Source organism: Dendropsophus ebraccatus, chromosome 1, assembly GCF_027789765.1.
Source record: "Dendropsophus ebraccatus isolate aDenEbr1 chromosome 1, aDenEbr1.pat, whole genome shotgun sequence".
NCBI lineage: Eukaryota > Metazoa > Chordata > Amphibia > Anura > Hylidae > Dendropsophus > Dendropsophus ebraccatus.
The window spans coordinates 161,981,253-162,053,341 of record NC_091454.1 but is presented as its reverse complement, the minus strand read 5'-3'; the positions used below and the strand labels follow the sequence as shown (position 1 = coordinate 162,053,341).

The 72,089-nt window shown below is 43.0% G+C and overlaps 1 protein-coding gene across 1 annotated transcript; it reads right to left on the bottom strand.

Annotated features, from left to right (window-relative positions):
- Positions 1-18,963: 18,963 nt before the first annotated feature.
- On the bottom strand, positions 18,964-45,451 carry SLC24A5 (solute carrier family 24 member 5). The gene is made up of 9 exons (XM_069956595.1): positions 45,364-45,451; positions 37,206-37,385; positions 36,099-36,182; positions 34,476-34,579; positions 33,213-33,313; positions 31,696-31,979; positions 29,950-30,156; positions 25,648-25,749; positions 18,964-19,286 (listed from the first exon to the last, which is right to left on the bottom strand). The coding sequence occupies exons 1-9, from the start codon at positions 45,449-45,451 to the stop codon at positions 18,964-18,966; spliced, it is 1,473 nt and encodes a 490-aa protein (XP_069812696.1).
- Positions 45,452-72,089: the final 26,638 nt, after the last annotated feature.

The window sequence follows — 72,089 nt, the reverse complement described above, 5'->3', positions numbered from 1 at the left end:
ATATGGAGGACTTGACGTCGTCCCTCCAGGAGACCAATGCCAAATTTACCGCGACTTGGTTTTCATGGATGGAATACAAGGCCTCCCCGGAATATGTGTCCCTATTGAGTGACGGTGGTCTGGATGTGGGTTAGGGGGACCTTATAACATGTTTGGGGCGCGCCCCTGCGAGGGACCATCATGGGGTGGCCTTGCCGCGGGGGATGACGGCCCGAAGCCTCTTCCCTTCCCACACCCTAGTCCATTCCCCTTCCCTCCTTCTGCCCCCTTAACCTTCCTCTATCCTCTACCCCAGTCTGTTTCCTGCCCTTCACCTTCCAGTTCGTCTCTCTTCACTGATCCTTTTCACTTCTCTCCCCCCTGTCGGGGGGGTTCTTCTGTTTCTTCTCTGTCTCTGTGGAGACGGAGGGGGCCCCCCCCTCTCGGGGGCTCCAATTAGTTAAAATTTTCTGGGGACCTGGGGTGGGGGTCGGAGGTGCCCCTCCTGTCACTGGAACTATCATTAGCACGGATGTGGCTAGCGCAAGTCATGGGTTTCTTTGGTGAGCCGTTTCGTTCCGGCACATACAGGGTGATGTCCCCTGTTCTGGGCCGGGACTATATATATATATATTTTGTTCACACTGGTGTAAAAATCCCATCTTATTGTCATTACTTTGTCTCCAAGGTTTGTATGTTGTTCCGGGGGGCGGAGGTGTTGTCTCCGTACTTCCATTCTTGTTGTTCCCAAAATAAAGAATTTAAAAAAAAAAAAAAAAGAAACCTGACGGTAGGCATTCCCTGGGAGAAAAAAGATATATTTCAGATCACGACAGACGCCAGCCCCACAGGGTGGGGGGCTCATGCAGAATCCCTACTCCTACAGGGGAAATGGAACAGCTCGGAGTGTCAGGACCCTCAGAATCTCAGGGAATTAAGGGCAGTCCTTTACACTCTATCTCGTTGTCTTCACATGATCACGAACAAACATGTCCGCATTCTAACAGACAACTCTACAGTAGTGGCATACCTGAACCATCAAGGGGGAACCAGGTCAGCTCAGCTAATGAGAGTATCCCATTTCATCTTCAGGCTGATAGTCATGTAGCTTCCATATCGGCCCTTCATCTCAAAGGGACGGACAACATCACGGCCGATTTCCTGAGCAGAGTATCACTCAACCAGGGGGAGTGGGTTCTCAGTCCAGCAGTATTTCAGCAGATCACGACCATGTGGGGGGTCCCTCTAATAGATCTGTTCGCTACCAGGGACAACAGGAGGGTGGAGAAATTTTATTCCCTCGACCCCAGGGATCTTCCGTCGGGAGTGGATGCCTTTATTCAGGATTGGAGCAAGGGCCTGCTCTATGCTTTTCCTCCCATTCGGATGATTCCGAGGATGCTGAGGAAAATACGTCAGGACAAGGCACTAGTTATAGTAGTGGCACCCTTCTGGCCAAGGAGGGTATGGTTTTCTTGGCTCAGGAAACTCTCGGTAGCCAGGCCGTGGGTCCTTCCGGAGGTTCCGGATCTTCTATCTCAGGAACCGGTTCTTCATCCATCATCGCAAAATCTTCATCTGACGGCCTGGCTATTGAGAGGCGACTGATGCTGGATAGGGGTCTATCAGATTCAGTTATTAATACCTTGTTGGCTAGCAGAAAGAAAGTAACTTCACAAATATATCTGAGGACTTGGAAAGCTTTTTGTAGATTTATGGGTGTCCCGGTAAACGTGTTAATACCCCCAGATATTCCCAAGATTCTGGAGTTTCTGCAGAAGGGTCTTGACTTAGGGTTAAAGCCTAGCACATTAAAAGTACAAATATCTGCCCTTAGCGCCTTATTTGATCACAAGATTGCAGACCACCCATGGATTAGGCGGTTTATTAAAGCTACAGGCAGACTTAGGCCCACGATTACGCCTAGGACTCCACCATGGGACTTGAACATCGTTTTGACAGCCCTGTCAGTATCACCTTTTGAGCCATTAGAAGAACTATCAGATAAGATCTTAACTTTAAAATTGGCCTTTTTGTTAGCAATTACTACGGCTAGACGAGTAGGGGAACTATCAGCCTTATCCATTAATAAACCCTACATGAACATTCTTTCAGATAGAGTTGTCCTGTCACCAGACCCAGCTTTTTTACCTAAAGTAGTAACTGATTTTCATCGCTCTCAGGAAGTGTTTTTACCATCTTTTTGTCCTGAGCCTAAAAACGATGGAGAAAGAAGATTTCATGCATTAGATGTTAGAAGGTGCCTTATCATGTATCTAGAAAAGACAAAGGAGTGGAGGAAGTCTCAGCAGTTACTAATCCTTTTTTCAGGCAAAAATAGGGGCCAGTCAGCTTCCGCAAAAACTGTAGCCAGATGGATTAAAGATGCTATTTCCCTAGCCTATACCTCGGCTAAAATGGTTCCTCCTACAGGATTTGGTGCCCATACAACTAGAGCAGTCTCCACTTCCTGGGCAGAGAGGGCGGCAGCATCTATCCCGCAGATATGCAGAGCAGCTACTTGGAGCTCACCTCACACATTTTTTAGGCATTATAGATTACAGTTGCCAGGTACTGAGGATCTCTCTTTCGGGAGAAAAGTCCTGCAGGCAGTAGTCCCCCCCTAATTTAGCCTAGTCTAGTCTCCAGGGGTGCTGTCATAGGGCGAGAAGGGAAAACTTAAATTACTTACGGTAATTGTTTTTCTTTGAGCCCATGACAGCACCCCTCTAAAAATACCCACCCTTTATATAGATAATAAAAAAGAAAAAGAATTTTTCACCGGGTGTATTTAAAGAGGTTTTTTTTTTTTTTTTTGTATTATCATTAAACATGTGAGATAAAATTATTCATTCAGTTCTCAATGAATATAGAAAATTTTTTTTTTTTCTAGTTGCTTCTGCCGTCTTAGGTGGGAAGTAAAACTCTCCGCTGAGGGGAGCTATTTTTTCTCTGCTGGAGAGCAGAGCTCTGTTTATATCTTCTAGAATCCAGGATACTTGTGGAACGAACTGGTGTAAGGGGTGGATGCGGCTCCTTTTAAAGCTTGATTGATTGATTGATTGCCTGGCGGCTGTTTCCTGTCTCATGAGAAGGGGGATGGACGCTCTCCAGGGGTGCTGTCATGGGCTCAAAGAAAAACAATTACCGTAAGTAATTTAAGTTTTTTAATGATAATGACCTTTTTTTTTTTTTTTTGGCGGAGACCCCAACAGGTAAAAGACACTGAGACAATGTCCTGGGGGGGGGGGGGGGTGATGATTTCAACTTTGACAGCTGCATCTGATTACTTGATTAGTGGGCACGGTAATTGGACGCGGTCCTGGGCTACATGCAGTACCCGGGACTGCTGTGGCTCAGAGCGCGGCTCCGTTAACTCTCTTACCGACCGCAGGGCGTAAATAAACGCCTGTGGTCCTTTAAGGGGTTAAAGGGAACCTGGCAACCCCCGTGTCGGGGTGAAGGCTGCCCGATCCCCCGCTAGAGGCTCTTAAACTTACCCCTTCTCTCAAGCCCGGTGCGCGTGCTACAGAGATGAGTCCGACGCCCATAGAGAAAGACGGCTCCTTTCATTTTCTATGGGCGTCGGACTCATCTCAAGAGTGCGCTCGCCGGGATGTCTCAGTCTTGGGACTGGCTCAAGGCGCGGGATTGGAGAGAAGGGTTAAGTATAAGGGTTTCTAGCGGGGGGTTGGGCAGCCTTCACCTTGGCATGGGGGGGTGACAGGTTCCCTTTAAGGGGACATTCACATGTTCCATAAGTCTGTGCACAGCATGTTACTACAGTAGCACAGAGATTTACTGTCATTACAGAAAACTTGTCACATGTTTTCATCTGTCCAGTAGTTTAGACCTGTACCGATTGGGAGAATAAGCAGGGAGAAGACATGCTGCAGCACATCAACTCTGCGTTATAATGGAGCTCTATAGACCTAACACCCACTGGGGGCAGGATACCCTAAGCTTATCGATGCCACCCTGCAGCTTTGTCAGGGGTCTTGCAATCAGTTTTTGTGCTTAAAGGGGAACTCCAGCGGGGGGGGCACTTTTTCGCTGGGGAGGAGGTGGCTGAGGGAAAAGACATCCACTTACCTCCCAGGTTTCAGCGGCAGGTCCCGCGACGCTCCGGTGCCTGGTTGCTGGCCGCTTCCGGGTGTCTGATGCGGGCCTGAGACGTGACGTCTCAGGTGCGCTCAGCCACTCAGTGACAGAGGCGGGATCTGAGCGGACTTGAAACGGATCCCGCCTCCACTGAGTGGCTGAGCGTATCTGAGATGTCACGTCTCAGGCCCGCATCAGACACCCAGAAGCGGCCGGGCACTGGAGCGACGTGATGCGGAACTTGCTGCTGGAACCGGGGAGGTGTGTGGGAGTCTTCTTCCCCCCCCCCCCCTCCTTCCAGAGTACCCCTTTAAGCCAACAGTGGATTGAAATGGGATGGAAAATATAATGGTGAGATCCACTTTCATTTTTGGTACAAACCAGTGGTAGTTTAAAAAAAATCTGCTGAGGACCTCTACATTCTTCTTGGTCTACTGCATCAGGTTTCTTTGAGGATATCCTTGGATGGTTGAAGCTGCGTTACTATAGAACATCAAGCTCTTAAAGGGGCTATCCAGCGATACAAAAACGTCCACTTTCCCCCTACTGTTGTCTCCAGTTTGGGTGGGGTTTTGAAACTCAGTTCTATTGAAGTAAATGGAGCTTAATTACAAACCACACCTGAACTGGAAACAACAATAGGGGAAAAAGTGGCCATGTTTTTGTTGCACTGGATAACCCCTTTAATAGCATTGTGAATAACGTACAACCGCTATAGGGGAGAGTGCGTTTCTGTGGAATGTTTGTTCTAAATCATCAGTTAATCATGCACATCCGAAAACTGTTTTATCTCCCTATGACCCATCTGCCTGTGTCTGCAGCAAACTGGTACTGACCTGACACATCCCCTGTAAAGGGAACCAATCACATATGAGCTTTGCACATTCCCCTGTAAATGAAGTTTGTCCCATGCTGTATGCAAATAACCCTCAACAACCCTAGTCATGTCGTGTTCCTCAGCATTGGACTAGTCACCAATGGTGCACTCAAATTGGCTATAATCCTGCGCCTCTGGGAGTGTGTGCACCCAGGGATGGGCACTCTGGGCATAAATCTCAATGCAGGAAACCGTGCAGAGGGCTTTGTTACACCATACATATAGTTTCCTGGGCATTTTTAGAGTAATTGGTTCTCCTTAGGCCATGTTCACACAAGAATGGGCGCTGTTTTCAGCCTGCCCTGAAATAAATGCAATGCTGCCCACTCTGTTCTCACGCCGCACCGAACAGCTCCCGTTGTTCTTTGCAGCCGTGAAAAGAATTGACATTAATTAATAACAGCCGTTGTGCGTAAACAGAGGCCTTTATTAATTGACAATGAACACACGGACTGCCTTTTTCAGCAGTCCGTGCATCCGTGCTGTGCATGGAAATCAATCTTGATTTCCATGCACAGACGGTATGGGCCGCATGGAAAATAATGTTTCTGCAAACACCAGCCTGTGTTCGGCCAGTATAACAATGGCCATTGTTATACAGTCTGTGAACTCGGTGTGACTGTCATTTATAAAAACTTCTGACATGTCATAGCAACATGTCAGAGGTGCGTATCAGTGGGGGTTTGGGTGCTGAGTAGATTGAATTCGAACCTTCCGCATTTGATTCCCGATGCCTTCCCGGTCCTTGGGGAAGGAGGAGACTGCCCAAGTTACATAGTTAATACGGTTAAAAAAAAAAACATGTCCATCAAGTTCAACCAAGGAGGGGATGGATACAGGGAAGGGGGAGGGGTGATAAGTTCTATACATATGCATTTATATTATTTTGCTCTAGGAACTTGTCTAGCCCTGTTTTGAAGCCCTCTACTGTTTTTGCTGTGACCAGATCCTGTGGTAGACTGTTCCACAGATTCACAGTTCTCATGGTAAAGAAGGCTTGTCGCCTCCGGAGATTGAACCTTTTTTTCTCCAGGCGGAGGCAATGCCCCCTTGTCCTTTGAGGGGGTTTTACCTGGAACATCTTTTCCCCATATTTCTTGTAGGGGCCATTTATATATTTAAATAAATGAATTATATCTCCCCTTAAACGTCTCTTCTCCAGACTAAACAAATGTATTTCTTTTAATCTTTCCTCATAATTAAGATGCTCTATTCCCCTTATTAGTTTAGTTGCCCGTCTTTGTACCCTCTCCAGCTCTAGGACATCCTTTTTATGAATCGGGTTCCAAAACTGGACGGCATACTCCAGATGAGGCCGCACCAAAGCTTTATAAAGCGGTAATATTATATCCCTGTCCCGTGAGTCCATGCCTGTTTTAATGCATGACAATATCCTGCTGGCCTTAGAAGCAGCTGACTGACATTGTGTGCTGTTCTGTAGTCTATTATCTACAAGTACACCCAGATCCTTCTCCCTCAGCGACTCACCCAGAGTAAGGGCCCTATTCCACCGGACGATTATCGTTTGCATAATCGTTAACGATTAACGATCTCAAACGACCGCTATTGCGAAAGACCTGAAAACGTTCACTCATTTCCATGGAACGATAATCGTTACTTATCATAATTGCGATCGTTTTTCTTCGCTATTTCTTCGCTATTGCGTTCGTATCTATTGCGAACGACCGAACGATGTCTTATTCAATGGAAACGATTTGCAAACGAGCAACGATAAAAATAGGTCCAGGTCTTATAAAGTGATCAACAATTTCTCGTCCGGTCGTTAATCGTTAACTGCATTTCAACCGAACGATTATCGTTTAGATTCGAACGATTTAACAATAATCTGAACGATAATCGTTCGGTGGAAAAGGGCCCTAACTCCCCCCAGGACATATGATGCATGCGGGTTATTAGTACCCAGGTGCATAACTACATTTATCCACATTGAACCTCTTTTGCCAAGTGGACGCCCAAACACTCAGTGTGTCTAAGTCATCCTGTAACATCTGCACATCCTCCATAGACTGTACTGTACTACAAAGCTTGGTGTCATCTACAAAGATAGAAACATTGCTGTCAATATCATTAATAAACAAGTTAAACAGAAGAGGGCCCAGTACTGACCCTTGGGGTACACCACTTATTACCGGGGACCATTCGGAGTAGGAATCATTGACACCCACTCTCTGGGTACGATTTTTTAGCCAGTTTTCAACATTGTCCGTACAACCCTTGCTGCACGATTATCTAGCCTTGTAATAGGCTCAGTAAGCGAGCAGCGATGTAGAAGATCAGCACTCACTTACACTACTCATCGGGCTGTGTAATATGGCCCTTAGGGCTGCATCCCGTTTAGTCAGATGCCACACTCTTGGGCTTGCATGATCTCGAGCGTGCCTCTCATCTCTATGGAGAGCTTTAACCCCTTAACGACCGCGGGCGTAAGTGTACGCCCCCAAAACCCATGCCTTAACGCAAACGGGCGTTTACGCCCGCGGTTTCCCCGATCGCTGCGTGTACACACGCAGCGATCGGGGAAGATGGCCTGCTATAATGTATAGCAGGCCATCCCTGCTTGTCGGCACGGGGGGTGATTAACCCCTCCCGTGCTGACGATCGCCGCTATTGGCTGATCAATTCAGATCAGCATATGGCGGCGATCTGCAGCTTTCCGGGTCACCGGTGACCCGATGGCCCGGAAAGCAATGGCGGTCGGTGCTGTCCGAGGACGACACCGACCGCCATTACTGTTAAAAGTAACGGTGGCCACGGTGCCACGTCCCGATCGTCGGGACCGGTCCTGGCCGGCCGATCACGGCGATATAAGTACCCCATGAAAGGGTTAAATACCTGCTGTGGACACCTCAGCTAGGTAGCTGAGGTGTCCAGAGCAGGTATTGACCCATACTCACCGGATCCAGCGTCCCGATCGCATCTTCCGGGTTCCGAACGCGACTTCCGGGTTCCGAACGCGTCATCGTCTTCGTCGGCGTCTTCGTCTTTTTCCGGCGGTCCCCATCGGTAATCATCGGCTCCAGCGTCGTCAAACTTCGGCTTTTTCCGGAATTGGCGTTCTACTGCCCCCTAGCGGCTTATAAGTGTATATAATACACATATCAGTAGCTATAGGGTTGAAGAAAGATTTTTTATTTTTATTTTTTTCCCAATTTTTTTTTTTCTATTTTCCGCACCCTATCGCCGCTGAGTGTTGATCAGCATCGCACGTAAGTGCGCCGCTGATCAGCAACTCCTCCTTTTTGGCGTAGAGTGTTTTTTTCCTATATCCTACAGCCACGGTCTGCTTATAAGTGCCGCACATAAGTGCGGCATTTATCAGCAACTCCTTTCTTGGCGTAGTTTTTTTTTTTATACTTAATGTTAAAAAAACATGTAAAAAACACCATTACACTACACGGAATAAAGTTTGACACTACACAACTACATACCCCATATACCAATCCCCATATAAAGATGGCCCCCAGGGTGTTTTCGGTGTCGGACGCATACGCTATTATTGCCTCCGACACCGAAACAGCCAGTGAGGATGAATGGGGGGTCCTTCGTTCCTCCATTCATCCTCATCCTCATCATCCAATGACGTATCTGGGGGTAGCGTAGCGTACGCTGCCCCCCAGACACGTCTTTTCCGCCAGTACCGTCCCAATAAGAGATCACGGTATGGCGTGAAATTCTACAAACTCTGTGAGAGTACCTCAGGGTACACTTACAGATTTAGGGTACGTGCACACTGCGGAATGGCGAAGGATAACCCTTTGTGCATTCCGCAGCTGGCACCCGCCGGCGGACTGATGCAGGCGCGCGTCTCCACCCGTGTCATAGACTCCATGTTATGCTTGGGCGGATTCCATCGTCCGTCCAAAGAATGAACACATTTGACGGAGAGCGGAATCCGCCCGTGCATAGAATGGAGTCTATGACACGGACGGAGACGCGCATCAGTCCGCCGGTGGGTGCCAGCTGCGGAATGCACAAAGGGTTATCCTTCGCCATTCCGCAGTGTGCACGTACCCTTAGAGTGTATGAAGGAAGGGACACCCAAATCCAGCCCCCAGATGCCCCCCCCCCCCCCCCCATCCTCTGAGTTAGTGGGGAGATCGTTCGGGAACTGATCTTCCCACTGCTGGATAAAGGTCACCACCTGTACAGGGATAACCTTTATACCAGCACCCCCTCTTCCAGTCCCTCGCTGCCCTGTAGCTTGCGGCACGATCCGAACATATCAGAAGTAGTAATAGCGCCCTAATATTTAGCAGCCATGGAGCGGACCCAGCGCTTCTGGATATGTGGGACCCCGTATCGCACCAGAACAACATTTTCCAGGTGACGTCCCCCACACTGGAGAACAGGAGACCCCAGAAGAAGTGCAGAGTGTGGGGTAACAGGGGGATCAGGAAGGACACCATTTTCCAATGTGACGCCTGTCCTGATCACCCCGGCCTCTGCATACTGGATCGCTCCAAGGCGCACCACACGTCATTGGGGTTCTACATTATCTAAATTCTGTCCCTTATTCCTATTTCAGGGGTCACGTTGATCCAGTGATTATTCTGCCATTATGGAGTCGGGAAGGAATTTTTCTCCTGTGATGAGGCTACTGTCGTCTGCCTTACGAGGGTTTTTTGCCTTCCTCTGGATCAACACAGGTTGAGTTTGATGGACACCTGTCATTTTCAACCTTATAAACTAATAATTGGCCTAATACCCCCAAATAAATTAGAATTGTCCCTTTTTCCCCAGCTAAATAGGTATGGCCGCCATTCCCATTAGAGGATGCCATGATGCAATTACAGAGCCTCTATGCGGCCAGGACAGTAGAAACCCCCGACAAGTGACCCCATTCTGGAAACTACACCCCATAAGGAATCTAACAAGGGGGACAGCGGGGATATGGCCCCCTGGTGACGGCCACATTTGGGACGTGAAAATGAAAAAAATTGTATTTTTTATTTTCACGGCACATGTTCTACATATGTGCCTGTTACCAGTGGGGTCCATATGCTCACTGCACCCCTTGTTAGATTCCTTATGGGGTGTAGTTTCCAGAATGGGGTCACTTGTGGGGGGTTTCTACTGTCCTGGCAGCACAGGACATTTGTAATTGCGACATGGCCTCCATCCTCCATTCCAGCCTCTAAATGGCGCTCTGTCCCTTTGGTGGCTTGCCCTGTGCCCATATGGCACATTATGTCCACATGTGGGGTATTTTCGTACTCAGGGGAAATTACCCTACACGCTTTGTCTTTATTTTCTTTTTTAACCCCTTGTGGAAATGGAAAAAAAATCAAGGCTAGACCAACATTTGGTGTAATTTGTTTTAAATTTTTACTCTAAATCATTAATCTTGTCTTGATTTTTTCATTTTCACAAGGGGCTAAAAGTAAAAAAAAACACAAAATTTGTAGAGCAATTTCCCCTGAGTACGGAAATACCCCACATGTGTACATAAAGCGCCATGCGGGTGCAGGGTAAGCCTCCAAAGGGAAGAAGCGCCATTTGGTTTTTTGAGGCTGGATTTGGCTGAAATGAATTTCGAGGGGCCATGTTGCATTTAAAAGGCCCCTGTGTTGCCAAGACAGTTGAAACCCCCCACAAGTGACCCCATTATGGAAACTACACCCCTCAGGGAATGTAACAAGGGGTGTAGTGAGCATATGGACCCCACTGGTGACGGGCACAAATATGGAACAATGTGGCGTGAAAATGAAATATTACATTTTTTACACTATAATGTTGGTCTAGCCTTGAATTTATTATTTTCACAAGGGGTTAAAAGAGAAAAAAACACACAAAATGTTTAGAGCAATTTCCCCCGAGTCCGTAAATACCCCACATGTGGACATAAAGCGCCATGTGGGCGCAGGGCAAGCCTCCGAAGGGAAGGAGCGCCATTTGGATTTTGGAGGTTGGATTTGGCTAGAATGGATGATGAACGCCATGTCGCATTTATAGAGCCCTTGTGCTGCCAAGACAGTGGAAACCCCCCACAAGTGACCCCATTCTGGAAACTGCACCTCTCAGGGAATCTAACAAGGGGTGCAATGAGGATATGGACCCCTGGATGACGGGCACATTTTTGCCGTGAAAGTGAAAAAATGAAATTTTTCACTTTCACGTCACATTGTTCCACATTTGTGCCCGTCACCAGTGGGGTCCATATGCTCACTGCACCCCTTGTTAGATTCCTTGAGGGGTGTAGTTTCCAGAATGGGGTCACTTGTGGGGGGTTTCCAGTGTTTTGGCAGCACGAGGGCTCTGTAAATGCAACGTGGCCCTTGAAATCCATTCCAGTGAAATCCAGCTTCCAAAAGCCAATTGGCGCTCCTTCCCTTTGGAGGCTCATCCTGCGCCCGCTTGGCACTTTATGTCCACATGTGGGGTATTTCCGTACTCGGGAGAAACTCCGCTACATGTTTTGTGTTTTTTTTTTCCTTTTATCCCTTCTATCCCTGTGAAAATGAAAAATTGAAGTCTAGAACAACGTTTTAGTGTAAAAAATACTTTTGTCTTTTTTCATGCCATATTGTTGGGAAAATCTGTGAAGCACCTGTGGGGTCCAGATGCTCACCGCACCCCTTGTTACATTCCTTGAGGGGTGTAGTTTTCTAAATGGTGTCCCTTTAGGGGTGTTTTTTAGGTTTTGGCACCCCAGAGCCTCTGCCAACCTGAAGTGGTACAGTCAGACCAAATATAACGGAGCCATTGAAATGCACTAGGCGCTCCCTTATATCTGAGGCTTGTGGTTGCGTCAAATAGCGCAATAGGGTCACATATGGGGTATTTCTATAAACTGCAGAAACGGGGCAATAAATATTGGGGTGCATTTCTCTGGTAATAAGTTTATAATTATGAAAAATATTGGATTACAATAAAATCTCTGCACAGAAAATTAAAATTTTCAAATTTCTTACACACTTAGCTTTTATTTCTGTGACTCCCCTAAAGGGTTAAAAAACTTTCTGGATCTGCTTTTGCAGAGTTTGGGGGGTGCAGTTTCTGAAATGGGGTGCTTTGTGGGGCTTTCTAACATACAGACCCCTCAAATACACTTTAAACCTGAACAGGTCCCTAAAAATAACTGATTTTGAAATTTTACAGAAAATTTGGAAATTGGCTGCTAATGTTTTACGCTTTCTATTGTCTAAAAAAAATGAAATATAGTTTAATAAATGCTGCCAACATAAAGTAGACATGTTGCTAATGCTATTTAATATATAATTTATGTGGCATAACCATTTTCTGTATAAGCAGAAAAGGTTTAAAGTTGGAAAAATGCATTTTTTTTTACAATTTTTCACGTTATTTTGGTTTTTTTCATAAAGATTCGTTATAAGTATCGACTCCAATTTACAAGAAATGTGAAGTACAATATGTCACGAGAAAACAGTCTCAGGATCAGGCGGATAGGTAAAAGCATCCCGAAGTTATTAATGAATAAAGTGACACAGGTCATATTCATAAAATTTGCTCCGGTCCTTAAGGCCATTTTAGGCCCGGTCCTTAAGGGGTTAATAAAAGTCATTCTATTTCTGCACTTAGCCAGTCTGCTGGACATTGGTGCCAGGAAGGTATCTTGTTCTACAGGTATTGAGATTTTCTCCCTATTCCTTGTGCACACTTGTGATAGCTTTGCTTACTATTTATTTCTCCTCCCATGTACTAGATTTTCTCCTTTCTGAAACTTGGCTGCACAAAAAGGCTAAAGCTTACAGATCCTGTATATCTTGCTGCCAAACATTGCTGGATGATGCTGAATCAGATAAATGTAATCTTTGAACTTATAGTGAAACTGGTCCCCAGACAGAGGCAAAGCAGTTCTTTTCATGGTTTAGAACACAACTCTGAAACCCTGAGGTAAGTAATATCCTCCTCGCACAAACCTAAATCATCACATAAAAGAAAAAGACATACAAGTCATATGTATGATTCTTCCTCTGAAAGCCTCATAGATCCACCAGAAGGAGAAATAACGTCTGGAGATTCTCTCTTTGGTTCTGATGATGATGATTATAAGGCTACGTTCACATTAGCGTTTGACTATCCGGCACCATTCTCTCAACCTTTTCTGTTTTGCAGTAAGCAAAACGGAAACTGGTGGATCAGTTGAAATCCCTATAGATTTCAATGATATATTATTATCCTCCGTTTGACCTAAGTGTGCTCCGTTTGACCTAATTGTGCTCCGTTTGCATGCAATTTGTTCAAGTTCCGTTTTTATAAATGGAGGAAAAAATTGTGTCTGCAGTATTTTTTTTTCCGTTTCAAAAAAACGGAACACAAACAGAAAGACAGCTGTAGGGTTCAATTTCAACAAAAGAATGGTGTCTTCAACCCTGCCTTCTAACCAACTATTGGTTACTGCTTATTTACTAGAGATGAGGGAGTACTAAAATGCTTGAATGCTCATTATTCGAGTTGAGTATTTTCTAATGCTTGTGTGCTCGATTTGAGTAACAATGCCGTTAAAGTCAATGGGAGACTCCAACATTTTTTCAGGGGCCTCTTTTTTGGCAGAGGGGAGGTTTCTGGTGCACCTGAAAACTTCAGAAAGTGGTGGAAACACCGTGGAAATAGACCTGGAACAGCAAGCAGAGAATGCATGGATGAATTAAAGACTCCAGATCATTCACCGTGTGTGGTGATTATTTCTTTTGCACTCATGTAGGAGGTCTGCGCCCTGCAAAACAATTCTCTGTATATGCAGGCTACTTAAAAAACTATAAAAAATTTAAAAAAAAAAAGACTCCAGGTTCCTGAATTACGCCACTTATACAGACTGACAATATTGCGCACCTACCCCAAAATAAAGTCCCATTTAAAGTGGGGGAACAATTTGGGAAACTGTTTTTCCTGTACATTTACGTAGAGAAACAAAAAAAAAGAAAAAAGTCTCTCACCTTTGTTCCCAGCATCTCTGACAACCATAGATGCAGTAGAAAAGAGGGAACTTAAACTTGAAGGCCAAAAATTGAGGAAAGAGGAAATCCCATACACCCTTAATTACACATAAAGGAGAGCCTTATGCACACACTTTAGAAATTGTGTGTGAGAGCCTGGTGGTGACCCCTGTGATAATTGTGGGCAATAGCCTGTTGTGACCCTGTTAAAAATTGTGTGCAAGAGCCTGTTGTGACCCTCTTTAAATTTGTGCATGAGAGCCTGTTGTGACTCTGTTACAAATTGTGGGTAAGAGCTTTCTGTGACCCCCCAAAACTTTTGTGGGTGAAAGCCTGTTGTGACCCTCTCAAATTGTGAAAGCGAGAGTTTGTTCTGACCCTCTGTTGGTGAGGGGGGTTGGTGCAAGGCGGAAGCTAGTGGTGTGACCTGCATGTGCTCATTGAGGAGCACGGTCTTCATCACAGCTATTTGGGTGCATCGCTGACGTGCTGGTGCATGTGGTTGTTGTCAGCCTGATGGTGGTGGCTCCCCTGCTGATCTTTGCATGACACAGTTTGCGAAAGACAAACCGCTTGTCTTCTGCAGTTTCATAAAAATAATGCCACGCGGCAGAAGCCTTCCCCCTTCGCTAGCAGGTGCTCCAGGGAACACTTGCAGGACCACTCGGTATGGCCCACCTTCTTCCTCTGGCCACAGAGGCAAGCTGACTGCGTTATGCATGCCCCTAAAGGACTGTTGGGTGTTTGGTGAACCTAATTGCCTGCCTGACTAACCACACTAAAATCCCTATTCCACCAACAGATCTGACGACAGATTATCTGCCAAAGATTTGAAGCCAAACCCAGGAACAGACTATAAACAGAGATCAGGTCATAAAGGAAAGACTGGATTTCTTCTCTTTTCAAATCCACTCCTGGGTTTGGCTTCAAATCTTTGGCAGATAATCTGTCGTCAGATCTGTTGGTGGAATAGGGCCTTAAGCCTACACTACCTTATACCCTGCTGCAGCAGCTCTCCCTAACAACTAACAGCAAGAGACTGAGTCGAGCATTTAGACACCTTAATCTATATACACCCAGGTCACCTGATGCAGCCGGCCAATCACTGCTATGCCAGCAGCCAACCTAGCTGCTTTGAAGCAGGATCCACCAGCCCCTTCCCCACACGTTTATTGGTTGATTAAAGCCGCCAAACATGCAGGGAGGAGACTATCAATGTTATTAGAGCACCACATGGTATTTATTAAAGTGGCACTGTCACCCCCTTTTTGCATTATGACTTCTCTACACAGGTGTAAAGGGTAAATTTAGCAGTTTTTATACCCTATTTTACAAAATACATCATGGTGTTTGTTTCAGGAAAAAAATCTTTTATCATCTGCGTATTGTGCTTCCTGGGCCACTTAGCCCGTCCATATCGCCACCAAAGGCCCAGTCTCTCCGTGTTGAGGAGGAGGGACTAGATGGCTATGATGTCACAGAGGGCAGGGTCTACAGTGCTGTTGTGGGCAGGGCTTAGTGGTGCTTCAGATGAGAAGCCCCGCCCAGATGGCACAATCTGCAGATTATACAAGATCACTTTTAACTGGAACAAGCACCATGACGTATGATATAAAATAAAGTATGAAAACTGCTGAATTTACCCTTTACATCTGTGTAGAGAAGTCATATTGCAAAAAGGGGGTGACAGTGTCACTTTAAAGTATTGAGTACTGTCGAGTACCACGATACTCAAGCTCGAAAGAGCATGTTCGCTCATCTCTATAATTAAACTAGTTGTCTCCTTTCAAATAGTGTAAGACCCTGACCTGAGCTTTTCATGTTTCAGTTATAGTGTCACTGCCATTTGAATTAACTTTTGACATTTTGCACAGACACGTCAAAAGTTTAAATCAGTTGGAGCCTTAATGCTGTGACCCTTTCTAATCATCAGTTATAGACAGATGAAAGACCCGAAAGCACTTACCGCTCAAGCTGACTGCCTAATTAACTGATTGCAGGAGATTGGCTCCAGTATGAGGCCTTATTCACACGTTCAGTAATATTTTCTAGTCCTGAAACAACCCGCTAAAAATTACGGACTGGACATCCGTAGTACATCCGTATTGCATCTGTATTTCATCCATATTTCCATAAATCCGTTTTTACTACTGACTGCTTTATACAAGTTAATAAAGTTGAGTAGGTTAAAAAAAAAATAGCACCAGTTTGCCCAACCCCTAAAATAAGTCACATGATCACTTGTCAACCTGTGGTTGCTTAGAAACAGAACCTTGTGACCTATGAGTCTTCCGTATTTTTTTACGGGAATGCGGAAATACAGATGCCAAACATGTTGCAATCCATAAACAATCCGTGAACAATTGATTTCAATGAGAGGATCCGTAAAAAAATCTGGGTCCGCACTAGGTCCTTTTTTTTTTTTCGGCATTGATTTTCATCCGTTTCATCTACTGATAGTGTGAATAGCCCAATAGACATCAATGCGCACTAACTTGGAAACGGAATTACGGATCCGTAAATTACGGGACGTGTGAATAAGGCCTTTGTCTATGGAGCCAGTCTTCTGTTATTAGTTGGGTGCCAGCAGAAGAGGAAAGTGCACAGCCACTTGCTTCACCTGGCCATAGCTAACATTCAGACTCACCAATCTTAAAGGTGGTTTCAGAAAGTTATATAGATTTGTAATTTACTTCTACTTAAAAATCTTGTCTTCCAGTACTTATTAGCTGTTTAATGTCCTGGTGTTTTCTTTTCAGTCTGACAAGAACTGTCCAGAGCAGGAGATGTTTTCTATGGGGATTTGCTGCTGCCCCGGATTATTTCTGTTTCGGACAGAGGTGGCAGCAGAGAGCACTGTGTCAGATTGTAAAACAAAAACACCACTTCCTGCAGGACATAACAGCAGCTGATAAGTATGGGAAGACTTGGGATTTTTAAACAGAAGTAAATTACAAATCTATATAACTTTCTGAAGACAGTTGATTTTAGCTTTTGAGCCTTAGCCCTTTAAATACTTGCATAGTTCATAAAATACCACTTCTGGAGCATCTTTTCCTTCTGTTGGTCCTCTTGGCAAAGTAGTAATACACCGTTTGCCTACCTATTTCCAATCTGTTTTTTTATCCGTTTTTTTTGCATTTTTGTGCATCTGTCTTGATACGTTTTTCCATTGACTTCTATTATAAAAAAAAAAAAAACAGATCAAACAATGGATCAAAAGGTATCGTTTTTTTTTTTTTTAAGTGTATACAAAAACATGGTTGTGAGGTTGTTCCTTCTGAACTCTTCTCCAAACAGATTTGAGAAAGGAGTTAAGTATTCTGTGACTGGTAATGTGCAAATTGTTTTAGCTGTACAAATATGCTGATTGTCAAACTGTGAATGACACAACCTACTGATAATAGGAGTGGTAACAGCTAGTTGTCAATGTATTCACACATTTCCTGGAGAAATAACAAAGGACTGACAGGATGAAGAGTTACAGAAAGTTTCAGATGCTTCAGAATTGTAATGACTATTGGCTACACCGAGCATGTTAGGATTGCCGATTGCTTCTCCTTAATACATGTGCACAGAATCTTTCCGAGAAAAAAAAAGACTTAGGGTGCGTTAACACGTACAGGATCTGCAGCAGATTTGACGGCGCAGATTTGAATCTGCAGCAGATTTGATGGCCCAGAATTGATTTGCTTTTAACCTGCAGCTTCAAATCTGCTGCAGATCTGTTGCAGATCCTGTACGTGTGAACGCACCCATAAGAAATAAAAATATGGCTACCATAGACGTGCAAGAGTCTTCTACTCTACCCCTATTTTATATGAAGTTTTTTTTTCTGTTGAATTTAATGATTATCTGAGTTTAAAAAATATTTGCATTCCCCACAAAGTACCTGTTATTTAAAAAAAAAAGAAAAAAAAGAAGAGAAACAAACGCAACCAAGACAGCCCCTTCTATACTGGCCGATTATCGAGCAGGAACGTTGCGAGAAGAAACGCTCCTTTGGCTGATAACTGGCCCATGTAAAAGTGACAGTGATCAGCTGAGGAGCAGGAAAACGCCTGATCCTTGACTGATCGCATCTTTTAGAATACAGCAAAAGTTATTGCTGCACATCTCCCTGTGTAACCAAGAGATGTGCGGCCAATAGCAAAGGGAAACTGACAGCATGGATATGCATATATCTGCTGTCAATTTCCAAATCACACAAGCAGTGCATACCAAGACCAGACTAGCCATCTGGCATTTTTACTTGTGGAAAGGCACTGCAAACGAGTGTCAATCTTACTGATTGGTACTTGTTTGCGGCTGCCCACTGCAAATACAAGAGTCACATGATGCAGAGATGGTAGAGGATGCACTTCTCCTGGCTTGCTTTATTGATTGGTCAGGGTCTGAACATTATAGGGTCTATACAGTGACAAAGCACAGTTCCCCTAAGGTGCCCATACCTACAAGAGCACAGTTTGACTAACAACCTTATTTTATCAGGACTGGCTATCCTACATGGATAGAGTGTGCTGACTTTTAACCGTGCCGGAACTGTTGTTCTTCTGAAAGATGGCTGTTACCTGTTTCCCATTCCACACTGAAAACAAATGCATGCATCTGCATGGAAGAGTCTAGATGAACTAAAGGCCAGGCATTCTGAATTTTTGTAGTCCGACACAAAGGGATAAGCTGGTGCCAGTACATTGTTGTCACTATCATATACATAAAGATGCAGGAAAGGGACATGCTTCCTGATGCACAAGTATGTGATGGTATGGTAAGGGGTTAAAAAACACATTGACAATGGGGGAGATTGATCAAACATGGTATAAAGTAGAGCTGGCTCAGTTGCCCCTAGCAACCAATCAGATTCCACCTTACATTTTCCAAAGAATCTGTGAGGAATGAATCTGATTGGTTGCTAGGGGCAACTGAGCCAGTTTCACTTTACACCATGTTTGATAAATCTCCCCCAATGTGTTTACTTAACTATGTCATGTGATGTTACTGAACACGTTAACAGTCTTTTATTTAATGCTTTTTTCTGAAACCAAATCAATAATTAAAAGTAAACAAGATAATCAAAAGTCCCATTTATTAGTCTCCACAGAAACGTATAGGCATATTTCCTATAATTCCTAGTTCATACAAAATAGACAATGTAGCAAAAAGAAGGTACATGATAAGACAGATGACGCCCAACTTTTTATCGAGCTTCCAGCCATTTACATGTACTGCCACAAAAATAAAGACAATTGAGAACAATAGAGAAATAGTAGTATAGGTCAGCCCAGTGCTGTTCACTTCCACTGGTGTTGATCGGTCTACAAAAACAGTTTTAATAAACCATGGAACGCCCAAGCAAAGCATGTCAAATACATTTGATCCCACAATATTTGACATGGCCATATCACCCTTTCCTGGAAAACAATAGAGGCACTCAACATTAGTTCAAGTCACATCAAGTTTTAGATAGCAAAAAACAAAGCGTTCCCCCCCCCCCCCCCCACACCTTGTTTTGTAAATGCAACATATTACACAAACAAGTCCACTTTCCTAGTAGCTGGTAGTTTCTGTTTCTGCTATTTGGGGCGATAGTAATTTTCAACAAATACAGCAAACTCATAGTGCTAAATCAACCATATTCTTAGGGAAACAGTGTATTTAGTTTTTATTCTGAATAATTGTGCAAAAAGTAATGCTCAACAGGCAGGTGTAAGCTGATCTAATGAAAACCTATTAAAATATTTATATATATATATATATATATATATATATATATATATATATATATATATACACACACACACACATACATACATACATATGTTAAACATCATGGGGGAGATTTATCAAACATGGTGTAAAGTTAAACTGGCTCAGTTGCCCCTAGCAACCAATCAGATTTCACCTTTCATTTTCCAAAGGATCTGTCAGGAATGAAGGGTGGAATCTGATTGGTTGCTAGGGGCAACTGAGCCAGTTTCACGTTACACCATGTTTGATAGATCTCCCCCCAAATGTTTTATGGCAATTCTGTACTGCTTAGAGCAGACCATTTGATTTTTATAGTGAATTAGGAGTAAGTGATCATGTACAGAAGACAGGTATGGGAAAGGACAAAAATGCTTCTGAGAAGTAGAAAAACATGCATTTTCTTTGGTAGAAAACTTTAAAAATGCTTGTTTCTCCTCTTCTCAAAGCACCTTTGCCTCTCCCCCATACTTTGATCAATCACTCTTAATTACTCACTGCACTACAAAGATCACAATTAAGTGAAAAAAATGAGATGGTTATTAGCGTCACTGAGTGATCAGGTTACACTGAAAGCCAACAGAGGTCTGGGGATCAGCTATTGTTGGTTTAAGTGGTATTGCAGTGTCCCAGAACATGCAGACTACTACTCCTATTATGGCCATTTCTATTGCTGTGTCAATGCCTGTTCTGGTAAGTGTTTGCACTGCAACTGCTGCTGGTTTTCCCCTAGTATTCTCTGGTATTGTGCATTTTCATGTGTATTGTCATGTATTCCTGTGTATTATTACAGTGTACAGTGGTATGCAAGGCTGTTGATCACGTGACCTGTAACCATGGTTCCTCCAATGGCCGACTAGTTCTGGCCAGGAGCAACCATGTGACCTCCCACTTCCTCCTAACAAGTTAGTCTTCCCCCTGCTTCCAAGCAAGGAGGATGTGTGTCGTCCCTCTCCTGCCTCAGAGGAGTTGGGCTTCTTCTCTGCAGCCTTTTCACCATAAGAAGAGTGACTGATTCTGCTGCTGTATTCAAGTCTTCGGCTGTATCTGCCTGCTCAAGTGACCGGATTCTTCTCTCTCATCTGGGTGTCATTCCGATATCTCTCCTCATTGCTGCAAGGATTCACAGCAAGTATTATTCTCAAGCTAATCCACCCAGCAACGCTATTTCTCTCATACTCCTACTCCCATCATCCGGCACGTATTCTCACAGCCTATGCAGCACCACTCCTGCTTTATTTGTCAAAGCCTGCTATATACCCGGTTGCATCCGGATAGAACTGTTGCTACTAGTTACTTCATCTATAATAAAACCGCTGTTACTGAACCCTGGCATTGGTGTCCACTAACTGGTGCCCTGACTAAGTGCAGCGAAGAATCGCATGCCCATCATCACCCGCAGATTCCTCAGACCGGCCCTACAGCTGTGCTGCCCTCAGGCCTATACCGTGACAAGTATAACCCCTGCAGCTGCCTCGGTCATTGCCCGCTCATAACACCAGCACTGCGGAAGTGGCCCCCAGGGGCCAGGGCATCGCATTTGGCGTCACGAACAGGATCTACCCGCCACGCGGTGTACCAGATCAACAGTTTAATATCGTCTCCAGAGACTGTGCTAAAATTGCCATGGGAGTTCTGATAACTGAGTCGCTGCACGGCTGGGACTGTACACAAAATGGCCGCTTCTTGCTGTTATTTCTACCTGCGCCATCCCCCAGTGACGAGGGGGTTAACTGCCATGCGGCCGAGAAGCGGGAATTGCTTGGCGCCATTGATAATGACTGTGTCTCTCCTGATTGGCCGGCCGCTTCCACTGACGTCACAGTTGCTGGGCAGATTGGAGAGTCGAGCTTTCTGCCCTCTCGCTCCTCCCCTTCCAGCTACAAGATCCGGGCACTGGAAAGCAAGATGGCGGCGAGTACGGAAGACATGTGTACAGCTGCCGCTGCGGTGCTACCGGAATTTCCGTCCTGCTTGCCCGAGCTGGACCCGGCCTGTCTGCTAGTGCCACTACCGTCGGACGACGACAGCTGGAGTTCCGTGATATCGGAGTCTGACCGGTCTGCCTGTTCCGAGCCCGGTCATCCGGCGCCTGGTGCATCCTCCGCCTGCAGCTTGTCACCGGAGCAGGATCGTTCCAGCGGATCCAGTCTAGCATTCTCCACCGGAGGATCGACTTCGCCTGAAGGTGACGAGATAGTGAGTACCGGACCTCCGGACACCCCGTTACCAGGCCCTAGCAAAGGGATCGCCCCGAAGGCCTCCTGTTTCTCCAGCCCCTGGCGACTCCCCGGGCCAGAGACACCTTCCCTGCCTCAGTGGGTGTTTGGGGACGACCCGGTTATCAAGAAGTTGGCGGATGAGATCAAGCAGGCCCTAACCTTGCTACCTCCGGTGGCTAAAGCCCCCCTCACCATGGCTACTACGGTGGCTCCCCCTACCACTGCCGTGGCTAAAGCTGCGACCACCACCGCTACCTACCATGTGGCCCCTACTGTCTCTCCTGTGACCACAGTAGCCCCTACTGTCTCTCCTGTGACCACCGTGACCCCTAGCCTCGTGGTCACCACCGCAGCAGATGATGCTCCTGCTCCGGCTTCCTCCCGGTATTACCCCTGGGAGAAGAAGAGGGGTGCCACTTGGGGTCTTCCAGGACACCTCTATTAGGTGTTCTCTTCAAGGGCTGAGTTCTATGACTGTGTTTTTTTTTTGTGTGCTGTTTAACCATTCCAGTTCATGCAACGTTTAAGGTTCGTGCCTGGTCCTCCTGACCAAGTTCCCTGTACTAACCAGCCATGAGCTGATGGACACTCACCATAACCAAAAAGTTCTCTAGTGCCTGTCCCAGAGCCTTTTACATGGACGATGTCTAATTGCCTAAAAGAGACTCTACCTCACAGAGACACTTAACCCATTCCTTCCTAATGCACTTTCCTGTGATTGTGTGTTCCACACAGGGTATCATTGCACTTATTTCCTTATTGCACTTTTCCTACTATGGCATTCCAGTGTTATCGAAGTCTTTGTATTTCCTCCTCTGAGTGAGCACAAGGTTACATAGATAGCCTCAGAGTAGAGTGCCTCTTTTGTAAAACAGTATATTTTTCCAGTGTCTAAGACAGATAGCTCCTCCTCTGAGTAAGAGAAGTCAGTCCACATATACCTCAGAGAAAGTCCAGTTTATGTAGGAGTGTATTTTCTCATCCAGTCTCATTATTGTGTATTATTATCATATCTATAGCTGGAAAGATTTAGTTGAGCCAGTTTGTATTCAGATTTTTTCTCAGATTTTCATTCAGATTTCTCTCCGGTTTCATTCAGATTCATGTGAGCCAGTTCTCCTCAAGACCTCGCAGTATTTGTTGTCCCTTGTTTTTCCTTTCCTTTTGTTTCCAGTATTTGTTCACCTCTGTCTTGTCCCAACACAGTAGTTATCACACATAGTCTTACCTAATATTCACACTGGTCCATACATATTGCACCTTGGATACCCTTTCGTGTGTTTGGCCTATTGAGTAATTGTGTTGTATGATTGACCGGTATGTAAGGGGCCCCCATGTATGTTTGCTTTTATTATTTTGTTCTTTTCTCTTCCAGGTATCCAAGACACTACTCAGACACGCCAAGATAGTACACAGGTCTTCACGTTCTCCTCCAGTAGGGTAACACATTTAACAGAAAACCTACTGTCTAACTGGCTGGAATATGGAGGGTCACCCGCCAGCAGTTAAGTTGTCCTGGCTTACACGTCAGATGGTTCACGCACTAGCTACCTGGTCGCCAGAGTACGTTAGGCACCCCTAGGTGAAGTCTTGCCACTAGGGTTTCTCATCCTCTCTCTCTTCTCACCTGTGCCTTGGGCGTGGGAAACACACACCTCATCACACTCACTCTCATCATTCATTCCTGTTGTTTGATTGTCCAGTCTATTCATGTTTGCTGCCTTCTAGATTCGCCGAGGTCGGCTCAAATTTGCTAGGGAGGTATGCAGTGTCCCAGAACATGCAGACTACTACTCCTATTATGGCCATTTCTATTGCTGTGTCAATGCCTGTTCTGGTAAGTGTTTGCACTGCAACTGCTGCTGGTTTTCCCCTAGTATTCTCTGGTATTGTGCATTTTCATGTGTATTGTCATGTATTCCTGTGTATTATTACAGTGTACAGTGGTATGCAAGGCTGTTGATCACGTGACCTGTAACCATGGTTCCTCCAATGGCCGACTAGTTCTGGCCAGGAGCAACCATGTGACCTCCCACTTCCTCCTAACAAGTTAGTCTTCCCCCTGCTTCCAAGCAAGGAGGATGTGTGTCGTCCCTCTCCTGCCTCAGAGGAGTTGGGCTTCTTCTCTGCAGCCTTTTCACCATAAGAAGAGTGACTGATTCTGCTGCTGTATTCAAGTCTTCGGCTGTATCTGCCTGCTCAAGTGACCGGATTCTTCTCTCTCATCTGGGTGTCATTCCGATATCTCTCCTCATCGCTGCAAGGATTCACAGCAAGTATTATTCTCAAGCTAATCCACCCAGCAACGCTATTTCTCTCATACTCCTACTCCCATCATCCGGCACGTATTCTCACAGCCTATGCAGCACCACTCCTGCTTTATTTGTCAAAGCCTGCTATATACCCGGTTGCATCCGGATAGAACTGTTGCTACTAGTTACTTCATCTATAATAAAACCGCTGTTACTGAACCCTGGCATTGGTGTCCACTAACTGGTGCCCTGACTAAGTGCAGCGAAGAATCGCATGCCCATCATCACCCGCAGATTCCTCAGACCGGCCCTACAGCTGTGCTGCCCTCAGGCCTATACCGTGACAAGTATAACCCCTGCAGCTGCCTCGGTCATTGCCCGCTCATAACACCAGCACTGCGGAAGTGGCCCCCAGGGGCCAGGGCATCGCAGTATGACCCCAGGAGGCTGCACACTTATCTTTATAATCCCTTTAAGTGTGCCTTCACACACACCGGATCTGCAGCAGATCCCCAGCAGATTTGATGGTGCAAATTTGATGCTGTGTTCAGTTATTTAGAGCAAATCAGCTTCAGATCTGCTGCGGATCTGCAGCAGAAAATCCGCTGCAATACAGTGTGAAGCTACCCTAAAGGCCCGAATCAGGCAGATATCACTCATTGTAATACTAATCAAGTGAGGGCGACCAGTCGTTTGCTTTTAGGGTATAAACCCACACACCGTATATGCAGCGTATTTACTGCTGTGATACGCAGCAAATACGCAGCAGATTAGATCTAAATAACTGAACTCAGCATCAAATCTGCACCACCAAATCTGCTGCGTATACGGTGTGTGGGTTTGTACCCTTAGGCTGATTTTATCTTGCAACAAGTTTAAAAATCATTGCCTACTGGCCACACACCGCTCTGTGTAATAGCCGATGCGAAGCCAATGGCTGATTAAAGGGGTATTTCAGCGTCACTATATAGAAAAAAATAAGAGTTTATGCTTACCTCTTCCTGACCCCGTTGGCCTCCTGTTTTGTCTCTTTGTTCCCCGCTGACTGCACCCACCTCTGCAGACAAACCTGTCTCTGCAGTGACAGCCCACTTAGCCAGTCAATGACAAGATAGGACAGCAATGCGGCCAATGGTTGGCTGACCTGGCTGACCTGGCTGTCACTGCAGATACAGGTTTGTCTGCAGCTCCGCTGACCACAGACGGGTTTGTCTGCGGCTGCACTGACTGCAGAAACATAGTACTCTGAAGCCATTTGAAGCAAAAGCTGCACAGATATTGCTAACAATGTCCATGCAGTCCTGGCTGATCAATTATTGCGGCATCTAATAGGCTCTGTAAGAGAGCATTGAACTAGCAGATCGGCGCTAGCTTACTCCCCGCATCGGCCCGTAATATGGCCTTCAGACTGCAACCAAGAATAATTCCCAGACATACAGGACAACTTTTCATAGTGATGAAGTAAATTTTTATTGACACAACTGGTTGGCACCCATTGCTAAACAATTCCCTTTGTGTGTATACCACCTTAAGTATAAAACACTGACACCTACCTTCTCTTGCCACAAGCACACTTGCGACAGTGTCTGGTATACTTGTTCCTGCCGCTAGTAGAGTTAGACCCATAACGGTGTCTGGAATGCCCAGTGTTTCACCTGTAATGATAATAATATGAAATATATTAGAACTGTGTGTATAGAAAATGTTGCAGAAGGTTTTTTTTTTTTTAAGGAATAAAGGTAATGTTTGACATAGGTACAGCCAAAGGGATTTCCCCATAATCAATTTAACAGATATGTGGATGCTTCCTCTGCTATTGCTATTCAGCCTCAGCTCACTGCTCGGACAGGGGGAAAGGGGGGGTGATTTGAACTTTTATTGGGGGAGGGGCTATTGCAATGTTAACATTTTTACACTTGATCAGTAACACAGATCATTGCAGTGCCATAGCATAGCATTGATCAGTGTTGTCTTCAATCATTGCATAGAGCCTGCCTGTGGCAGACTATGCATGGATTGTCTACTTAAAGGGAACCTGTCACCCCCCGTGCCGGGGTGACAGGCTCCCGACCCCCCGTTAGAGCCCCCTATACTCACCTAATCCGGCCGGGCCCCACTTCTGGAGGTGGTCGGGTGATGAAGATTTCAGCCACTGCAGCCCGGCGCGCGCGCTGAGAGATGAGGCCAACACCCATAGAGAATGACAGGAGAGGGGTGACAGGTTCCCTTTAACTGCCGGGAGGAAGGTCACGATCGGACAGTGACAGGGACACCGCTCCTGTCAGTGTTAAGTGTAGCGATCGCAGCCCTGCAGGGGTTAATGGTGGGCCTGAGCTCACTTCATAGCACTGCCTGGCCCACTGGCATGCCGGTATGTCATGAGTGCTTAAGGGGTTAAAAAGGGTTATCCAGGCTGTGAAAAAGCGCTGCTACTTCCCTGCAAAAACAGCACCACACCTGTCCACAGGATGTGTGTGGTATTGCAATTCAGCTTCATTACCTTCTATACAACTGAGCTGCAAAACCCACACCCAAACTGAGGACAAGAGTGGTGCTTTTTCTGAGAGCAGCCATGTTTTTGTTACCCCTATGTGTTTCCAGTTTACAACCAAATGAATTGTAACTCACTACCTATAGATTCTCTCTCATCACATACAGTCTTTGTCCTTCAGCATTTCCCCAAAGCCGACCCCCTACTCCTCCTCAAACATTAAGAGAATACAATTTCTGTTATGTCTTTTTCTTTGCCAGGGAAAATTGACTTCCTAAAAACAAACGTACGGCCTCTTGTGGATTTCTGAGCTGAAAAAAGAATAATGACCTTATCATATCCCAGGGGAGTCTGTGCTAACTTGAAGTCATGTGACAACCCTTCTTTTAATCATACCCTTTTTTTTTAAGTAAGAGCATGTGACAGAAATCCCTGGGCTAAGAACAAAAGACAAGGGGCTCTTAAAGAATTTCATCTATGTGCTTCTTGGCAAATCATCAGGGTAATTGGGATATTTGTCCACATAAAAGGCCAGAGGGAACATAAACAGATTTAAGCTACCGTGCAGAGAGTAAAAGGGTGTAACATAAGTTTAAATTAAGAATTTTATGTTTCAATCCTTCCCTGAACCATTGATATGCCACATGTGCCTTACCAAGACACTCAAACAGACTGCAGTATCCTCTGATGTATGTCTGCTTTGATCATAGTCTTAAATAAGAATCGCTATCTATTCTGACAGAAAGGAATAAGCTCCACTGCTTCTCAATCTTCTGTGCCAATGCCAAGACGGAGGTTACCCTTGTCACCTGTCCATGCCGCAGGCATGCTGAATTTCTACAGGCATCTTAGTCATGCTATACACTCAGGAGAAATAAATAAATGGAAAATATTTGCCCTTATTGTTCTGTAGCAAAAGAGTAAATGAGGTTTACAGATAGAAGTTGGCCCCACAGCCACAAGAATCACTGTGCCAAGAGATGAAGTGACCAGGTGAAAGGAGAAGTTTGGGCAGGTACATTTTTTTTTCAAACTTGCCAAGGAGTAGGTGGGTGAAAAAAATAAAGGCGCACTTACCTCCCCGGCTCCAGTGCTGGTGCATACAGTTTGCTGCTCCGGTCCCTTGACGCTTCCTGGTGTGGAGAGGAGACTGGCTGAGCTGGCCTGGAAAGTCACGTCTTAAGTCCCATCTCTACACCAGGAAGCAGCTAGGGACTGGAGTGGCATAATGAGCATCAGCGCTGGAGCCGGGGAGGTAAGTGCACGTTTTTTGTTTTTTTTCACCCACCCCTCCCCCAGCAAGTTTGGAAAAAAAATTGTCCCTGCCCGGACTTCTTTAAATACACAAAATAAAAAAAACTTGCATCTCTTCTTAACATTATCTGCCAGAGCAAGAGATGAGCAAATCTCGAGCACACTCGGGTCCACCTGAACCCAAACGCTTGGCTTTTGATTACCATTGGCTGCAGAATTTGGTTATAGCCAATGGCCTTAGGTCTGCTCCAATTTTTGCAGCCACCTGTATTTAAAGCGCAACTATAATTTCAGTAGCCAAAAAATGAAATTCCTCAAATAAAAAGCCCACGTGTTACCTTTTAAAAAGAGCCCTAAACTGCGTTGATAGCATGTACGCTCGCTTAGATATCCCCAGTTGTTTGGCTCAGAGGAATAAATGAATTTTTCTTCTGGCTGAGAGAAAGTGGGCGTGGTCTATCCCTCATCTCCCTGGCTGCGTCCCTCCATTCACTGAGCAGCACCTTAGCAGATGTATCACACATAGCAGGATCATATAGAGCCCCAGCATACAGTATCACAATGTAAGATTAGATACAGAGCCCCAGCAGATGGTATCACACACAGTGGGATTAGATACAGTCATCTGCTCTCATAACACTGTAGGATAATATCAGCCATGGAGGTGGAGACACCTGTTGCAGACCTCTGATAGTGAGTGTTATATGTACTATGGAAGGACTACAGCTGTGTTGTGCTGGGACTTGTAGTCCTCCCCTCAGTGACTCACCCACTCTCCCTCATGCAGTACATTGGAGTGATGGTGGCACTGGATACCCTTGTCTCTCCATCCCGCTCTTCCCCTGCGCTGCTCCTCACACACAACACCCTCAGCTCTGCTTAGTCACCTCTGTGAGGGGAGGGGGGAGAACTGCTGCTAGGAGGGGGGAGGAGGTTTTGTTTATGTCTGTGTCAGGGCTGTTATCTGATCCTCCTGTCAGAGTCCGTACACTCAGGACGGATCTGCAGGGAGGGGGCGTGTCCAGCAGGAATGCAGAAATAAGTCAGAGCCAGACAAAGCTGTAAGGGCCTAGTTAGCCTTATGTATTTGAAAAACTGTTCATTTTAGGTTATTAATGTGTATTGCAAAAAGTCTTATCATGACCTAAGCTAACTAAAACTGAATGGTCAAAATATTTTATAGTTGCGCTTTAAATGCCGCACCAGCACTCTTAGCAATCTTTACAAAATGCACCCATTGACAAAAAAAGAAAAAACAAGGAGGAGTTGCTGGAAACTTTATATACAGCGAGATGATATATGAAATAGATTACAATATTAGAGCAGAAGGATATGTTTATTGTGGAAAACTGTACAGATCAGAGGGGGGTTCTAGTACCTTGATGGACGCCTCTAGCCTAGATGCAAGGTGAGACAATTGGAAATAGAGGCATACAGGTTCTATATGGCATCCTGCAGCACACTTACCCACAGATGATGCAACACTCTGGCATTTCTATCTGGGTGCATTATTTGTCAATGAGTGTATTAAAAGGGTTATCCAGCGCTGCAAAAACATGGACACTTTTTTTTTTTTTTCCAGAGACAGCACCGCTCTTGTCTCCAGGATGGGTGCAGGTTTTGTCAGGCTGGGGTTCATACTACATTTTTGAAATCCATTTTTGCAAAAAAAGGATGGAAAAAAAAAAAATGGATGCATTTGTGTGCATCCATTTTGATCCGTTTTTTTTATTTTTTTTTAATAATGGAAGTTAATGGAAAAACAGATCAAAACGGGTGCACACAAATGTATCCATTTTTTGCAGAAAAAAAATGAAAAAAAAAAACGGATTGCAAAAACATAGTGTGAACCCAGCCTAACTCAGTTCAATTGAAGTAAATGGAGCTTAATTACAAACCACACAAGAGTGGTGCCATGTTTGTAGCACCAGTGGCCATGTTTTTGTTTTTGTAACCCCTTTAAGAAAAATAGAGGATGCCTTGTCCAGCTGGTGGAACCTGGTGCTTTCCACCTTTGTATCATGAACTCAAAATAGTGTATTTTATATTGTCTGTACTATAAAGCTAAACACAACAAATAAGTGTACACTGGTTTAGTGTATTCACCTACCTACTATTGTCACCATCCAAACCAAAATGTAAGTTACTCCAGAGATCCAAACAGCTGACATAATAAAGGTCAAAATAAACCACCTCTTCCATGATCTTCTCCTGCAGTCAGGTACAGTCAAGTAGAGCAATGTAATGATGGGCAGTGACAGAACCCAGAGGATTCTTTTGAAGTCATTCTCAGGCATTGTGAACACGCTTGGAGGATCTGATGCACACATAAAAAGAAATATGGTATGAATAAAAAGACACAGAACGCATTAACCTGAGACTACAAACCATAATAACAGCTGTCAAAAAAAAAAAAAAAAAAAAAAGCTCTGTAAATTTGTACTGAAGTAGAAACAGAATAGAGCGGAGACAGAGAGAGGGCTTTTGTTTTTTTTGTTTTTTAACTATAATGGTAAAATTCTTATTCACTCATCACCACAACTCTGTATGTATATCTACATTTATCTTATTACACAAGCGAGCAGTAATCGTACAGGTAGCAATATTGTACATAGAATCGGATCATTCATAGTGTATTGTCTATTATTTTTATAATAAGTGAAGTGAATTTGCAGCTTGGAGACGCCTTAAAATATAGGAATTACTATTCCTTAGTAGTGGACTCTAAAAAAAAAACAAACTGCATGAGACAGGCATTCTCTCTTGTTTTGTGTGGGTCACAGGGGCAGGCACCGCACGGTGCATGGTTTCTTATTACTTTTGCATACAAAACCACATTGATATGGATGCAGAAATCAGATATACCTATCTGAACACTTAGGACTTATAAATATTGCTGAGATTGCCGCTTGTGTTTTCTAAGCCTTTGTATGAAATCAGAGGCAAGTAGGCTAAAGTAGCAGTAGATAAAAGGCCTCTTTGAGAGCCCTATTACAGCTCTGTGCAAAACAGAGTTGTAATATAACAATCTGCATGAACCCCCTATACAGTAATATAGCCATATAAGGTATTTAAGTGGATCATTGAGTATACAAAAAAAAAACAAGAAACATAATCATATGGAACACAGGATATTTCTGTGTGTAGGCAGATACCATGTCATTGGATCGACACTAGGGGGAGGGATTTATGAAGACAGGCGCACTTGCATGCCAGTCTTCAATTAGGCCCCGCCCCCTTTCCCCCCAGGTTAATTGCCTCTTAGTGTATCCGGACTGCCTGGCGCCCGAACCTGCGCCCAGCTTACTACATCTACACCTGCTTCCTGAAGGTGTAGATTTGGATCATGATTTACGCCTGTGAGCAGGTGTAAATCATGATAAATGTGGCACAGGAGGAGGCCACGCCACATCGGGCGAACGGGGGATACGGCAGGCATACGCCAGGGAGAAGGGGCGAATCTGTGTCTTCTCCCTGGCATATGTCCCGGCTGTATGCTTCATAAATGTCCCCCTAGGTCTATTCTGAGACACTTGCACTTGCTTTTACTTGCTATCAGGTCACTTATATGATTTCCACTGATGAAACTGGGTTTTTACCAGTGCAAAATGCTTGGCTGGACTGAAGGCACTTTGGTGTCCCTAGTGTGAGATTAGGGGGACGTGTAAGAACAGTGTTTACAGGGTAACTTTTATTAGGGGTGTTTCTATAGGAAACTCCACCTCCACCTTTAATTTTATATTTTGACAGGCATCCATGATGAGAAAAACATTTGGGATGGAGTTCTCCTTCAAGTACATAACAATAGCTCTTCTGGGCAACAAGATCATATGTTATATATATTAAAAATACTGACCATCATAAATTTCATTAAGTCCATGCAAGCTCATTGATAGTTGAGAATAATCTGAATCTTCCTGAAAGATGCCGCTATCAGATCTGGAGTTCTGGCGAACAATGTGTATGCTCTCCTCCTTCCATCCAAGTAAGGGCTGTTGTTCATTGTTTTCTTCTAGAGCTTCAGCGAAACACGTACAGCAAGGACTAAGCTTTTTCACCATATACTGATTAATTCTAATGTCAAAGCACAGCATTACAATGTAGAGCCCATATACCAAAAGCAAGGATGCAGATTCATACCTGAGGTGAGAGAAGAATTAAAATATTATATAGTAAAATATCTATCTCCATCTATCTAACCACACACTTCCTCAAAAACTTTCTTCTTGCTGAAGACATTACAGTTTGGATGATAGAAATTATTGTGTCAACCTAAGTGCTGTCCAGCCCCTGTCCTCCCCATACACAGGAACGTTTGGCATGACCGAGGGTTCCTGTGTTCTCTTTGGGGAGGGGAAGGTCAAGCCGCAGTCAGAGAGCTCTGAATGTGGCTTCTCTCTCCCCGAACAAATGGGTGAGGCAGCGATTTTCCATCACGCTTGACCCTTATCTCTGATGGTGTTGGTGGTTGGTTTGGAGAGTGGCGGGTATAGCTGACAGTATAAGGACCTTTTTTGTTTATTCGCATAAAATTTGTACACAGTGCTGTCAATTTTATGTTGTGTTCCTTGATTGAATGAAGAATAAAATGAATAACTCGCTGATAACACAATGCAGATTTTATTTGTGGATTTTTTTTTTAAGGTTTATTCCGCAAAGTATGTGCTATGTGTGAACATACCCTTTGGGAATTTTAAAACTTTTTGGTAAAAATAAAAACTGCAAGATTTTAGTTTTTTATAAAATAGGTTAACGTAAACCTGTGATCTAAAGAGAACCCTTCGGTCAGGCCAAAAACATTGCACAAAGTAGTCAGATGGGCAGGAACTGCACTGCAAGATGGGGTGTACATGCCATGTGACTAGGAAGGTGAATCATGCTCATGGGGTGCGATTATGTAGCTCCTATTCACATTCATGTCTTAAAGGAAACTGTATTTACTGTATGTTGTCAATCACTCTAATCTGAATGCCTTCTTTACAAACCGTGGCAATTCACTTAATGGAGAAAAACAGCATGGAAATTGGAATTCTACACGGCTGTGCTCTGTGAAACTATTAACAAAATATAGACACTTTTTATGGCATCTATATACATATCATTGCTCATTCATTTCAATTCACCCCCAGATTTATGAAGGGTCGATACTTTGATGAATTTGGGAAGATCACGGTTAAGTGAATTTTTAAACAATGTTCATAAGTACAGCAAATCCATATTCATCACAGACTAGCTTCTTGCTGAAATTACTGAGCAGCGGTGTATGTATATCCACGTAAAATACATCTATAAATAAATATCATAGACTTTTATTTGCTAGACAACGATACGCTGCAGAACAGTACATAGCGCATGCTAAAATAAGTTACTCACCAGTAAATTTTATTGTCAAATGTTATGGCAATTACTGCTCCAACACTGACAGCGTATGCAATACAATCGCGAAATAATGGCCAACAAGTCAACTTGTTTATCTGTGCGTGAAAAACAAAATACATAAGAATTTATTAAGAAATGAGTTCTATGCACAAATTTCTACTTGTCTTTGCAACTTAGTTCATTAGCCACTGTTTAAAAGAAGAATATATGCTGACAATACTAGATATCAGGGCAAGGTAGTGGGAACTAGAGCGGTTAAACCATGCAACAGTGAGTTCTTATATAGTGTTACAGGTGTGTCAGTGGTTGGTCATTTCTAATACAAGATCTCCATGGAGAACTGTTTTCTGTATGCCCGCAAAATGACTTAGCAATTAAATTTGTTATAGGATTTGTCCAGTTTATATTATGAATTCACTGTGCTACAGTAAGCATAATGGCGCTGTGCACGTACCGGTCCTGCTCGGCCCCAGCTGCGAGTTCCCTGTCCTCCTGATTAAAACTTCTGCTGACTGTCTATGCTGAGCGGTCATTTCCAGTCTACATGACTTGTCAGCAGAAGTCTTGAAGAAGAGGAGAGCAGCAGACAGTGGACTGCCTGTATGGGTGTTATAACAAAGGACGATTATCGTTTGAAAAATCGTTAGATCGTTCGAATTTGAACGATAATCGTTTAATGTAATAGCAGACAACGATTAAACGACCAACGAAAAATCATTGGTCGTTTGATAGAATTCAGATCTGCAAATCGTTCGCATGTAATAAGACAACGTTCGGTCATTCGCAATCTGTTGATTGGATGTCTGATCAAAACTTTTTTTTTCAGCAACACTGTAGGGACCAGAAGAATTTCCTTGACTTAGACCATGTTTTCAAAACCATATCACGAGCTGCATGTGATTTTTTTTATAGCTATTTTTTTTTTTTTCTTTAAACGGGAGCCTATCTGAAGCTTCAGTAGAATCTCGTGTCCATAGGAATTCCATAGATTCCTGTCTGAACCATTTCAATCCTCTGGCAGCTAAATAATATAAAGGCTGTACTTCAGCAACTGCTACAGTTTACTGTGCTCAGCAAATAGGTTTATTATAAAACCTGTCATTGCTTACGCACATTGTAATGACCTGGAGGAATTGTGTCATCTCTAATTAATGACATTTGGTACATTTAGATTTGTCCTCATATACAATTTTTATGCATTTGTCTATGAATAAAATATTCTATAAAATATACAACAAGCTGTAAGGGGTACTATACCGCAGATGAAAATAGGCAACATGCAGCACATATCCCAAGGAGATTATATACAGCTGAGCCAACAATTGTGCTCACTCCAATATCCCCCTTGGTGACAAACACACCTGCAAAATAAAGAAAAAGCAACAGTTAATGCTGATATATATATATATTACACACACACACACACACATACATACATACATACATACATACACACTACTCTATACACCTCCAAGCCCACAGCTTTCCCAGCAACCACCAATAATAGGGAGGTGCGGTTTGCAATTAAGCTCCATTTACTTCCATGAAACTGAGTTTCAAAACCCCACCCAAACTGGAGACAACAGTAGAGGGAAAGTGGCCATGTTTTTGTAGCGCTGGATAACCCCTTTAAGACCTCGGCTCGTAGTATAACTGAGACTGCACTCTTCGCCATTATTATTTAAATTTTATGCTTCATTTGTACCAGTCTGAAAACAGCTCAATTCCTACTGCTTTAGCAATTGATTTTTACCACACCCATCTCTTTCCTGGTGAGTTTCCTCTTGTCAATTAACAGTTAAAGAAGAAGTCTGGCAACACCCAAATTTTTTTTTAGAAAGTGCTGTCGAGGGGGAGGATAAAAGAAATAACATGCTCTTACCACCCCCTGGTTGCTGCATACCACTGCTCCAATCCCCGGGTCACTTCCTAATATGAGCCAGGACCCGGGTTTGTGACGTGTGAAGTCCACTCAGCCAGTCTGCGTCCGTAGTTGGGACTCACCTTGGCCCTTGACTGGCTGAGCAGACTTCACACGTCACGAGCAGCGGTATGTGGCCACCAGCGCTGGAGCGGGGGAGGTAAGAGCATGTTGTTTCTTTTATCCTCCCCAGCACTGGCTGGACTTCTCCTTTATCCTTTGCTTTGCTTTTAAATAACATTATCCCTTTCCACTCATCCTTTGTCAGTCCGTGTTCTGTGTGCCTGGTCCAATTAGGTGCTGGATCAGATCCCTGCCCCCCCCCCCCCATGAAGTGTTAGTTTGTCCGGTAGTCTTTGCTAGCTATTTAGTCTCTCTGAGCAAGTGTACCCTGTATGGACCCATTTACATGGAAAGATTATCTGACAGATTTGAAGCCAAAGATTTGAAGCCAAAGCCAGAAATGGATTTGAAAAGCAGAGAAATCTCAGGCTTTCCTTTATGACCTGATCTCTGTTTATAGTCTGTTTCTGGCTTTGGCTTCAAATCTTTGGCAGATAATCTGTCAGATAATCTTTCTGTATAAATGGACCCTCTTCTATATCTTTATCTATTTACCTGGTTATTCTGAACTCGGCTCTTGTAACTCTGAATACTCTTTTCAAATCTGATTCTGTACTACATTGTCTATCAGGTTTGACCCTGACCCATACGACCCTTTGTGTTGTGTCTGTGTTTTCTTCACTTTGTTTTTACAAGCCTTTTGTCAATATGTAAATGACGTTTATTATTTAGCAATTTATGACAGGGTTTTCCAAATAAAATCTAACATTTTGCAGTTTTCCTTGATTTAGGAGAAAATTACCACAAACAAAAAGTGTGAACACAGCCTAAAAGCTCCCAGGTGTTGTAAGTTAACATTTTAGTAACCTTTCCCATCTTTAGGTTATACCACATACCTAGAAATACTGTGACAAATTCAGGTGCAGAACTCCCTATTGCCATGAAAGTAGCTCCTGCAACATCCTGGGACAGGCCAAGACCTTGTACGAGAGGCAAGACAAAATAAAATGAAATGCAATGATCATAGCTGGAGTCTCCTGGAAGGTAAACCTCCTGCCTTACAAGAATAATTTCACAGTAACAATTAATGCAGGGATTTATTCAGATTTCTATCAGATATCCACAGAATCAGAAGGCTCAACATAGCACAGGAGTAAATGAATGAGTTTCCTATGTAATCCGATAATATCACTACATTAAATGATTTGATTTAAATAAATTATATTAAAAAGGAGGCTTCTGCTGTTATACAGGTGCCTAAGCTACAACAGTTACAATCGAACCTTAAAGCATAACTGTCATTTAAATGTAATTTTTCAGAAATCAATAAAATATCAACATTACAAGCAATTTTAAGAAACTCTGTAATAGGTTTTATTAGGAAAAGTGTTTCCTTCTGTACTTAAAAAGCGGTTTTCCTATCACCCCCCCCTTCAGAAGAAGCAGGATTTCTGTGTCCATTATGCTCTATGGAGAGAGGAAGGGCTGGGGGGGATTAGTGACTACAAAGAGGAGAAAAGGAAGCCTTGCAAAGCACTTCATTCTGCAATCTTAGCTCTGGGCACTGGGCTTTCTGACCTGTGAATCCAGCGTTTTATGTGCCCAGCCTGCTCACTCATCCCCCTCCATAGGTTATAATGGGACTCCACAAACACGTTTTCACTTTGCTCCTCTTTAATGAAGACGACTTTTCCTGATAATGCACAGGTAGGAGGAAGTGAGGGGAGGGGCTACAGAACAGCTTTTTTTTTTTTTTGCCTAATAAAACCTATTACAGAGTTTCTTAAAATTGCTTGTACTATTAGTTTCTGCAATAACAATTTGAATGACAGTTACCCTTTAAGTGGGACTTTTACCATATTATATTATTCTCTATCCACAGTATAGGGAATAACAAGCAGTGGGGGTCTGACTGTGTAGAACTGCAATGTTTCTGAGAAAGGGGACATAACTATCCTGGTCGGCTAACAAATATTTTCAAGCTAAATATTTCTAACACTTACGTTCACTGATGCCTTCCAGAGAAGGAATGAAATACTCATCACAAACAATGGCCACAGCTAGAAACATGTATGCAATGACTAGGAAATGAATGACGATTCCTCCATCTTTTCTCTCTTGCTCTGTGAACAATCCTTTGGGAAACTCAGATGATGGGGAAAAGATGCAGAGTGTATCGTTTTCTGGGGGGGAAAAAACATGACGTATTCAGGAAGCCTGTACAGTGGTTTACAGTGCATAACCTTAGTTCACACCTGCACAAGCTGCAGCAGCAATGACTTTCTGCATGGCTCTCAATAGGGGTAGCCATCACCCTGGGACATGTATATCAAGGCTACTAAAGCAGTGTCTGGTAGAAAAGAACGGCAGCTTTACTATGCCCAGGAAGCTGCCCTATCACATTTCCGGTTTCTCATTTATAAAGATTTTTTTAATTTTTATTTTTTTTTCCAGATTTTTAAAAAAATATAATTTAGTATTGCCATATGTCATAATGGGATAATATTGTATACCATGATATTAGTTATTTAGTTTTACTATTATTATATTTAGTATTAGTTTATAGGGCAATTATATCTTACAATGTTAAGAATGCATTTACAGTAGTCATCTAGACACTATGTTGGGGATCCTTCCAAAACGTAAACACTAATTTAGCAGGACTCAAACCCAGTTATCTGCAATTTAAGTCCTGTTCAATACATACATTAAAGAAGTGGCCAGAATATAGTCACTGGATGAACTGGATACATTTTAGTATGCATCAACATTTAATTCCTACCAGGATGCTGACATATAGGTATGATGGAGCCCTAAAGTAGTGAGACATGAGCCTTCAAAGGGGAACTATCAGCAGTTTACAAAAATCTAACCTGTGGATAGCTCCCTATTACACACAAGGCGCTGAGGATGAAGGGATGTCTCTTACCGTCATCCTTGCCATCGTTCCTTCCTGTGCTGTTTTAATGTAGTCCTCCGTCCGGTAAGGCTGTTTGGAGCACTGACCTGCTCCCAGAGCTTTCCCACCCCTTCTAATGATCAACAGTGGCTGGCCGGAGGCAGGATAGTGCTCCAAACAGCCTAACCAGACAGAGGACTACTTTAAAACTACACAGGAGTGGTGCTGAGGATGAAGGTAGGAGACATAACTTCATCCTCAGCACCCCGTGTGTAATAGGGAGCTATCAGCAGGTTAGATTTGTCTAACCTGCTCATAGTTCCCCTTCAAAGGAGTCTTCTGATATGTCATAGATAAATGTGAGAAGATTACAAAGTTTGTGGCCTGAGACAACCGATTTCCAGCCCCCCCCCTTTATACCCCTTAGGCACTGCTGAGAGATTTCCCACATTCTGTAAACCTGACAAAAGGTTGCATTTAGAGATGAGCGAACCTGGAGCATGCTCGAGTCGATCTGAACCCGAACTTTCGGCATTTGATTAGCGGTGGCTGCTGAACTTGGATAAAGCCCTAAGGCTATGTGGAAATCATGGATATAGTCATTGGCTGTATCCATGTTTTCCAGACAACCTTAGAGCTTTATCCAAGTTCAGAAGCCCCAGCTAATCAAATACAGATCGTTCGGGTTCGGATCGAATCGAACCCGGTTTGCTCATCTCTAGTTGCATTCTATAGGCTGAAGGGATGTGAATAAATGAATGTGTGCATGATCTACAGAAGGACTGCTGTAGATGTGGTCAGATGGCCTGATGCCACAGAGCATGGCATCGGAGAAGGAGAGGCAGATCATCAGAATTATGAGATGAAGTGCTATGTGTCTGTTATATTACACAGTTATTTGCTCCAAAATTACGGTATCCTGGCAGTTGTGACGGCCAGAAAGAGCAGGCTTGTCACTGGACAAAAGATTAGGAATAGGAACAACCTAAGGGCTAGACTGTCCTAAAATGACAGGAGGCTTGATAATGTGGTATAAACAAGCTGATATTTTTTACCTACACGGTTCTGAATCTGTATAGATGGAGTGAAGGATTTGTAAAGTTACAGAAGGCTGAAAACAATAAAACGGGATACATTATCTGCATGAATTTCTGTACTCAATAAGTCATGTTATGCAGCCTGTTCTGATATATAACCCTCTGTGAGAACATCTCTGAATCACATACTGTCTTCTGAGGGAGAATTAATAAATCTGTTTTGCTGATATAAGGAAAAATCTCCAAGAAATTTAGGTTTCTCTACAGTTATGGCTTTTGTTTCATTTCAGTAACTTCTTTGTGTATATTCAAACCATTTGTTTCCATATATGCACTCTTAAGGGTATGTTCACATGTGCCGTGTTTACAGTAGATTTCAAGCGGCAAGTGTTGCAGTGCCATTAAAGTCTATGGCACTCCATTCTCAAAGTGGATTTTCATTCTATGGTGCCCTAGACTTGTAAAAAGTAGATATTTAGCTGCAGTGATGCTTAAAGAAATAGACTATGCTTACTTGTCCGTGCTCCCCTAGTTCCCTCCGACAGTGTCTCTGAGTTCCCCTTTCAGTGACACTGGAGACACTGCAGGAGGGCACTGGGGGAGCGTGGACAGGTAAGCATGATCTATTCATTATTGTTAACAACAAGAGCACTATGCACACACTTTTACAACGATATGGACTCCATTCTCCATAAAGTCCATAGACTTTAATAATAATCAACATGGCAGTTTGAAATCCCGCTATGAACAAAAATCACAAATGTTTGAGCAATGCTGTAATTTTTTGTGCAAAAATCTGGAGAAAATGCTGATTTTTTTTAACCCTTTGAGGACCAAGCCCAAAATGACCCAGTGGACCGCGCCAATTTTCATTTTTGTGTTTTCTTTTTTCCCTCCTCCCCTTCTAAGAGCTCCAGCACTTTCAGTTTTCTATCTACAGGGCCATGTGTAGGCTTGTTTTTTACAGGAGTAGTTGTATTTTGTAATGGCGTCTTTCATTCTACCATAACATGTATGATGGAACCCCCCCCAATTTTTTTTTTAATACACTGCTATACATTATGTACTACTATACATTATACACTGCTATATTATATATATATTTATATCCAAAATGTTTTATTATTTTAGTAAGATTAAGATTGACAAAATACAGCAATTCTGGTGCTGCGTTTTTTTTTAATATATTTTATTTTTTACTGTGTGCACCGTGCGGTATAAATAATGATAGTTTTATAGCTTGGGTTGTTACAAACATGGCAATACCAAATATGTATAGGTTTTTTTTATGTAACATTTTCTTTTGCATGGGGAATACAATGTTATTTTATTATATTAGGGGGGTAGGATGGGAGTGATCACTCTTCCATTATACTGCACTACCACTGTAGTACACTGTATTGTATATGTCAGCATTATACTAACAGGCAATCTACACAGCCATGCCTCTGCCTATCCATGGCAGGACAGGGACCTTCAGAATGACCCCAGGATTGCCATGGATACTAATAAGCCAGACCTTGTTGCTGGATTTCTAATCAGGTGACTATAACACATCAGGGTACCTCAACTGGCTTAAGTGTGCAGCTGTACATAAAACGGTCATCGCAGTATATGCATGTTTGTGTTCGTCCTTCCTCACCTGCACGTGTAACATCCGAACATCAATTAAAAAAGTAGAGAAGATTTATGGTGAGTGCTGCGTTTTACTTCATCTGCTTGTGTTGAATCACACAGTGTTCCTTACTGTATTCAGAAAGACCTGTGATGATGTCATGACTATGTGATGTTGTGAAGGAGTAGTCCCCCTTCCACTTTCTACACACATTCACCTCTTCCCCAGCAACCCTGATTAAATAAAGCATATAAAGAACTTGTGGCACTCACCAATTTGGCATAACGTAAAAAGCTTGTCTTTATTTCATATTATTTCCAGCTAGTTCTTGGACGCTGACCAGTGGCTAGGATACAGCCATAGCCTAGCCACTGGTCAGCGTCTAAGACCTAGCTGGAAATAATATGAAATAAAGACAAGCTTATTATATTATGCAGAGTTGGTGAGTGCCCCAAGTTCTTTACATGCTCTATTGGAATTATTACTTTTATTGTTGAGCAAAACAAATGGCTAACATTAAGGAGTCTCCTGTCGGCTGGTGTAATTATAACGCTTTCTGCAGACCTACGGTGGTGGTGCCAGGATTGTTCCCTTCTAATTGGCTACACCTGATTAAATAAATATGTAGTTTTCCAAAAAAGCATTGTTTTACCAAAATGCTTATTGCATAAAATTATATAAACGACTGGAATTTATTAACATTTACATACTTGAGGAATAGCTAGAGTGTTAAAATGCTAACTAAAGTAATCTTGCAGGAAATAGCAAAAAAAAAAAAGCAAGCACCTGGGCACCCTAAAAGGCCTGGGTTATGCATGGGCAGGGTTATACTGTTTCATTTAACATAATGTATTAGTATAGACCTAGTTTTCTTTGTGACACCAACCATGTAAAGTTTTGCCAGGAAATGTCACAGCCAGCCAGGCATTCCCCCTGCAGTGGTACATGGCAGTCATTCAGATGAATAGTCATCCTTGTGATACAGCTTGGCTTCAATGTCAGAAGTTGACTAAAGGTCCAGATATCATCAACAAATCCAGACAATACATTACAAAGCGGCTGTGTTTCATGTGTTGTTTTATATGTGGTAGTAATAGCATCATAACAGCAGTTTTTTTAATCTCATGCTGTAATGAGCTCAATGTACAGTTATTCTTCTTTACAGTTGAACTATTAGCCAGTAGATTAATGAACATTAAAAGCAATTGTGCATTATTAAAACTTCAATAAAACGCTGCACTAACCCTGCTGTACATGATAATCTGGTGTTATCAGCATGTCAGGCTGAAGCTGCTCAATAAATAGAGCATTGTCTAACTACCAAGTATATGGGGGTAAGTACAGAATCTACAAGAATATTACAGTGGGATTTTAACATGCAAAATATTGCACCTAATGTGATAAACAGACTTCTGTATTTCAGTCCAATTCATAAGAGGAGTTCATAAATGAAAGGGAAAATGACATATCTGAATACCCCAGCAAGTAATAGGTGAGGGCCTAGTTTTAAGGCTATGTCCAGGAACGGGGCCACCATCTTAAAAGCTGCCATATTGGATCAAGGGCATGTTTTTCCAATGGGAAGGTGGGCATGTAGCATTTTAATTGTCTCAAATTAATTGCTGCAAAGCTATCATAGGTTCAGAAGTTATCAAAAGTTCATAATGATTGGATCCAGCGTCTTTGGCTCTGTGTTTAGCACCATGGACAGCTCTGCTGGAGTAGATGGGCTTAAAAAAACAAGGCAGATATAAATAGAGCCTTAGGGCCCTATTCCACCGGACGATTATAGTTTGCATAATCGTTAACGATTAACGATCTCAAACGACCGCTATTGCGAAAGACCTGAAAACGTTCGGTCATTTCCATGGAACGATAATCGTTACTTATGATCGTAATTGCGATCGTTTCTCTTCGCTATTTATTCGCTATTGCGTTCGTATCTATTGCGAACGACCGAACGATGTCTTATTCAATGCGAACGATTTGCGAACGAGCAACGATAAAAATAGGTCCAGGTCTTATAAAGTGATTAACGATTTCTCGTTCGGTCGTTAATCGTTAACTGCATTTCAACCGAACCCAGCATGGTCTTACCCATAGTTACTTCTGGTGGCAGGAGTGACTGATGCCCATTGGGTAAAGATTACTAATGACAGCTACATTTTACACCAAAAGGTGTATTGCATCTGTGCGCAGCACCTTATCTCCTAAGATTGGGACTGAGATGGATGTCTATGAGGCCATTCCACATACACAGAGCAAGGAGAGAGGTACACGACAGCATGCATTCTCTTGGTCGATCACAGTCTGAACACTCTGTCTCTGCATCTGCATGTTAAAAGGTTTTTATTCATAAAGTTTTTCTATGAAAGACATTATGGAACTCGCTCAACCAAAGGTAAGAACAATCTGAATACTGGTGGAAATTCCATCACTAGCCCTAGGCCTCCCCCATGCATTCATCAATAGCAGCGGGATGTTGCAGATCAATCCTGGCAACAAATCACAGATGCTGTTGAGTGCATGGGGCATGGTTTTGTCCACATGTGTTCTTAGGTGAGAATGTGGCCTTATGGTGTGTTGACATACACAGATTTATCTGACACATTTTTGAAGCCAAACCCAGGCTGTAAGACTGTAAGACTGGGTTCACAGACTGTAAGACTGGGTTCACACTACCGTATTTTCCAGGGTATAAGGCGACTGGGCGTTTAAGACGACCCCTGACTTTCAGATTGTCAGGGATTCACCTTATACGCCGGAAAATGTTAACCCCTGCCTGACCGCAGCGCTGCTACAATCAGGCAGGGGTTAACTGCAGCTAAATGGTCCCAGGTGAGCTAACTGCTTTTTTTTCAAATGGTCGCCCCATACGGTGGGGTTGCGGCCATTTTTGAGCTCCCCCACCGTATGGGACGACCATACCCGGCATATAAGCCAACCCCCGAATTCTGACAAGATTTTTCAGGGTTAAAAAAAATATAGTACATTTTTGCAATCCATTTTTTTTTTCAAAAAACAAATGAAAAAAACTAAAACAAACAGATGCATTTGTGTGCATCTGTTTTGATTCGTTTTTCCATTGATTTTAATTTTTAAAAAAAGACAGACACAAAAATGAGGTTGACTATGTTTTTGTGTAAGTAAAAAAAAAAAGATAGTTTTGATCCGTTTTATTTTTATAGTGGAAGTCAATGGAAAAACGGTTTAAAACAGAAGCACAAAGAATGCATCAATTTTTTTTTGCAAAAACCTGATGAAAAAAACGGATTGCAAAAATGTAGTGTGTAGTGCCTAAACAGGGAACAGGTCATAAAGGAATGATTGAGATTTCTCCTCTTCTCAAATCCATTTCTGTCTTTGTCTTTAAAAATCTGTCAGATAATCTGTTGTGTAATCACAACATTAGGCTGTGTTCCCACATTTGCTTTTGTTTGAAGGGACAAGCCAAAAAACTTCTTTGAAAAAACACATGCGATTTTCCAATTGGCAAAATAAGTCCTTTTTTTGTCATAAACCATCTGGTAAAGTCTGATAATACTGATCACACTGCAGATAACAGACAGACAATACAGGTTTTTTATGTAAAAAAAAAAAAACACAACAAAAAGGCCTCGGAGATACAAAAATGGGAATACAGCCTAAGGTCATGTTCCCACACAGTATTCTGCAAACTAAACCAGGAGTGGATTGAAAACACAGAAAGGCTATGTTCACACACTGTTGAAATTTAGTGGTTGGCCATGATTTAATGATACAACAAATAGAATAGCAGTGCAGCTGAACCAAGTCATACAGCCAGGTAAGGCAGTAATAACACGTGCAGTATTGCAATGGGAATGCATCATTTATTGCAGTAATTGATCATCTCATTGACATTTTTGATTGCAGTCACACAATGAAACACCAACATGTGTATATATACCCTGATGGAGTATATCGAGCATGCTATAGTAACCTGTAGGACACTGGAGGAGATGCATTAGCAAAAAGTAGTGACTGCAAAAGCGCCATATATATTAAGCCTTCCCCATAAAGGGGACATGACTGACTAACTCACTAAAGTTTATTTTTGAGAAAAGTAGAAATGATCGATGCCGTCTGTCTCTAAGGTGCTGTGCGCTGTCAGGGACACAACGTTAGGCATACTGCACAGTGAGTAAATGTACAACCATAGTCAGCAGGTAGAAGCCAGTTCAGCAGGGTGTGGTGCTACAACTTACCTGGGAATGTCTCTAAGGGTACAAACCCACTTGACGTATTTGCTGCGTGAATCAGTCTTAAAAATAAGCAGGCAAAACGCAGGTTGGCTTTATACGATTGTTCTGCATTAAAATACGCAATTGCGTATTTTTGAAGTGTGAAGCTTGTTGTTAGCAAAGCATCAGTTGTTAACAACCTGTGCGAAAAACGCATGTAACTTCACGCTTCAAAAATACGCAATTGCGTATTTTAATGCAGAACAATCGTATAAAGCCAACCTGCGTTTTGCCTGCTTATTTTTAAGACTGATTCACGCAGTAAATACGTCAAGTGGGTTTGTACCCTAACAGCCAGAATCCTGTATACACAGAGTATATAGCAGTGCACACACAGGCGGTACTTACCTACGTCTCTTCTCACCCGGCGCTGTGCACCCCGCGCCCCCTCCGCCGCCTGGTACAGCAGGTGTATGGCCGCCCATAACAATAACATGAAGGTGAAGGCAGCCAGAGCAGTCCTGCTGGCTCCTCTCTTCCTTACAGCAGCCTCCATGCTCTCAGCCTCCTCTCTCACTGCCCTGTACTATGAAGAGGCCACATTAATCTCGATCATGTGAGGCAGGGTCCCGTCCACACCCACCGTCTCTGCGTTCCTGAGGGTTACATGGAGCATCATACTGGAGCAGGACGTGAAGGAAACCCTAAGGGGAGACTGAGAACAAAGTGGTAACCAGTTCTCCCCAGATGATGTGCGATCACAGGGTGTGCAGAGCTGACAGAAGTATTTCACCAGGGGCCAGGAAGGCATGTGCAGGGCAGGATCAGCTGCTGGAGGAGCCCAACTCACTAATAAGAGATCCTATAAGACTCCATTCACATCATCCTCACCACCCGCAGCCATAGGCCTGTAAGAGGTTATTATATGGATCCAGCTTTATTAGCACATGTGGAGTATACTTGTGGCTACTGCTACGCTATGGTATATGTTTGAATAACATTGTGATATATACCAGCAGCTAAATCATGTGCAGTAACCCATACACATATCTCTATGCCCCTGAGCCCAGTAGAGATGCCCCCTCCTTCTCCTAAGAATATAATGGGGGCATAAAGATCTACTAGCTCATGGATTCTGTATTAACCCCTGCTGAGACTTGTTACAAAAAAGCATTACCTTGCAGTGTGTCACCTTTAGGTTTGCACTTGTGCCAGCTGTGAAAGACTTCTCTGTTAAGGGACGTCGGCCTATTCCTCACTCTTTCAGTAATTAGCTGCAAGTCTTTTGTATGTTTGCGAGGTGAGAAATACCCGGCAAAGTGTTCTGATCTTTTTTAGCATGTAGAGATAGTATTGGAAGATTAGAACTATTTTGCTGCATTTGAACGGTTCACTGATGATGAGAATTTTCGCCAGAAATTCTCTGTTTATTCATTCCCTAAAGGGGTACTCAAGCATAAGGTTTTTTTCTTTCAAATCAACTGTTGTCTGAAAGTTATATAGATTTGTGATTTGCTTCTATCTAAAATCTCAAGTCCTCCAGTACTTATCAGCTGCTGTATGTCCTGCAGGAAGTGGTGTATTCTTTCCAGTCTAAGGCCATGTTCACATGGCGTAAGACACCAACCATTCCGTGACCCAGCCGGGTCACACACAGAAAAGATCATCCTGGCCGTTACTGCAGTACTGGCCGTATAATCTTTACTGCCGCTGAATTCGGATGCGCCCGCGTCTGAATTCCCCACTGCTCACAATGGAGTGTGTGGCTGAGGCCGCACGCTCCATTGTGTGAACTGACAGGGTTTTCTGCAGCCGCTATTCATTGAATAGCGGCCGCAGAAAACTGACATGTCAGTTTCTTGTGGCGCCATCTCGGCCGGAGAGTGTACTATGGGGGAGATTTATCAAACATGGTGTAAAGTGAAACTGGCCCAGTTGCCCCTAGCAACAAATCAGATTCCACCTTTCATTCCTCACAGACTCTTTGGAAAATGAAAGGTGGAATCTGATTGGTTGCTAGGGACAACTGAGCCAGTTTCACTTTACACCATGTTTGATAAATCTTCTCCTATGTGTATACACTCCGGCCAGGATTCCATAGAAGGCAGCGCTACATAATAATCACGGCCGTTGTTGCAAATATGCAACAACGGACGTGATTGCTACGTAGCTTACGTTGTGTGAACATAGCCTGACACAGTACTATCTGCTGTCACCTTTGTCTGTAACAGGAACTGTCCAGAGCAGTAGCAAATCCCCATAGAAAACCTCTACTGCTCTGGACAGTCCAGTCATAGACAGAGGTGGCAGCAGAGAGCACTGTGTCAAACTGAAAAGAATACACCACTTCCTGCAGGACATACAGTAGCTGGTAAGTACGAGAAGACTGAAAATTTTAAAATAGAAGCAAATTACAAATCTATATAACTTCTGACACCAGTTGATTTTAAATAAAAAAAAAACTATTTCACTAGTTCCCCTTTAAATGGGGAGTAAAGGATGTGGGCCTGTGTCTCAATTTCATGCCTTCGCAGGGACCTCCATCTGCTAAAGGGTGTCTTCAGAGTCTGTTTAAAAAGGCACTTGTTTTGCATTTAATGACAGCCAGCGTCAATAGCCGTATTCATGTAAATACAGACACAAATGCTCTGTTTGCAGAGGGGAAGGGGGCATCTCATGTTACGCTGGTTTGGGTGAATCAATGCTTCTTCACAACCATTAAAGTGACTGTACCACCAGGCCCAGGCTGAAGCACTGGAGGCGGGCGGACCCACCCTTAGTGGGCGGAAACCCTAGCCCCTCTATGATAGAGTTCCATTGATTCTAATGGAGTCACGTCATGGAGGGGCTGGATTTTCTTCCCACTAAGGGTGGGTCGGCCCGCCTCCAGTGCTTCAGCCTGGGCCTGATGGTAAAGTTACTTTAAAGGGGTAGTGCGGCGCTAAGAAATTATTCACAAAATAACATACATTACAAAGTTATACAACTTTGTAATGTATGTTATGTATGTGAATGTCCCCCTTCCCGTGTTCCCCGCCTCCCAAAGATGACGTCTTTGACAAGATTACAGACGGGGTCGGTCAACACGGATCAGGTATGTATACTGCACTACACTTCACGGGGAACACGGGAAGGGGGCCATTCACATACATAACATACATTACAAAGTTGTATAACTTTGTAATGTGTGTTATTTTGTGAATAATTTCTTAGTGCCGCACTACCCCTTTAAGAAATCAGCTGGTTATAAAAGGTGTGGACACCAGTAAAGCTGGCGAGCATGGCGTAGTGGCTAGAGAGGTACCCAAACACACAGATGGCGCACCTGCTGCATTAGAGCTTTGAGGAAGGTTTTACGATTTCAGCCTTTGAGGGTGTTGGTTGTACATTTGTTAAGAATTTGTTATCAGTTGAGCAGAATCCTGCAGTGATGCACCAAAAAGTTAATAAAGAGGTTGCTATGGGTAGAGTGGCCCTTTAAAGGACCAACCTTTTGAAAATTTCAGGCTGTCACTCCTGGGAGTGGTCCCTACAAAAGAACCTCTTTCTGGCTTATGCATCATATATCTCTTCCTGCTGGTGACTCTTTGAATGATTCTATTTCAAAGAACCTGTCACTCACGTTTCTTTTGACATAGTTTTGGTAAAGGTTGTTTATTAGCAAAGGCTGATTATACAATCTATGTTCTGCTTGTTACCCATACAGCCATCTGGTTTCTCCTCCCTGGGTTTTCAGGTGAATGGCACCTATTATGTAGACAAATGTTTCCCAATGAACTGTTTAATATTCTGCTTCTATTTTGACACATTTTTGTCTTTTCTTGAGTGGGTGGTTGCAGTTCAAACAATACAAGGCCGTTTTACACACTATTTAGATTGTTTATGGACTTGGGAGAGTCTTTAGTTTATGAGAACTTGTTGTCTTGTTTTATGAATGTTGTGCTGCCATTGCTGTCCCCCTAGCATCGGTCTTGACTACTACATGTCTGCATTATTTAGGTATCACCATTGATATGGTCCTGAAGAAAAGTCTGCTTCCTGTCTAGAGGGTCTCGCGTTTGCGTCACGGGTTATGCCCATGGGGCACATAGTTTGTAGATGCTTAGCTATGCAAATCGCAGATTTGAGGAATTCTAAACTGGTACTTTCAGTTGACAGAGAGATCAGCAGCTTGTGTAGCAAATGGAGTTACTCGTAATATTGTCATGTTGAAATTGTTGTGTCATAGCGGCTTTAACATTATGGGGTTCAAGTTTTAGGAATAAGCAGGTTTTAATTAACACTGATACCAAGGGAGTTATGTTTGCGGTGAACTTTTTGTCTTCTAAGTGTCCTTTTGTTATTACATTAATTAGATATTTGGTATTGTTATGCTTGAAACTGAATGTGTGCAGACTGAAAGCTCCGCTCTGCAGCTGCATCCTTCCCCAAGCTGACAGTCTTACTGCTCCTTGGAGTGAACTCCAGGCTCAGCATGGACCTCATATTAACACAGGTAAGTGATACTTTGTCTAGTATCATTTATTAACAATATAACATTTATTATAAAACATCCAGAGTGTATCAGGGATTAAGGGATAATAAAACAAACTACATACAGATAATTAAAACAGATATTCAAACTTCCCTCTTTCATATCCCTCCTCCCCCCTTTGACGTCACCAGCGGAAGTGGAATCAATCAATAATAAAAGTTATACCTTTTCTGTCATCTCATTTAAACCACTTGGTGTTAATGTATACATATAAGAGAAAGAGATGGAGACAGCACATCCAAAAAGAATCCAGGTTGTTTATAGCCGAAACGTTGTGCACTGGTGAGATATTAAACCTGGATTGGTTTCGGAAGTGCTGTCTCCATCTCGCTTCTCTTGGATTTTCTACCAACATTGATCCGGTTTGGTGAGTTGGGCACCCACCCTTTACTGCAAACTTTAGTTTGTGCTGTGTATCAATTTGAATGTATACATGTATACATTTCCACTTATCCTTTCCTTTGTCAGCCTGGATTCTGGGACCGACATGACCAGTGATTGGCTGAGTTGCATGTCAGTTGAGAGTGCCATGCTGAAGCTACAGCAGCAGCAGCTCCGGGAAGCAAGCAGAGGAAAGAAGAGCATCAAGAGGTAATGTATACAGTTTGTATTTTCTTTTACACAGTAGCAATGCATGGTCGGGGGCTGATGATTTTAGGTCAGGACTAGGGATGGTCCGAACTGAGTTCGGTTCTGGTTCGTACGAACCCGAACGCTCGGCAATGATTCCCGCTGTCTGCCCTCTCTGTGGAGAGGGTGGATACAGCTGGGGGGCCGCCTGGAAAACTGGGATATAGCCATAGGCTGTATCCCAGTTTTCCAGGCGGTCCTCCCGCTGTATCCACCCGCTGCACGGAGTGGGCAGACAGCGGGAATCTGATGCCGAGCGTTCGGGTTCATACGAACCCGAACCTCGGCAGTTTCGGACCATCCCTAGTCAGGACCAAAAGTCCCAATCAGCGGATGATCGTTGCCACATACATCTTCAGTAACTGACAGCCGAGCATTCGTTCACCCCATACACAGGAACAGTTGGCGCGGTCGAGCGTTCCTGTGTTTTATATGGGTTGAGGGGTAACCGAATGCTCGGCATTTGAATCCCTTTGCTTGGAGAAGTTTGATGCAGCCCTTGGGAATTCAGCAAGTTCTCTTATCACTAATCGTATGGGTACTGGTGGCAAACAGCCCAGCCCTGGTCCTGCCCCCAGAGCATGTGAGAACTATCTGTGCACCATGGGGGTGGTCTCATGCGCTCAATTGCAGCCATGAGAGTACCTTGTTACAGTCATGAAGTGTTAACCCCCTTTCACGCATCTCATTATTGTATCTGCATTTTCAAACCTGCAAATGCAGACAGAATTTCTATGGCCCCATACACATACCCAAAGGTGTTATTGGTTTGTGTTGGGGCCTTGATGCATGCCATTAAAAAAAAAAAAGGGCAAGTCATTGTGCCCTTAATTGTGCCACGGATCACTTGTCCTCAAAGAATGGATCCATGCTAATGCAGACGGCTACTGATGCACATTCATACTGCGATTGTTGCCGTGAGTCTGCGGCTATGTGAATGGATGAGTGAATAAGGCCAAACAGTAGCGGATTATAATAGGTCCATGGCCACCCAAAAAGACTTATACTTTCAGGGGTGTATTGTCTCCTGGCTACAGTTCTGCCATGACTTGCAAAAAAATTGCTGCTTTTTTACCGCAATTTTGCACAAATCAAATTTGCACATTATCTATCCTGTACTATGAACACCACGTTAATGCTGCCATAGTTACAGTGGGGTGGGGGGGCCAAGCATGGTCAACAGCCTGGGGCCCATGTAAAGTTAATCCGCCCCTGAGGCCAAAACACAGGTATCTTTTTTTTTATCTGAAACGACAGGAAAGCTTTAAGGTCTGTTATTACTTTTCAGGTAGAAAACAAACAAAAAACAAACTTTAAAGGCGTGGATGCATATGAGTGGGCTCCTCTACGGAGGAAGGCTTAAAGGTTAATGTGTTTATGCTCTAAAACAGTTTCTAAGTGTTTGCAAGAAAATACTTTAGAGACCTAAAAATACATGCTTTTATATGGGGGAGGAAATTTGTGGAAAAAATGCCAGAATTTAGAAATGACAGAGAAAGTTCAATATAGAACATTTTATGCTTTCCTTTACTTATAAGTGATACAAGGTGCATCACTTTAACCCTTAGGGGACACAGCCAGTTTTGGTGTTTATGACACGGCCAAATTTTTCAAATATGACATGTGTCACTTTATATATTAATAACTCTGGAATGCTTTTACCGATCCTTGTGGTTCCAAGATTGTTTTTTCGTGACATGTTCTACTTTATGTTAGTGGTACATTTGGGCCGATACCTTTAACTTTTTTTGTGAAAAACTCCAAAATGTTGTGAAAAATTGAAAAAAATAGCATTTCTCTAAATTTGAAAGTCTCTGCCAATAAGGAAGATAGCTATGCCACAAAGGTTATTGATTAATTCACATCTATAACATGTCTACTTTATGTTGGCAGCATTTGGTGGGCATGCTTTAACTTTTTTAGGATTTTAGAGGCCGTAATAGTTTATTAGCAATTTTCTAAATTTTTGTGAAAATTTAAACTCAGATTTTTTAAGGGACCAGTTCAGTTTTGAAGCATATTCCAGAGGCCTGTATACTAGAAACCCCCATAATCCCCCCCATTTTGAACTCTTCACCCTTTGAAGTATTCAAATTGAAATTTAAAACAGTTTTTAACCCTTTAGGCATTTCACAGGAATAACTGCAAAGTAGATGTGAAAAGTAAAAATTTCCACTTTCTTTGCAGACATTGCAATTCAATCCTATTTTTTTCATACCAAACCAGCTATAAAAAGTAAAATGCAATAAAACATTTATTCCTCTGAATCTGCAGTTTTTATAAATACCCCATTTGTGGACATAAAGTGTTGCACAAGCGCACAACATGGCTCAGAAGAGAGGAGGCACCCTTTAAATTTTGGAGTGTGGATTTGGCTGGAATAAATGTAGGAGACCATGTTACAGTTACAGAGCCCCCCTAGTGCCGAGACAGTGGGAACCCCCCACTTTGAAAACTATACCCCCTAAGGAATGTAACAAGGGGGGCAGCGGGCATTTGGACCCTACAGGTTTTTCACAGTTTTTTGCAAAAGTGGACCGTGAAAATGAAAAATCACATTTTTCACACTTATGCATTGGTGAAACCCCAAATTTTTCAAATTTCCAAAAGCTTGGAGGAGAAAAAGCCCCCCAATATTTGTAAAGCAATTTTTCCTGAGTACGGAAATACCCCATTTGTGAACGTAAATTATTGTACGGGTGCACAACAGGGTTCAGAAGAGAAGGAGCACCTATGTCTGTGTGCACTACTGCTGTAGCAGTAAATGCACGGACATTTACTGACACTTACTAACGGACGCGGACTGACGTTTACTCACACTTACTAACGGACACTGACTGACACTTACTCACACTTACTAATGGATGCTGACTGACGATAACTAACTGACACTGACTGATGCTCAGTAACGGACACTGACAGACTCTTACTAATGGACGCTGGCTGACACTTACAGAAGGTGACTGACGCTTGCTGACACCTGCTAATGGACGCTGACTGACTCTTACTAACGGACATTGACTGATACTGACGCTTACTAACGGACACTTACTGACACGACACTTACTAACGGACGTTGACTGATACTGACAGACGCTTACTGAGGCTTACGCTTAGGGCTCGTTCCCACTGAGCAAAAGCAGCTGAATTTCTGTGCTGAATCAGCGCTGAAATTTCAGCCGTTAAAATAGGTGCAGAGCTAATTTCCATTGTGTTGAATGGAAATTCTGCTCTGCAGTTCACACAGTGGAATTTCCGCACTGAACTAATCCGCTTTCCGCCAGAAGAATGAACATGTTCATTCTTCCGCTAGCAGAAGCCTATACAAATCAATGGGGCTCTGATTTTCTGTTTCAGCGCGGATTCAGCGCGGATTCAGCGCGGAATACAAGCGTAATACAAGCGGAAATTACTCGCTGAATCAGCGCGGAAATGGGGAAAAGGGGGGAGGAGGATTCTAGTATATGTTCTGGTATAGTCTAGTTTACTCGCCAAATACTCGCTGAATTTCAGCGCTGAATGCATGCGGATTCAGCGCGGATTCCTCGAGTATTCCGCGCTGAATTTGTCAAGAGCTGATTACGAGCTGAACACTTTCCTAGCAGAATACGCAGGGATTCTGCTTGCATTCTGCTTATATTCTGCTCGGAATTCAGCGTCAGTTGATTTCAGGCGGAAATATTTCCTTGCGTAATCCGCTCCTTTTGCTCTGTGTGAACGTAGCCTTACTAAAGGACGCTGACTGATGCTTACTAACGGACGCTGCCTGGTGCTTACTAACGGACGCTGCCTGGCGCTTACTAACGGACGCTGACTGACGCTTACTAACGGACGCTGACTGACGCTTACTAACGGACGCTGACTGATGCTTACTAACGGACGCTGACTGACAGACACTAACTGATCTCCCTTATTACTGGGAGATCACTGGGGTGGGGGTACTTTTTATTAAATGTGTGTGTGTGTGTGTTTTTTACAATATATGGATGCAGGCTCTGATTTCCTCACAAAGTCAGGGATCAGAGCCTGCATCCATGATCAGATACTGTGATTGGCAGCTCTGATCACAGAGCTGCCAATCACAGTATATAGCAGCATGTACCAGCGTCATTACACAGACGCTGGTACATGCTGCTGCAGCAGGAGGGGGTCACAGCAGAGATCGCTCCTTCCCCCTCCTTGCAGCACTGGCTCTCCGGTCCCGGAACCCACTCTGAGCTCCGGGATCCGGCGAGCTAGTGATGCTGCAAGGAGGAGGGGGATGGAGTGACCACGGCTGTGAACCTCCGGTGAGCAGCAGCGGCGGCGGTGGTGGGTGGGTGGTATGGATAGGGGGCAGGATGTCACAGCAGCAGGGGGAGGATCGGGGGAGGATACATCAAGGGAGGGGGAGGAACGGAGGACACGGATCAGGGGAGGACGGAGGACACAACATCACGGGAGGTGGTGGGGTACGGAGGACACAGGACACGGGAGGGGGAGTACGGAAGACACAGGACACGGCACCGGGGGGGGGGATCAGAAACACACGGCAGCGGGGGGCGGGGACGGTGCGGCAGCAGCTTCCCCCGGATCCCGGAACTCGGCAGAGACCGGGACCGGGGGTTTACTGCTTATTTCACCGTCATCCGTGGATCGTTACCGATCCTCTGATGCCGGTGATTGGTTGTACTGGAGCCCTTCAGGGGCTCCAGCAGCAGCTACACTAAACTGTCAGCTATCAGCTGACAGTTTAGTTTCGGCTCCCGGTCACTGTTTATGTAAACAGTGAGCACCGGGAGCCGGGAAGTTATAGTACGTCCTGGTGCGGATAGTAACCTCCTGCCAGGACGTACTATAACGTCCTAGTGCGTCTATGGGTTAATAACCAGATGAATTATTTCTGCCCACATTTATAGAATTATAATATATAGAGAGAATAGTTAGCTATTCATTGTGTTTATAGTGTTCATTTTAATAAAACTTTACATGATTAATAAGAGGCTTAGTGAGCCCACAAGAATGATGAGACAGATGGAAAACAACGCGGAACACTTGCTGACCATATGTCTTGTGTGATTGCTCTTAAAACTTGTTAATATGGAATGATCAGTGCAATGTCACTAATAATGCTTTGTTCCATAGACGCCTAAGACAATAATGATATTCTAGTCTGATCTATATCTCTGTTTATTATTATTATTATTATTATTATTATTATTGTGTATTTGTTTTATTTGTATTAAGCTTTAGTACAGCTCACCTGTGCCCAATGAGTGTAAGGATCATAGTAAACATCGCTAGTACAGCAACACAAAGACTGAAATTTATTTATGCACGTTAAAACGTTCCAGATAGAGAAATATAGGATAGAACGTCATTTAATGGCAAATAACGGCTGTTATTTTAAAACAATGGTGGTTGGTTTGAAATAACAGCCATCCACTGAATTTTAACAGTTTGTGAATGTAGCCTTTTTGTGTTTTTAATCCTTTCTTAGTTTTGGTTGCAAAATACTGAGCAAAAATACTGTGTGGGAATATAGCCTAAGGGTACAAACACACACGGCATATACGCTGCGTATTTACTGCTGCGATACGCAGCAAATACGCAGCAGATACGCAGCAGATACAATCTAAATAACTGAACACAGCATCAAATCTGCACCATCAAATCTGCGTATCTGCTGCGTATCTGCTTTGTGTGTTTGTACCCTTAGGCTATGTTCACACTACGTAAGTTTCCGGCCGTAGCGCGTTCCGTGAATAAGCGGCCGGAGACTTACGTAGTTTGCGTATAATGGAAAGTATACGAAATACGGCTGCACAGTTCACACTATGTACGAACTTACGCCCGGATCATACAAGGCGGCGTAAAAAATGAACCAGACCATTGTTTGTGGACGAAAATGCCGTAACTTACGCCCGTAGCGTTACATGCGGTCCCGTACATAGTGGTGATTTCTTCATTTTTGCAGCTTTTTGTGCCAATCCAAAAGGTTCTGTGGGGTGTCCGGGGCTAGGCAAAGCTTTCCAAGTAAAAGACCGCTGTCAGATCGCTATATAGGGCGCTCGGGAAGCGTAAGTAGACTTCGGGCGTAAGTTCGCGGTCCGTACGTAGCCGGCCGCAAGTAGCGTAAATCTCCGACCGGAGTTTACCGCGTATATGTTCGGCCGCGAAAATATGCGGCCGGACATATACGCAGTGTGAACATAGTCATAGGCTAGGTTCACACTATGTAACTGTGCGGCTGTATTTGCGGCTGTAATTGTGCGGTGGTATTTTTGGTGGTTCATGCGTACGCTGGAAAGTATAGGATATACGGCTGCACAGTGCACACTATGTATGAATCTACGGCCCTATCGTAAACGGACCCGTAAAAAATGAACAAGACCATTGTTTGCGGCTGGAAATGCGGCCGTGGATTGACAGGCGGTCCGTACGGAGTACTTCAAAAATAGCCGGCAATGATGCCGAATGCCGATGCCTCTAATAGTTAATATATTAAATTAATAAAACACATTTTCTTTGTAATAAAGTCCCTTTCATTGTTCAATAATTTCATTCTAACGAATCCATCATTGTGCAATTAAATATACTGTTAACCCCTTAAGGACCGGGCCTAAAATGGCCTTAAGGACCGGAGCAAATTTTATGAATATGACCTGTGTCACTTTATTCATTAATAACTTCGGGATGCTTTTACCTATCCGGCTGATTCTGAGATTGTTTTCTCGTGACATATTGTACTTCACATTTCTTGTAAATAGGAGTCGATACTTATAACGAATCTTTATGAAAAAAACCAAAATAACGTGAAAAATTTTTAAAAAATGCATTTTTCCAACTTTAAACCTTTTCTGCTTATACAGAAAATGGTTATGCCACATAAATTATATATTAAATAGCATTAGCAACATGTCTACTTTATGTTGGCAGCATTTATTAAACTATATTTCATTTTTTTTAGACAATAGAAAGCGTAAAACATTAGCAGCAAATTTCCAAATTTTCAGTAGAATTTCAAAATCAGATATTTTTAGGGACCTGTTCAGGTTTAAAGTGTATTTGAGGGGCCTGTATGTTATAAAGCCCCACAAAGCACCCCATTTCAGAAACTGCACCCCCCAAACTCTGCAAAAGCACATCCAGAAAGTTTTTTAACCCTTTAGGGGAGTCACAGAAATAAAAGCTAAGTGTGTAAGAAATTTGAAAATTTTAATTTTCTGTGCAGAGATTTTATTGTAATCCAATATTTTTCATAATTATAAACTTACTACCAGAGAAATGCACCCCAATATTTATTGCCCCGTTTCTGCAGTTTATAGAAATACCCCATATGTGACCCTATTGCGCTACTTGACGCAACCACAAGCCTCAGATATAAGGGAGCGCCTAGTGCATTTCAATGGCTCCGTTATATTTGGTCATTTCTGACTGTATCACTTCAGCTTGGCAGAGGCTCTGGGGTGCCAAAACCTAAAAAACACCACTAAAGGGACACCATTCAGAAAACTACACCCCTCAAGGAATGTAACAAGGGGTGCGGTGAGCATCTGGACCCCACAGGTGCTTCACAGATTTTCCCAACAATATGGCGTGAAAAAAGACAAAAGTATTTTTTACACTAAAACGTTGTTCTAGACTTCAATTTTTCATTTTCACAAAGGGATAAAAGGAAAAAAAAAACACAAAACATGTAGCGCAGTTCCTCCCGAGTACGGAAATACCCCACATGTGGACATAAAGTGCCAAGCGGGCGCAGGACGAGCCTCCAAAGGGAAGGAGCGCCAATTGGCTTTTGGAAGCTGGATTTCACTGGAATGGATTTCAAGGGCCACGTCGCATTTACAGAGCCCTCGTGCTGCCAAAACACTGGAAACCCCCCACAAGTGACCCCATTCTGGAAACTACACCCCTCAAGGAATCTAACAAGGGGTGCAGTGAGCATATGGACCCCACTGGTGACGGGCACAAATGTGGAACAATGTGACGTGAAAGTGAAAAATTTCATTTTTTCACTTTCACGGCAAAAATGTGCCCATCATCAAGGGGTCCATATCCTCATTGCACCCCTTGTTAGATTCCTTGAGGGGTGCAGTTTCCCGAATGGGGTCACTTGTGGGGGGTTTCCACTGTCTTGGCAGCACAAGGGCTCTATAAATGCGACATGGCGTTCATCATCCATTCTAGCCAAATCCAACCTCCAAAATCCAAATGGCGCTCCTTCCCTTCGGAGGCTTGCCCTGCGCCCACATGGCGCTTTATGTCCACATGTGGGGTATTTACGGACTCGGGGGAAATTGCTCTAAACATTTTGTGTGTTTTTTTCTCTTTTAACCCCTTGTGAAAATAATAAATTCAAGGCTAGACCAACATTATAGTGTAAAAAATGTAATATTTCATTTTCACGCCACATTGTTCCATATTTGTGCCCGTCACCAGTGGGGTCCATATGCTCACTACACCCCTTGTTACATTCCCTGAGGGGTGTAGTTTCCATAATGGGGTCACTTGTGGGGGGTTTCAACTGTCTTTGCAACACAGGGGCCTTTTAAATGCAACATGGCCCCTCGAAATTCATTCCAGCCAAATCCAGCCTCAAAAAACCAAATGGCGCTCCTTCCCTTTGGAGGCTTACCCTGCACCCGCATGGCGCTTTATGTCCACATGTGGGGTATTTCCGTACTCAGGGGAAATTGCTCTACAAATTTTGTGTTTTTTTTTTATTTTTTAGCCCCTTGTGAAAATGAAAAAATCAAGACAAGATTAATGATTTAGAGTAAAAATTTAAAACAAATTACACCAAATGTTGGTCTAGCCTTGATTTTTTTCCATTTCCACAAGGGGTTAAAAAAGAAAATAAACACAAAGCGTGTAGGGTAATTTCCCTTGAGTACGAAAATACCCCACATGTGGACATAATGTGCCATATGGGCACAGGGCAAGCCACCAAAGGGACAGAGCGCCATTTAGAGGCTGGAATGGAGGATGGAGGCCATGTCGCAATTACAAATGTCCTGTGCTGCCAGGACAGTAGAAACCCCCCACAAGTGACCCCATTCTGGAAACTACACCCCATAAGGAATCTAACAAGGGGTGCAGTGAGCATATGGACCCCACTGGTAACAGGCACATATGTAGAACATGTGCCGTGAAAATAAAAAATACAATTTTTTTCATTTTCACGTCCCAAATGTGGCCGTCACCAGGGGGCCATATCCCCGCTGCCCCCCTTGTTAGATTCCTTATGGGGTGTAGTTTCCAGAATGGGGTCACTTGTCGGGGGTTTCTACTGTCCTGGCCTCACAGAGGCTTTGTAATTGCATCATGGCATCCTCTAATGGGAATGGTGGCCATACCTACTTAGCTGGGAAAAAGGGACAATTCAAATTTATTTGGGGGTATTAGGCCAATTATTAGTTTATAAGGTTGAAAATGACAGGTGTCCATCAAACTCAACCTGTGTTGATCCAGAGGAAGGCAAAAAACCCTCGTGAGGCAGACGACAGTAGCCTCATCACAGGGAAAAAATTCCTTCCCGACTCCATAATGGCGATCAGAATAATCCCTGGATCAACGTGACCCCTGAAATAGGAATAAGGGACAGAATTTAGATAATGTAGAACCCCAGTGACGTGTGGTGCGCCTTGAAGCGATCCAGTATGCAGAGGCCGGGGGGATCAGGACAGGCGTCACACTGGAAAATGGTGTCCTTCCTGATCCCCCTGTTACGCCACACTCTGCACTTCTTCTGGGGTCTCCTGTTTTTCAGTGTGGGGGACGTCACCTGGAAAATGTTGTCTTGGTGCGATACGGGGTCCTTCATATCCAGAAGCGCTGGGTCCGCTCCATGGCTACTAAATATTAGGGCTCTATTACTGCTTCTGATATTTTCGGATTGTGCCGCAAGCTACAGTAACTCGGGCAGTGACGGACCGGAAGAGGGGGTGCTGGTATAAAAGTTATCCCCGTACAGGTGGTAACCTTTATCCAGCAGTGGGAAGATCAGTTCCCGAACGATCTCCCCACTAACTCGGAGGATGGGGGGGCATCTGGGGGCTGGATTCGGGTGTCCCTTCCTTCATACACTCTAAGTGCACGTGCACACTGCAGAATGGCGAAGGATAAACCTTTGTGCATTCCGCAGCTGGCACCCACCGGCAGACTGATGCGGGCGCGCGTCTCCGTCCGTGTCATAGACTCCATTCTATGCACGGGCGGATTCCGCTCTCCGTCAAATGTGTTCATTCTTTGGACGGACGATGGAATCCGCCCAAGCATAACATGGAGTCTATGACACGGGTGGAGACGCGCGCCTGCATCAGTCCGCCGGCGGGTGCCAGCTGCGAATGCACAAAGGGTTATCCTTCGCCATTCCGCAGTGTGCACGTACCCTAAATCTGTAAGTGTACCCTGAGGTACTCTCACAGAGTTTGTAGAATTTCACGCCATACCGTGATCTCTTATTGGGACGGTACTGGCAGAAAAGACGTGTCTGGGGGGCAGCATACGCTACGCTACCCCCAGATACGTCATTGGATGATGAGTATGAGGATGAATGGAGGAACAAAGGACCCCCCATTCATCCTCACTGGCTGTTTCGGTGTCGGAGGCAATAATAGCGTATGCGTCCGACACCGAAAACACCCTGGGGGTCATCTTTATACAGGGATTGGTATATGGGGTATGTAGTGGTGTAGTGTAAAACTTTATTCCGTGTAGTGTAATGGTGTTTTTTACATGTTTTTTTAACATTAAGTATTAAAAAAAAAACTACGCCAAGAAAGGAGTTGCTGATAAATGCCGCACTTATGTGCGGCACTTATAAGCAGACCGTGGCTGTAGGATATAGGAAAAAAACACTCTACGCCAAAAAGGAGGAGTTGCTGATCAGCGGCGCACTTACGTGCGATGCTGATCAGCACTCAGCGGCGATAGGGTGCGGAAAATAGAAAAAAAAAAAAATTGGGAAAAAAAAAAAATCTTTCTTCAACCCTATAGCTACTGATATGTGTATTATATACACTTATCAGCCGCTAGGGGGCAGTAGAACGCCAATTCCGGAAAAAGCCGAAGTTTGACGACGCTGGAGCCGATGATTACCGATGGGGACCGCCGGAAAAAGACGAAGACGCCGACGAAGACGATGACGCGTTCGGAACCCGGAAGTCGCGTTCGGAACCCGGAAGACGCGATCGGGGCGCTGGATCCGGTGAGTATGGGTCAATACCTGCTCTGGACACCTCAGCTACCTAGCTGAGGTGTCCACAGCAGGTATTTAACCCTTTCATGGGGTACTTATATCGCCGTGATCGGGACGTGGCACCGTGGCCACCGTTACTTTTAACAGTAATGGCGGTCGGTGTCGTCCTCGGACAGCACCGACCGCCATTGCTTTCCGGGCCATCGGGTCACCGGTGACCCGGAAAGCTGCAGATCGCCGCCATATGCTGATCTGAATTGATCAGCCAATAGCGGTGATCGTCAGCACGGGAGGGGTTAATCACCCCCCGTGCCGACAAGCAGGGATGGCCTGCTATACATTATAGCAGGCCATCTTCCCCGATCGCTGCGTGTGTACACGCAGCGATCGGGGAAACCGCGGGCGTAAATGTACGCCCGTTTGCGTTAAGGCACTGGTTTTGGGGGCGTACACTTACGCCCGCGGTCGTTAAGGGGTTAAAATAAATATATATATAAATAAATGTATATTTATATATATATATATATATATATATATATTTATTTTAACAGTATATTTAATTGCAAAATGATGGAATCGTTTAAATTTAATTATTGAACAATGAAAGCGACTTTATTACAACGAAAATGTGTTTTATTAATTCAATATATTAAACATGAGAGGCATCGGCATCGGCATACTGCAGAGGATCGCAAACCCCGGTAATAGCAATTCATGTAAACTGTTTCCCTGCTTTCCCAGATGCATCCAGAGGTGTTTGCATCACTTTCTTAAGATTTTATTTGTTATTTTTAGTTGAACCAGATTTCCAAGTAAATGACCGTATGTTTTCAGCCGCATGTCTATTTTTTCCCACGGCCGTAGTTTCATCCGCACATTTACAGCCGCATAAAAAATACAGCCGCACAGTTACATAGTGTGAACCTAGCCTTAAACTTTATAATCTGTTTAGTGTATGCAATAGATACAATACTGATGGTGATAAAACTGGACAGGTGTATTGGGTTCTCAGGTGTATTTGTCCTGTAGTCTGTGGAGGCTGCTGACTGTGGAGTGTGATGCTAGGTGTCTCCTTACTGATCGCTGAGGACCTGCTCATGTCCAGACATGTCTATTCAGATCCACACACTTCATCCAAGCCCATAAAACTTCACTCAGACCCACAAGGGACTCATGTGAGTACTATGTCAGCAAACAGCGGAGCCTTTGGTAAGTTAATAATTCAACTTCAGTTTTGATATCATTTTATTCTGTTAGCAGATTGTTAAGCCATGTGCACATCTGTATTGGCCTCTGCTGCACGCCTCCTATGCAAATTCTTTTGTTTTAATGCAGAGGAACCCTGATATACCCCATAAGCCCTGATGGCACCGGTATGCAGATGTGTAGTTACATGTTTTATAGTTGATTTTCTGTTTGCAAAGTATTATGTGATGATTTCGTATAATGCATTTTGTGGATTGCTACTAATGTAGGTTTGTTTTTATTGTTAGTGATAATAATAATAATAATAATAATAATATTAAAAATATTCACTAGATATCTATCATAAACTTTTATCAGTTCTGTGACATCAAAACTGAAATCCAGATTTCTATTTGTCTTCTCTGTTCTGTTGGGATGTACTGTATACTGTGTCCTCGAGGCTATAGTCAAGATTTTTTTTTACATTATATTTTATATTAAAAAGTCTGATTATGGCAGATCAGGTTTTCTGCAATGATTATACCTGATATAAACCATTCTTTCATATTGAAAGCTCATGCATTAGCATTGTCCTCATGTGGCTTATGAGACAATAGTAAACAGTATGATTGTTGTGTTTACCACCAAACCCTAAAAACAGTTAAGTATCATTGATACGTTTTCTAATGAATAAAGCAGATCTCAGTTGGCATCCATTATTTTTAGTATCTTTGTGTACCATAAATGACCATTGTTATATACAGCAATTGGTATGTCTGTGACCTGCTTAACACAGATTCCAAAGTATACATCACATCCACATGTAATAATGTAGTAAGCGACTACTGCCTTAAAGGGGTGAACTCAAGATCCAAAGTTAGTGGATAACCATAGTGTCGGACTAGGGTACCTTGGGCCCACCAGGGTATTTGATTCTAGGGGCCCATCCCACCTATACCAGATATAACCAGTCCCAAACCAGATGCTAGCTCACTGCTAATAACTTGTCAGTCACTATGCAAACAGCATAGTGTGCCAATAAATTTTTTTTGAAAGGAGAAGTCCCATGAAACTATCTCAGGCAGGAAGAAAGGTGCAGAAACATAAGAAAGAAAGTATACTTACCAGTCCCCGTGCCCCTGTAGTGCTTCCTTAACAATATCAGACAGCCGCCGTCCTCCTGCAGCTTTTCCAGCTGCAACTTCACATACTCAACTGATGGATCGTCCAATGACTGGGGCCACCGTAATCACTGGCTGGCTGAGCGGGCAATCCATCGGCTGTCTTAGACATTGCAGCTGGAGCAGCCTGGGCCATGATGTACACTGAAAACAGCAGAAAATTACTTCTGGTGTCTGTGGGAAAGACTCAAGAGCAGTGCTACAGGGCACAGGGACTGGTAAGTATACTTTCCCCTGGCCACATGTCATTTGTTAGTTTCATGAGACTTCTACTTTAAATGGAATCTTTCAGCTGTATTTTATCTTCCAAACTGCTGACACTGTTAGGGTGCGTTTACACAGAAAGATTTATCTGACAGATTTTGGAAGCCAAAGCCAGGAGTGGATTTGAAAGGAGGATAGATCCCAGTCTTTCCTTTATGACCTGATCCCTGTTTATAGTCTGTTCCTGGTTTTGGCTATAAAGATCTGTCAGATAAATCTGTCTGTGTAAATGCACCATAAGATGCTGTTAGAGTCAAGAAGACACAAGGAACTTTAAATTTATTTGTCTGGACTTCCATAGCAAAGACAATGCTTTTATTCTCTCATACAAAGAGTCAAAAAGGCTTCTCCTAGCTCCTAAATAACTGCAAGATGAAATGTCTCTTCTCTCCCTGCTTAATTGACACCTAGGAGCTGAATCTCCAGCAGGTTTAGCTATTGGAGGGGGAGTTACAAATGAGTGCACATAATGTGTACATACATATTACATACAAATATGCACAATACATACACACATTATACCCAGTTATAAAGGAACGCACATTTCCTATATGCATACATAGTACACACACATGCACGATACATACATACACACCATCATACACAGTTATAAAGGAACGCACATTTCCTATATGCATACATAGTACACACACATGCACGATACATACATACACACCATCATACACAGTTATAAAGGAACGCACATTTCCTATATGCATACATTATACACACACATGCACGATACATACATACACACCATCATACACAGTTATAAAGGAACGCACATTTCCTATATGCATACATAGTACACACACATGCACGATACATACATACACACCATCATACACAGTTATAAAGGAACGCACATTTCCTATATGCATACATAGTACACACACATGCACGATACATACATACACACCATCATACACAGTTATAAAGGAATGCACATTTACTATATGCATACATAGTACACACACACATGATACATACATACACACCATCATACACAGATACAAGCAAATGCACATTACATATACTAATAGATAACGCACACATGCACCATACACTCCGACTCATATATATATACATGCTTCGTGTACACACAGATTTACGGATGCTGACACACTACATGCTGCTACCTGTCACCCCCATCACGTCATCTATATATTAAGATGAAACCCTAGGTTACTGTATAGAGGCAGATAATGACCGGGTGACAGGTGTGTGCAATAGTGCTAGCCGATTATACTTCATCATGGAGCTTCTAACAGGGAGGCCCACCAAGGGATAGGGCCCACTGTTGGATTCCCCTGCTCTTCTTTGGGCCAGTCCGAGCCTGGATAATCAGCTGATGCGGAGGTGAGTCCTATTGCTGGGTAACGAAGCCAGAGCATGCAAGCAAAGTTAGCTTTACATTAATACTTTCTGGAGATTGTCCTCTGCTCTCAGGATCATGTGGAAAGGGGATAACTTTGGATCTTGGGATAGCCCCTTTAAGCCACCCACCAAACCCTTTATAAAGTTGGGAGATTTCCTGTATTGATTTTCAGCTCACAAATATTGGTTCGTATGACATACAGAATTTTTTTCCTATTGGAAAGCAAAGCCCTGTCATATTTCCTAGATTAGATCCGTCCATTTTGTTGAATGAGCAGAGCGAGCAGACGATTAATGAAGTCACTTTAAAGGTGAATGGGAATTTTGACAGAACAAAATCTTGAAATGCCAAAACCGAAGACAAACAATGTCAATATGTGTAATAATGGCAGAGCGATATACTTTATCAAAATGCAATTTTTATTTCCTTTTTTTATGTTATATTCTGCGCCTTGAATCAAAGACTAGAACTGAGCTTGGTGGCGGTGAAAAAAAATACGTTTTTTTTCTGCAACACATTTCACTTCTTCTAAATCCTTTGCCTAAATCTTCATTTCTACACAGCTGGAAATGTTAATCTTGATTTCTGTAATATTTCAGTGTACATGAAATAACCCATAGATCTTCCGCCACTATGCAGCTATTGGAAGAACTATATAATTCAGCTGAATGTTATAGGTTATTATTGTGATATTGGTTTTGCTATTGCAACTGAATCACTTCTCTAAGTCCTTAATAAGCATATTTCAGGAGAAACACTGTTTATAGTCATTTATATATTAGCTTTCACTAATGTATTCATATCACTCCTGTCCTCAATGGGGCTCACAATCTAATTTCTCTAAGGGAAATAAACTCACTCTTATAAGAGGCCAGGTAACCCCTTTAAAACAGAATAAATAATTTAGGCCGACGCCACACACATATAATGCTAGAGTACCTGTCTTCACAACCTCAAACCATTACATAGAAATACAAAACGGCACCCAGGTTGTAAAAATCAGACTGCACCTCACAAGTGAAGCAAAAATACCAAAGAAGTTTATTCACATAAATGCAAGAGACAAATAAAAACACACATAAATGAATCTTATCAATGGTTATGGTCCGACAGAGTGAGACCTGACCAACCCAAATATATAGACAAAGTTACAGACACAATCAAAATCAATATTATATGCCAATAAATGACTAAATAAAGTGCTAGATAAAGAGACCATATCAATGAAGCATCTCCAACCTGTATAACCCCAGTGTCAGTGTAAACAAGCAATATTAGAAATATAGATAAGCCAAAAAGTGCTAGTGCAATAAGGTCAATAAAGTAGAACAAATCGTCTGTCACTTATGGGTAAGGTCAAGGCCAACCACCCACGTGTTTCGTCACAAGGACTTTCTCAAGGGTGAGTAGTGGGCTTTGGTGGGGTGACAGATGAAGCTTCTCCTTTTGTCTAATCCGCTAGATACCACCAGCAGTCTAGTAGTCTATTAACATTGGTCTCCTATGGTGATTACCTGGACACAGCTCCCTAGCATTCGCTGTAATGTCCCTTTACATCAAGATGCGTACGCTACCTTGGCACCAGGACGTACAGTTACATCAAGGTACGGAAAACGGTAAAACAATAAATAGAATTTTTGGAGTATCAAACACAGTAAAAGCAAGATACTAGTGGGAATCACTTAACCATTGTGCTTAGTACAAAGCCTGGTACATTTTTTTTTTTTTTTTTTTTTTTACATTAGTTGATTGGTGCTAGAATCCTGGTGGCACAGTCCTTTTTTTTTTTTCAAGCGCTCGTCTTTTTGTGTGCACCGGCCCGACTCTAAGCACTGGGGACAGACCTGCCCTTCCCCAGTGTGATGATATTCCCCTATGTGACACAGCTCCATTTGAATAGATCGACACAATGTACCAGATGTTACATTTGCTTTAAGTAAAAGTCATAGCATAAAAGTAGCAGATATGCTGTGATTGCTGAATGTTTGGTACATAAAGAAATACAAGAATCCAAATTATTCAGAGTGAGTATTTTGTTCTGTTAAGGGGCCAGTCACTAATACAATTCCTGCCCATATAACACATTAGAATAAGTAACAGAGTGGGGGAGGTGACCTCTGCCAGGGAGAGTAGAGTTATCAGATTTCTTAGAAAGGCAATTCTAACAATCAGGTATTTGGTCAAATATGAATGTAAAGTAGTGAACATTCACTATAATTGCATATTGTAAATAGATGAAGCAACTGCATGACTAGCGACTAACGCCCGCGGCTTGTGTAAGTAACAGTAACATAAAAATAATTATTGATTTGTTGTGATATTGTGGTAAGTTTCTAAAGCTTCTAAAAAAAAGAGAAGAGTATAGTGGGAATAAAAAAAACTCACTAAGATTTTTTTTTTTTTTTTTTGGGGGGGGGGGGTCTGAGGTTTGATGTAGTTAGCGGATCACATGATGTCCATGATGTCTGCTTCTCTGTACTAATTGTATTAAATCATGGCTTTCATTAGTTCTGATATTCTTTACACCACTAAGCTGAGGCAGAAGGCAACGTCTTTGTGATTAGTGAAGCAGCAATTGATATATTAAGTTTTACTTTTTTTCTTTCTTGCAGCTGGTTACCCTGTAGGTGGTATCTGCTGCTTATTATAGTTTCCCCATTGTTATCATTTATGGCCAATTGTGGGGAACATAAATGTGTCACTCAGGTTTGGATAGATTTAAATTTATTTAAGGAAACTGCTATCAAAGTATTACAGGGCTTATTATGTCACGCTTGGACGTTTTTGAGCTCATCTTTTTGGATAGCATTGACCTAGAATACCACCTTTTTGTTTGTTGTTTTCCACTGATTTCCTTCTCCAGACTTTGACAGTGCTGCTGACACATGTCTGGCATATACAATTTGTACAGCATTTTTTGTGTGGTAAAAACCTCCAAAACAGATCCTAATTTTTAAGCTGCCACAGTTGTATTTCATATAGACAGTATCTGTTGTGGTACACTACCATCAAAGCTTAAAGCTGTACAGTGGAAATTCTACAAGTCATGGAAGATGCCATCTAAACTCTAATTATTCCCTGCCGCAGCATCATGGCACATTAAGAATATGTTGGAACTCATTTGTGTTCCTTTGCTCTGGAACATTGTTTTAATAACGTTGCCCTGGTGTAGTAATTGTGTTCTTTCTTTCCCTCTACTTTTCTGACATATAAGATTAACTTCCAGCCTTAGGCCAATCTGTCAAAGAAATGGGGGAATGCTCCTGATGTGACAGATTTGCCAGAGGCTAAAGTTTGAAATGCGATGGATATTACATCTTGCACAGAAACAATCTCTGCTCACTGAAGAGAGCTATTACAGAATCAGCTGAACAGAAGTCACTGACGTGCCAGGCATGGTTCACATCTGAAACTCTCCCACAGCCAGAGGTTTTTAATAATCCTTCTCTATGGAGCATGGGGGAATACTGTCACAACACCTGGGAGGCTTTAGAAAGCTGAAGGTCAAATGAAGCCGTACTTTCTTATCTTATTTTTACGGCACATCGGTGTAGACTTTTGCGAGATGGATACTAGTAAAAAAAAAAAAAAAAAAAAAAAAAGAACTCTAATGTCTTTACTTTTGTTTTAACCTTTTGGGAACACTTCTAATGAGAAATGCAGATGTAATATCTATTTTTTCCTTTCATTTCATGGGCCATTGCTTCTAATGTTTGTACCAGTAGTTAATATGGTACATAAGGCTTTATTCACATCTACATTATGACTTCTGCTTATATTGTTAATATTGCACCAAATATTGCCCAACTGACCCATTAACCTATAAATGGGTCCATTGAGGTTCTGCTGAGGCTTCCATTATCGTGACTCCAAGAACGGGACAGAGTGTTGCACTTTTCCTGCCATCAAAAGTTACGTAAACCTTGTTGGATTACCGAATGAAAGGGCCCAAATCAGATGGGACCTTTAGCTTCAGGACAAGCATATTTTTTCCTTTTTCATATACATGTTTATATATACAGATGTATAAGCTTCTCAGCATATGTTTTGGATAGCATAATTCTGTCTGAAAACACACAAAAAACTCATGAAAGGAGAAGTCCGGTAAAAATTTAAATAAAGTATTGTATTGCTCCCCAAAAGTTATACAAATTACCAATATACACTTATTACGGAAAAAAGGTTATAAAGTGCTTTTTTCCCTGCACTTACTACTGCATCAAGGCTTCACTTCCTGGATAAAATGGTGATGTCACGACTCGACTCTCAGAGCTGTGGGGGCTGTGGCTGCTGGAGAGGATAATGGCAGGGGGACACTGAGAGACACAGGGCACTGGGGACACACTGAGCATCCCTCTGCCATCATCCTCTCCAGCAGCCACAGCCTGCACAGCTCTGGGAGTCGGGTCGTAACATTATCATTTTATCCAGGAAGCGAAGCCTTGATGTAGTAGTAGGTGCAGGGAAAAAAGCACTTTATAAGCATTTCCCGTAATAAGTGTATAATGGTGATTTGTATAACTTTTTGGCAATACAATTCTTTAATAAAATTTTTTTTACAGTACTATCGAAGTGCTTTGCTAGGCTCAGCTTTCAGCTTGTCAGCCTGCTGCCTTTAAACTTTGCTCTGGGTGCCTGAAAAGTTGGATTCAGTTCTGGGAAACTTAAAGCAGTTTTCCAGGACTGGATCCAGCTTTTCCTGAACATGGAGCAGCACAGAGTTCAAAGGCAGCAGGCTGACAAGCCGATGGCTGAGCCTAGCAAAGCACTTTGCTAGTACTGTAAATTCTCCTCACCAACATGAAGATTTTGTGTTAGCAACCCAAGCTAATTTATTCCTGCTCAGTCCTACCAGACACACATTGTGGAACATGTTTTCTAAAGGGACAAAGTGCTATACATAAAAGGGGAAATGTGTTGCTCCTTTCACCTATACCAAATTTGTTGAGAAGTGGATTACCACCCAATGAATCCGGCAGATCCATGCAGCAGCCTCAGAAATCTACCCCAGCTCTGAGATGGCGTATACCAAACTACAATTTAGTTCAGATACCGGGAGGTGCACATCCTCTTTGTGCCATGCTGCACCTCATTGTCCTTGCTTTGTGAAAAACTTTGCAACCTTTTGCCTAGTCAGCTTTGAGAAGTTTACTCCAAAATGTTTACTTGCAATATTTTTGGTTTTATTGACTACAGATGAGCCCTCGGGCCATTTTCACACATAAAAAGTCAGAATTCAGAGTTAATGAAACCACAATATAGTGTGTTTTATTCCACATATATAACTTTTAATTTTAGAATTGTGCTGCTATTTTCAATATTCCCTCCCCTTCCCCTGAGCTCCTCAATAAAGTTTAAAGTCCATCAATTTCACAAAATCCACATCTGTGCATTACGTTTGTAGGGAGGTTAAATAATTTAGCAAATATATAAATTTAACAAACATGCCTACTTACCTGATATGCTGCTCTCATCCTCCCTTGATGACAGCTTGTTGTCTAGGTTACTGCCCACCGTTATATATTATATAGCTATAATGTAGATGTATAGAGATATATCGTATATTTACTGTACATTACAGTATATAAAGATATGTATACTATATATATATATATATATATATATATATATATATATATATATATATACACCCTCCAGACCTTTGTTTTTAGAGCACAGTGGTGGTCGGTAACCTAGACAACTAGCTGTTAACAATGGGAGGGAAAGAGAGGCATTTCAGGAGAAGGAAGCAAGTTAAATTTATTTGCAAAAATATTTTACTTGCCAAGTCCTACAAGTATAACTGTGTTATTTAAAATACCCCTTTGATGCTCATAAACTTTACTCTTAACTTAGATCCTTCATGCTCCTTTTTTGTTTTGTCACTCTTCTTCGTATCTTAAGCTCCAAGGTATTCTGTAAACCTGCACCTAGAACATATTGCAGATCAGGCTGCACTCTTGCTTTTAAGGTATGTGCGTCCACTGATATGATGTCTCGAGTGTCAGTTGTGTTGTGTGTAATTGTTGGAAATTTTCTGTTGAATACTGGTCAGCACATGGATTTTCATGATAATAATGGGAATCATGCGCCTTTCTGTAAGAGATGATGCGCCTTTCTGTAAGGCCAACATTTCCCTGGTGCTTTAGTTCTGTCCTTGATGCATCTCAGGATGGTCTCTGTCTCCACAGACAAATACATTTATTTCATCTTCATGGCAGATCAAGTGCTCACTATACAAGCAAATCCTCAGCTTCCCTACACATCAGCCATTTGCCTTTTAATCTGTAGTACATCTGTTCTATGGCCAAAGTTTCCTTTTTATTTGCAGTTGTTCTTAGGGAATACAAGACTACTTTGATAAACTAGAGATATCTCAAATAGCTGGAAAATAAAATAAAAATGCTCAGTTAATCACATTCACTCATTGGTAATCTATGGGTACTATTCCATTAAGCGATTTTCCGACAATCCGTGATTAATGATAAACGATTTTAAACGCCCACTATGGCGAACGACCTGAAATCGTTCACCCAGTTACACGGAACGATGATCGTTACTTATGATCATTCTTGCAGTTGTCCAGTCGTCCCTACTGTGCTCATCGCTACAGCAAATGACCGAACTACATCTCATTACTTGCAAACGATTTGAAAATGATCAAATAGGTCCAAATTCTAGCAAATGACCATTAATTTCTCGTTGGTGATTTAATCGTTGTCTGCTATTACACTCAACGATAATCGTTTAAATCCGAACGATCCAATCATTTCTCAA

Excerpts from the sequence above, each read along its gene's own strand:
- SLC24A5 (XM_069956595.1), bottom strand. The coding sequence starts at position 45,451 with ATGTTATTGTTATGGGCGGCCATACACCTGCTGTACCAGGCGGCGGAG. Across the intron at positions 31,980-33,212 it reads TTTGACAATAAAATTTACTG|GTATGAATCTGCATCCTTGC; the intron begins GTGAGTAACTTA and ends CTCTCACCTCAG. Across the intron at positions 30,157-31,695 it reads ACTTAATGAAATTTATGATG|ATCCTCCAAGCGTGTTCACA; the intron begins GTCAGTATTTTT and ends TGTGTGCATCAG.